This window comes from Leuciscus leuciscus, assembly GCF_965113295.1.
Source record: "Leuciscus leuciscus genome assembly, chromosome: 3".
NCBI lineage: Eukaryota > Metazoa > Chordata > Actinopteri > Cypriniformes > Leuciscidae > Leuciscus > Leuciscus leuciscus.
This window is the reverse complement of record NC_138727.1, coordinates 41,748,046-41,820,134: the sequence shown is the minus strand read 5'-3', so window position 1 is coordinate 41,820,134 and position 72,089 is coordinate 41,748,046. Positions and strand designations below refer to the sequence as shown.

The 72,089-nt window shown below is 39.1% G+C and overlaps 1 protein-coding gene and 2 long non-coding RNA genes across 7 annotated transcripts in view; 1 reads left to right on the top strand and 2 right to left on the bottom strand.

Moving 5' to 3' along the window:
• Window positions 1-19,525: 19,525 nt before the first annotated feature.
• LOC309494293 lies at window positions 19,526-21,086 on the bottom strand. The gene is made up of 2 exons (XR_014204284.1): window positions 20,959-21,086; window positions 19,526-20,212 (listed from the first exon to the last, which is right to left on the bottom strand). It is a non-coding gene; the product is annotated as an uncharacterized lncRNA (long non-coding RNA).
• A 9,347-nt stretch (window positions 21,087-30,433) lies between these two features.
• Window positions 30,434-57,025, top strand: vwa10.2 (von Willebrand factor A domain containing 10, tandem duplicate 2). 2 transcript variants are annotated; one of them, XM_082164830.1, is made up of 16 exons: window positions 30,434-33,384; window positions 33,515-33,788; window positions 34,116-34,409; window positions 35,296-35,389; window positions 35,479-35,607; window positions 35,748-35,934; window positions 45,039-45,208; window positions 45,863-45,975; window positions 46,415-46,531; window positions 46,612-46,821; window positions 47,935-48,067; window positions 48,188-48,343; window positions 48,559-48,645; window positions 54,006-54,277; window positions 54,416-54,709; window positions 54,917-57,025. In XM_082164830.1, exons 2-16 carry the CDS (start codon window positions 33,591-33,593, stop codon window positions 55,364-55,366), a joined length of 2,904 nt encoding a protein of 967 aa, XP_082020956.1. In that variant the 5' UTR covers window positions 30,434-33,384; window positions 33,515-33,590; the 3' UTR covers window positions 55,367-57,025. The 2 variants fall into 2 exon arrangements, with proteins under 2 accessions (XP_082020956.1, XP_082020957.1); XM_082164831.1 differs by lacking the exons at window positions 30,434-33,384; window positions 48,188-48,343; window positions 48,559-48,645 and having other exon boundaries at window positions 33,449-33,788.
• Window positions 57,026-70,201: 13,176 nt separating this feature from the next.
• Window positions 70,202-72,089, bottom strand: part of LOC309495273 — a 4,358-nt gene continuing 2,470 nt past the window's right edge. For all 4 annotated transcript variants that reach the window (XR_014204591.1, XR_014204592.1, XR_014204593.1 and 1 more), the window contains exon 3: window positions 70,202-71,311. This is a non-coding gene — a long non-coding RNA (uncharacterized lncRNA). The remainder of the gene's footprint in view (window positions 71,312-72,089) is intronic.

The following is a 72,089-nucleotide window of genomic DNA, read 5'->3' as shown; positions in this document are numbered from 1 at the left end:
GCCAAAGGCAACAGTGGCAAGGAACCGAAAAACTCCATCAAGTGACCTAATGGTGTCCTAAAACTCCATCAGGTGACCTAATGGAGAAAAAAAACCTTGGGAGAACCCAGGCTCAGTCGGGGGCCAGTTCTCCTCTGGCATTTATGAGCTAGAGGCCGGATTGTAGTTTGAACTGTAGGATTATATGAATGCCTGGCTGAAGAGATGCGACTTTAATCTAGTTTTAAACTGGGAGAGTGAGTCTGAGCAACGAACAGTATCAGGAAGACTATTCCAGAGTTTTGGAGCCAAATGTGAAAATGCTCTCCCTCCTTTAGTGGTTCTGGATATCCTAGGTATGACCAAAAGCCTTGAATTTAGTGATCTTAAAGAGCGCGATGGATTATAGGGTGATAGAAGATCCGTTAAATAGACTGGAGCTAAGCCGTTTAGGGCTTTATAAGTCAGTAGCAATATCTTATAATTAATACGGAGCTTTATAGGTAATTAATACGGAGCTTTATAGGTAACCAATGTAGTGATGATAAAATCGGTGTTATATGATCATATTTTCTTGATCTCGTAAGAACTCTAGCGGCGGCATTTTGGACTAACTGTAGCTTGTTTATTGAGGATGCAGGACAACCAGCTAATAAAGCATTACAGTAATCCAGTCTCGAGGTCATGAATGCATGAACTAACTTTTCTTCATCAGAAACTGATAGCATATTACGTAGCTTAGCAATGTTTCTAAGGTGGAAAAAGGCTGTTTTTGTAACATATGAAATATGATTTTCAAAAGACAGGATGCAATCGAGTATAACACCCAGGTCTTTTACTGTAGAGGATAAAGTAACAGGACATCCTATGATGTTAAAGTTGTATTGTGCGAGGTTTTGTGGGCGGTTTTTTGAACCGATAAGTATTACCTCTGTCTTGTCTGGATTTAATAAAAGAAAATTAAGCGTCATCCAATCTTTTATATCTTTAACACACTGTGTCAATTTGGAAAATTTAGCGTTTTCATCCGGCCGTGATGAAATATATATTTGAGTGTCATCAGCATAACAATGGAAACTCATTCCATGTTTCCTTATAATATTTCCAAGTGGCATCATATATATTGAAAATAACAGAGGGCCTAATACAGATCCCTGCGGCACTCCATAGTTTACTGGAGTTATGATCGATTTTTCTCCATTTAAATAGACAAAATGGTAGCGGTCAGATAGGTATGATTTGAACCAGCTTAATGCTTGTCCTTGAACACCAGTATAATTTTGTAGTCGATCTAAGAGTAATGTATGATCTATAGTATCGAACGCAGCACTAAGATCGAGTAAAACTAGTATTGAGATACAGCCTTGGTCAGAAGCTAAAAGTAAATCATTTGTGATTTTAACGAGCGCAGTTTCAGTGCTATGATACGGTCTGAATCCAGACTGAAACTTTTCATAGATATCATTTTGTTGCAAGAAAGAGCCCAGTTGAGCGGACACCACTTTTTCTAATATTTTAGACATAAATGGAAGATTTGAAATGGGTCTATAATTTACTAGATTATTATGATCTAATTGTGGTTTCTTAATGAGAGGTTTTATAACTGCCAGTTTAAATGTTCTTGGAACATGACCTAAAGATAAAGACGAGTTAATAATATTGAGGAGAGGCTCTTCCACTACAGGTAACACTTCTTTCAGTAGTTTAGTTGGTATAGGATCTAATAAACATGTTGTTGTTTTAGATGAAGTGATACGTTTATTTAACTCTTTTTGTTCTATAGTTGTAAAGCACTGTAATTGTTCTTGCGGGGTGATAATTGAAGCTGAATTATAAGGCGCGATTGAAGATTGAACGTTTACAATTGTGGTTCTGATGCTTTCTATTTTCTCAGTGAAGAAGTTCATGAAATCATTACTACTGAACTGTAACGGGATATTTTGTTCGGGTGACGTCTGTTTATTTGTTAGTCTAGCCACGGTGTTAAATAAAAACCTTGGGTTGTTTTGGTTGTTTTCTATTAGTTTGCGGAGGTGCTCAGCCCTGGCTGCTTTTAGGGCCTTTTTATAACGTGACATACTGTCTTTCCACGCGATTCTAACGACCTCTAAATTTGTTTGTTTCCATTTACGCTCTAAAATACGGGTTTCTCTCTTTAAAACATGCGTAGTATTGTTATACCATGGTGCTTTATTTTTCTCTCTGACCTTTTTTAATTTAATTGGTGCAACCACATCCAATGTTCTAGAGAGAATAGCTCATAGAGCTAGTTAGTTCTTCTAGTTCATCTGTTTGTTTGGGTTCAGGCAGCAGCTGAGACAGATTAGATAAGCAATTTGAGAAATTATCTATGGTGGATGGGAGGATTGTTCTGCCTGGTTGATAACGCGACGCCGCATGACATATTACAGCAGTACGTAATATGCAAGTTACCATGTAGTGATCAGTGACTTCATCACTTTGTGGAATGATATCTATATCGGTTGGATCGGTTCCATGTGATATAATTAAATCGAGTGTATGATTAAGACGATGTGTTGGTCCAGTGACGTTTTGCTTGACCCCAAATGAATTTAATAAATCTGTAAACGCAGCTCCTAACGCATCATTTGGATTATCTACGTGTATGTTAAAATCTCCAACAATTAATGCTTTATCGACATTGACTAATAGGTCTGAGAGAAAATCTGCAAACTCTTTTAGGAAATCAGCGTAAGGCCCTGGCGGTCTATATACGGTAGCCAAGGCTAGAGATAATAGGGATGTTTTTCTAACATCTAAGAGCGTAACATTTAGTACAAGTACTTCAAATGAAATAAACGTATAACCCGTTTTCTGAGTAACATTTAGAATATCTCTATAAATGGTTGCAACACCTCCGCCACGACCAATCAGACGGGGCTCATGCTTATAACAGTATCCAGGAGGAGTAGACTCATTAATACCGAAATAATAATTTGGTTTAAGCCAGGTTTCAGTAAGGCAAAGTACATCGAAGCTATTATCTGTGACTATTTCATTTACAATAACTGCCTTAGGTGTGAGTGATCTAATGTTTAGAAGACCTAGCTTTAGAAATAGTTTTTGTTTACTAATAGCAACATTTTCTGTTTTAATAACAATTAGATTTTTCCTAGATCCTGCAGTAGATTTATTATTTGATCTCACTAAACGAGGAATAGACACGGTTTCTATGCAATGTTCTACACTAGTATTTATATCAGTTAAATTGGTGCAGCAGAGACTATGATTTGGACTTTTGGTTACTAGTCAAAGGGTATTTAACATTTTGGAGATGTTATCTGACAGAAGATCCGCTCCGAATCTGCTTGGGTGTAAGCCATCAGCACGGAAAAGCCTAGGACGCTCCCAAAACAGATTCCAATTATTTACAAAGAGCAGTTTCTGCTCATTGCACCATGACATTAACCATTCATTTAGCGCAAATAATCTGCTGAACTTTTCATGCCCTAATCGGTACGTGGGAAGCGGTCCTGACACAATGATCGTTGTTTCAGGCGATGTGCTGCGTACCGTATCGATTAGATTCCTGAAGTCTTTCTTCAGAATCTCCGTCTGGCGCAGCCTGATGTCGTTCACTCCCGCGTGCAGGACCACAGTTCCGACGCGCTCGTCACCGTTCAGGATCTCGGGAACGCGAGCAGCGATTTCAGAAACACGAGCACCAGGAAAGCAGTGACTGTGCACCTTACTTTTACCTAACGTAGCGTGTACATGCCGAACGATGGAATCGCCGATGATCACAGCATTGTGTTCTGTTTCGCGTAGAGGGGAGAAGCGGTTTTGTGTGGATAACTCGAAAACCGGGAGGGTCGGAGAAAGTCTTGGTCTAAACCTGACTCGCGTCTTCCGCTGCGGAACCACCCAGGCTTCGTGGTGGCGTGTTGGAGCCGGAGTGAACGAGACCATGGCTGATTGTGACCGATGCTGAGGAACGCACGGAGTAGACGCGGTCGGAGTCAGCGGGTTAGTAACGTTAAACACTGATTTGTGTGCATCGGCGCGTGATGTTTCAAGAGCCAAACACCGGTCTCTCAGCTCTGTTTCTCAACAGATTCCAGCTCAGACTGCAGTGCGTGCAGCTCAAATGTGTCCTCACCTGCACCAAAAGGTAGACTACTTACATCTGATATATTCGCCATTTTAACAGATGGACAGTGAGTTAGCAACGAAGCTACCAGTGATGCTATCAATATTAATACTAATTTATGACTGAAGTCTTGGATATAATCCGTTTATTTTTTATTTAATTTATTTTTTATTTAATTTTTTTTAGTGGTCGGGGTGTAGAGTAGGCGAAAAAAATTTTTTGTTTGTAAGTGAGTGTGGAGAAGACGCGTTCAGCCGTGATCCACGGACGTACCTTTAAGAGTATCCAGCGTTGGATCACTAATAGGCTTGAGACGCTCTGCTCAACAGTCCGCGTTGTAACTATGAGGTTTTTTAGTGGTAGGGGTGTAGATATAAATATAAAATGTTTGTTTGTAAGTGAGTGTGGAGAAGACGCGTTCAGCCGTGATCCACGGGCGTAACCTTTAAGAGTATCCAGCGTTGGATCACTAATAGGCTTGAGACGCGTCTGCTCAACAGTCCGCGTTGTAACTATGAGGTTTGAGCAGTAGTCCTTCTCAGTGAGGAAAAGCAGAAAATGTTCGTTGTAAGCGAGTTTAAAGAGAAAATCAAGATTTATAAATCAAATCGATAGAGCTCCAAAAACAACAACGCATTCAGACGCGACGCATGATAATAACAGGACAAGACATTACTCACCGTGTTTGTTGAGTGTTTCTTACTCACCTGAGCTTTTATGAACTCAAAGGCGCGAGCGCGCGAGAGAAAATAAATAAATAAAAATAGCTGAGCGCACAGGTGGCGCGTTAACAGGCTAGCGAATTACTAGCGTGTTGTGCTAGTAGTAACGGAAGCTAGCGATGTCAGGTTAGTCTGAGATGTTGGGTAAGCTGTATTTAGTAGTAGTATAAACAACTAGAAATTGTAGTAAATGATGGTTCAAAACAAGGAAATACGAGGCTAAGACGGAGCTTACAGCACCGAAGCAAACACACTCACAGCAGGCAGCGAGGCAGACAGGAGCAATTTACCATGATATACCACGGTCTAGAATGATTTACCAGGATTCTAGCATGATTTACCTTGATACACCACATTTTAGTATTATTTACTATGATTTACCATGTTTCCAGCGTGATTTACCATGATTTACCACATTACTAGCAATTATGTGAAGTGTCAGTGCAAATTAAGTGATAAACACTGACAAAATATGATTGTGTTATAATAGTTATTGTTATATAAGGGATTTTTTAAGTGTCTAAATATGAATGATGCAAAAGCACATGTGAGAAGATTTCATTAAGTAGAATGGCCAGCAGAGGGCAGTAGAAGACCACTTATTGGCTCACACGCACACGCACACGCACACACACACACACACACACACACACAAATACAAATATGTTTTTAATGTTTTTGGGATATGTTATTGAGAAAATAATATATTTAATTGTCTATAGGCATTTCTTTGTGATCTAATAATATACAATTTCATCATAATCATAATAAAAAAAAAAAATATATATATATATATATACAAATATCATAATAAAATAAAAAACATCCTAATAAAAAAGATTGCTTTTTAAAGCGTTTGTTTCCCAATACTGAAAGCTAATGGAAAGATCATGTGTAATCCTGCTGCTCCCTCTAGTGGACAACAGTGGTATTATAGCCTACATTTTACAGTTGAAGTGTTTGAATGAATGAATGAATGAATGAATTAATGAATGAATGGGAATTTGGTTTTTCACTTATATCTCGGGAACCAGAAGGCGAAAAATTCTGAAACTCAGAGCATAGATAGTGCTTGAGGAGCCCTGTTGAATGAGACCATCAAGGTGTTTTTCGGCGATTGGGGCCAGGAGTTATGACCGTTCAAAGGCATATCTTTTGGGGCTTTTATTTCTGGAATGCCCAGGGGAAATTACACCACATTTGAATCAAAGCTAGCCAAGGAAGGGCTCTTTCCAACGAGCTCTCACACAAGGTTCGGGGTAGTCTGGGTCGGGAGTTACGGCCGTTCAAAGTCGGGGGTCCCGCGGACTGGCGAACCGCGGGGAACGCGCTCCCGAGGCCCGCGACGACACGTTTCGATCAAGAGCCCGGAGAGGTCCTCAAAATTTGAGTGCGCAACGACTTTCCGTTTTCGAGTTATGAGTGAATTTGTACTGGGGGGCGTGGCGTAAATAGCGGCTACCGTTTTACTTTCTGTTTCTAGGACATTTCTCAATGTGACACTTGTCAATAGTAATACTCCAATAGATGAATTTTGACAAAATGTGATTGTAAATGTTCAAATAATGATTTTATAAAGTCTAAACATGAATTATGATGAAATGACAGCAGGGGGCAGTAAAATACCACTTATTGGATTAATATGCCATGTTATTCATTTGCACCTTTTTTAACTGTCATAGCGGCAAATTTTGTCCGATCTGTCTGAAATTTTTCATGCTTGTTCTGAGTGATATTTCACATGTTCTGACTTGTTTTTAATAAAGATTTGAGCATTCATTAAAGAGATATAGGCTTTTGGGGACACTTGGTCAAGGCTATATTGAAGTGACCCTATTATAGCCATCCAAATTAAGAAGTTATACTTTTTCTGATAATTATTGATCTAGAGAGTCCAGAGAATTGCACTGCACTGGTTTTGAACATTATTATATGAACATTATATGATTATAGATGGAAAACACCATTTACAGCCAATACAGGCAATTTACCATAGGAAATATATGGTTTTAAAGTTTTTTAACAGTTATAGCGCCACCTATGGTCCAATCTCCATGAAATTTTGCATGCTTATTAAGAATGTTATGTCACATCTGCTCACCAATTTTTGTGAAGTTCTGAGTTTTCATTTAGGATTTATAGGTTTTTTAGTGTATTTTGCCACGCCCATTTTATAAATGACCCTATTACAGCCATCCAAATGCAAAAGTTAAACTTTTTTTCAATAATTTTTTATCTAGAGAGTCCAGAGAATTGTCCTAGACTGGTTTGGTTCCGATTGGGCGAAAAACCTAGGAGTAGTTTGCAAAAGTAGGTTTTTAACATGTTCGCAAATATTTAATGAATGATTTGTTTGACAGCAGTGGTTCTTGAGGCAAAGTTGTTCAGGATGAGGAGATCTATCAAATGATGTGCATATTGTGTGGATGAGTGTAACACCACGTGATTACAGAGCCATAAAACTCGTTAGCGCCAACTAGTGGCCGATTTCTTTCAAAATTCTTACAGACCTCTAGGGCCACGAGTCGAACATGCCCATCGAGTTTCGTTCCGATCAGCCTCCGTTAACCTTGTCTAATAGGTTCTCAACTTCATTGGCCGATGGCGGCCATGTTTTTCGAGATACGCCAATGTCCTCATAGATATACATGGCACCTTGGACCAAGAGACTGCATACCAATTTTCAAGTCAATCGGACTAACGGTCAGGTGGTCATAGCCCTTTTTAGTTTTTTTTCATGTTATAGCGCCACCTAGTGTTCAATCGTCGTGATTGTTTTACTGTGACATCAGGGTGAACTCATACAAATGTGTACCAAGTTTGGTGAAGATATCTCATTTACTTCTCGAGTTATAGCCATTTTAGTAAAATAGGCTCCTCCCACAACGTTTATTTTGCGACCATGAATCGAAATTTCAACTTTTTTTCGATAATTATTGATATTCAGACTCCAGAGAACATTTCTGCACTGGGTTGGTTCCGATCGGACGAAAAACCTAGGACTAGTTCGCAAAAGTAGGTTTTTGACAAAATTCAAAATGACGGAAAATCTATCATGGTGGAAATGACATCGGATCTATATGTTTTGTTCTTGAGGAGTCCAGCTTTCCAATGGTATAAGACACTTGAGTCTACGACATACAGTCTAGGAGTTATGAGCAGTTTCACGCTTTTGGTCGCTATAGCGCCACCTATTGGCCAATCGGGGTCATAATCTTCAAGTCAATAAGTTTCAAGTCTCCAGCACTTACGGTTTGGACTGTACAATGCGTTTTACGGCGGAAGAAAAATTATAAAAAAAAGATAAATAAATACAATTTAAGATAAATTCTCTTATGGGGAATGTTGATTTTTGTGCTTTTCATAATAAGCTGAAGTGCGCATTTAACCATCACATTAAACAGTGTCACCAATCACAGATAATGGGAGTTTTGGTCCTATAGATCTAAAATTTCAATGCAAACTGAAACCTCTCTGTACATAATCACTTTAAGATCTGTCATTATAAAAGATGCAAATGCAAAATGCAGTAACTAAACATTTTGTCAGATTTGAGTTATTACCAAAACTGGGTTTTACTTGATTTGTCCTGTGACAACTGGGTTTATGTCATCTTATTACATTGCATGACCTTTTCATTTAACACATTTAAAACTATAATTATCAACTGTTTTCTTCATACGTTTAGAAATTCCACTTCAGTTCCTTTTGGGGCATGAAATAAAATGACAGAAACATATTTGATTTCAGGCATATGCCGTGGTGTCAAATACTGTGTAGGAATGTCAATCTTCTTGTCAATCTTTTATTATGGTCTGTGTGATTTGTAAGTATCGTGCAGAACCGTTCTATGACCAGCAGGTTGTGGGGAATGAAGTCAAACTTCTTTCCAGGCCAAGCTCCATTATTTTATCTTATAATTTAAACTGTTCATTTGATTTGATTTCTAAGGATTGACTGACACATCCTGATTTTGCAGGCATGGTCCTGGGGCAGCATGTTTTGTTGATCCTGGAACAACAATTCTGTTATAGTTATAACCCAAACCCTAACCATAATCTAATACTTAAACTGGAGGAAAATAATAGATCAATAACAATGATGTACAAGTCCCTAACCCAGTCCTAACTCTAACATTATACCTCAACTGATTGGTTGTTTGAAATATTGTTCTACAACCAACAAGGACCAGATGCTTCTTAAGACCATCAGGGTGTGGGGGAATGAAGTCTGTCTTCATTCCAGCCCAAACTGTTTTCGTTTGCAAAAGGCTTGACCTTGAACAAAGCAGACCTGATTGACCTGAAGCAGACATGTGTTACTTTCTTTTTTGCTTCCATTCTCATTCATACCTCTTTATTATTTAGGGGTTTTTGTTGGTCAATATAGATTATCCAACTGGATTATCATTTTACATTTTTTAAAAAATATTTTATGTATGGTACTTAAATGGGTGATTTCCTTTTTAATTATGGTTAAAATGGAAATAGGTTGTCTTCATTGTTGTTGATCCTTTTTGCAACCACCTTTCTCTTATCTGCCTGGCTTTACATGATTTCTTTTGCAGATTGACGTTGACGTCACATGTAAAAGGATATAAATATACAGACAGAACCTGAAAATGCATTCTTCTCAAGAAAAATCTACCACAAGGTAAAGAAGATATTCTCTTTTTTTGTTTTTTGTTTTTGTGTAATATTAAATTGACTGAGGACATTGCTGGTTGTGTAGTATACAAGGGCATAGTTTTGGTTTGGGTTGAAGTGTGAACCGTTTTAGGCAGGGCATGCTCCCTATTAAGGTTTATTTGTTTGTTTGTTTATTTATTATTTTTTGCAAAAAATATTATTTTGTGGTATCATCCACACATGCAAAGTTGGTACATTACTGCAATAAAATAATTGGCTATTAACAATTGCTTACATAGGATATATATGATGTATTTCATTTATTTTTAAGCACCTGGAACCTTATCATACAAAATGTTGTAATTCAAAATGCCCTGGGACGTCAAACTAACTTTACTTAACATTTTCTATATCGAGTTCATCAGGCTCTTAATGATTTCACATCTCTTGGAATATCTGATGGCCAGTTTTTTTCCTATCAGTAATCATTAGAATACATTTCGCTCATGGCTCTTGATTGTAACTTGTACCTGCCCTTATGAAAATGTAGCATTCTTGTAACAATGAAGCAATAACTACAGGTCAAACCATACTCAGTATACCGTCTAGGCAAATGTTGACTTTTTTTTCTTCTTCTTCTTCTTTTTTTAATTTTTTTTAATTAATCTATAGTATTTGTTATGAAAAATAACAGAAACTACAGCTACAACATTTTGTAAAATAAATATAGTGGAAAATCTATTCCCATAACAGATGATCTATTATAAATTCTACAACAAGTTAATCGAAATTTAGAATAAACTACTTTATTTAGAGTTTTGACTCCACCGGTTTCACAGACAAGGCTTTTTTAAAACAATCCCAGACTAAAATGCATGTTTGAGCTGTTTTAACTGAAAGCAACTTGCACTGACATATCTTAAAAATATGTCAGCGTCATTGTTTTGTCAAGATGCAGACGGTGACCAGTACTGTTTTTTTCGAAGGCACGTTTATAAAAGCTGTACTTAAATGTCCTAATTGAACTAAAGTCTAATCCTGGCTTAATCTAAGCCCTGTTTGTGAAACCAGGCCTAAATGTCAAAACTAAAAGTTATTTATTTTTTTGCATTGTGAATAGAATAAAGAGGGCAATGATGTGATGTTACAGTTTTATTCACAAATGTGTATGCTATATGTGTCACAGTGTCTGGTTTATGTTCCTTGGGTCACCACTAGATGTCCTCCTTCCCCACGGTGTCCATCACACTCTTGAACTACATCCCCCATGATCCTTGTCTTTTCATTGCACTCAGCTGTCCCTTATCACTGATCATTGCACTCAGCCTGTTCCCCATTAGCATTGTCATTTCCCTGTGTATATAACCCTGTCTTTAAGTATACGTCACGGAGTCCTTGTATTTATCACGCCACTTCTGTTTCGTCTGTGTTCCTGTTTATGTTCTTGTTTTGGATGGATTATGATATCGACTATTGCCTGGACTGGTTTTTGAGTAACGGATTTCCCTAATTAAACATACTTTCTGCAATTGGATCTTCTCCTGTGTTTCCTGGTGTGGATCGTGACAGAAGGACTCCGTCACAGACAGATCCAGCGGTATGTGTTCCAACTTCTCCTCCCCAGCCACCGAGCGGGAGAGGAGAGATATGTTTGAGGGAACCCGTCTAGTCATTTTTCGTGGGACCCGGGGAGGTCGCAGAGGAGTTGGTGGTCGAGAGGGAGGCCAACACCACTCTCCACCATGGCCCCCCTTCGACTCTGGGATGGTGAGGGACGAATTGGGGCCACCATCTCACCGTCGCAGACGGAGAGGGGGTAAGAGACGCACGTCTACCGAGCCTGTGTCTTCGGACAGGATGGCCGCCGTTGAGCCTGTGTCTTCGGACAGGATGGCCGCCGTCGAGCCTGTGTCTTCGGACAGGATGGCCGCCGTCGAGCCTGTGTCTTCGGACAAGATGGCCACTGCCGAGCCGGATCCAGTGTCTGCGGACAAGATGGTTGCCGCCGAGCCTGTTCACGTCACGTCTGCCGAGCCTGTGTCTTCGGACAAGATGGCCGCCGCCGAGCCTGTGTCTTCGGACAAGATGGCCGCTGCCGAGCTGGATCCAGTGTCTGCGGACAAGATGGTTGCCGCCGAGCCTGTTCACGTCACGTCTGCCGAGCCTGTGTCTTCGGACAAGATGGCCGCCGCCGAGCCTGTGTCTTCGGACAAGAGGATTGTCTCGGAGCTGCCCACCATCAGTCCTGCCACGGCCAGGAGGGCTGTCTTTCTCTTTTACGCAGTGGCGGTATTGCATGCGTGGAAGAGACACAGCAAGTCTGCCGATCCAGAGACTGTTCACGTCACGTCTGCCGATCCAGAGACTGTTCACGTCACGTCTGCCGATCCAGAGACTGTCCACGTCACGTCTGTCGATGCAGAGACTGTTCCTGTGCCGGAGGCTGTACCCGTCAGCCCTGCCACGGCCCAGAGGGCTGTCTTCACTTTTTATTTGGTTGCTGTCTGGCGTGCCTGGGCTGCACACACTACCAAGATGGCAGCCTCCAGTCTGGTTGGAACCCCGGACACTGTGCTGAAGCCGGTGTTTGTTTATGTTCCTGAACAGGTGTCCGTATCTGTTCCTGAGCCGGTGGTGTCTGTTCCAGTGGTGTCTGTTCCAGTTCCTGAGCCGGTGGTGTCTGTTCCAGTTCCTGAGCCGGTGGTGTCTGTTCCAGTTCCTGAGCCGGTGGTGCCTGTTCCTGTGCCCTGGCCGCCTGAGGGAAAGTCTCCGCCCTGGCCGCCCGATGGACTGTCTGCTCCGCCCTGGCCGCCCAAGGGAAAGTCTCCGCCCTGGCCGCCCGAGGGAAATTCTCCGCCGTGGCCGCCCGATGGACTGTCTGGACTGTCTGCTCTGCCCTGGCCGCCCGAGGGACTGTCGTCTCCGCCCTGGCTGCCAGATGAACTGTCACTCCCTGTCCCTGTTTCCCTCCATGGACCTGGCCCCCCATCCCTCCCCCCCCCTGATCCTCCACCAGTCCACCTCCGACTCTTGTTTGTCTGTCACGTCTTGGAGCGTCTGGTAGCCGCTCCGTAGAGGGGGGATTATGTCACAGTGTCTGGTTTATGTTCCTTGGGTCACCACTAGATGTCCTCCTTCCCCACGGTGTCCATCACACTCTTGAACTACATCCCCCATGATCCTTGTCTTTTCATTGCACTCAGCTGTCCCTTATCACTGATCATTGCACTCAGCCTGTTCCCCATTAGCATTGTCATTTCCCTGTGTATATAACCCTGTCTAAACATACGTCACGGAGTCCTTGTATTTATCACGCCACTTCTGTTTCTTCTGTGTTCCTGTTTATGTTCTTGTTTTGGATGGATTATGATATCGACTATTGCCTGGACTGGATTTTGAGTAACGGATTTCCCTAATTAAACATACTTTCTGCAATTGGATCTTCTCCTGTGTTTCCTGGTGTGGATCGTGACAATATGTAGACATATAATTGGCAAAAGCATGGGGATTTAATTAGACATACAGTACAGATTAATTTCTTAATCGCTTGCTCAGTCAGCTGCCTATACGTTTTCGGACACAGCCTTGAAATGGGTGTGTCATGCGATTCAAATAATGTAGTGTTTTGAAGGGGCCACTACTTTTACTTTCAATCTTTAATGTCTTCAAGAGGCAATTTGTTGCGTATAGGCAAAAGTGCACAGAATCGACCACCACAGACAACATCCAGAAGCAGTTGCACTATTGTAGCACAGGTGTTTAATGCTAATTTATCTTGATTGAAGAGGACTTATCTGGAGGACTTAATCTTCATGTTTCTAATAATAATAATAATCTACATTATTTCACTCACCAGGGTTATTGTTAAAGAGTCAGGAAGTATACAAAGTTTTATAAAAAACTTTACAATTTACAAAAACACCGTAATAGAATTCAAGACCTAGAGTAGATTTCTTGCAGCGCTTTTCTTCTTTATTTCTCTCCCCCTCACAAATGTACCCACCCGCCATCCAACTACTCTGCCTGGAGCAGAAAGATCGTTCACTGGAGGACCATACAAGGGACTTTTTAGATCTGGCGTGCCTATCTCACTATCCGGTCCAAGGCACCCCTTCGAGGGAAAGATCCCAGAGAGGACTTTTGCTGCATTTGTGGAGTAGGTGCTGGTTAACAATGGATCAGCGTTCACAGTGAGCCCAAGCCTGCCACAATGCATGCCAGTAAAGAGGACTGAGCCAACCATTCCCCCGGAGCCCGAGCCCCACCGCAGAGTCTGACCAGGTGCGTGAGCTGGCAAGACCATGCATCGGTGTGGTACTGCTCATGGAGTTCGAGGGCATGGAGGTCAGCTCAAAGTCTCCTGCTTCTCCAGCCTTCCTCTCCCGCCTGTTTTTTTTAAAGTCTTCCAGTCCCTCAACCCTGCCTCGGCTGGTCCCCGTCAGCTCTTCAGATCCTCCATTGTTAACTCCAAGATACTGCATGAATGTGCTCTGGATCTTCCGGTCATCAGCTCCGCCTTGGAAAGAGGATCCCCTGGGACCATCATCCTTATGGCTGCACTGGGGTCCCTTAGGCTCAACATTGGTCCGACGTCACTCTGCATGCGCCACAGACTTACAGGCCTCTAGCCACACATCGTCCGTCCACCCCTTTGGCTTTGTCAGGCTCCACCGTCCCTCCAGCTCTGCCTTGGTCCTCAGTAACACCGGCTCCACCTCAGTCCCCTGGAACCCTGGCTCCCTCTCAGACACTCGGCGCTGCGGCTCCACCTCGGTCTCCAGAGCCATCGATTTTGCTTGGGCTTATTGTCTCCATCTCCATCGGCTTCGTCTCTGTCAGTCGTCCCTATGGTGTCGTCAGCCAAGTATTCATGATGGCTCCTCCTTCCCTCGACTCTGTCATCTCCTCCGGTGTCCTGCCCTTCTTCAGCCCCTCGTCCTCCAAAGCCCTCCTTCCCTCTTCAGTTGGACTTGTGGCGTGGGGACTAATGCAATATGCATTTCCTGTTTTAGTCTCATTTTCACTGTGTTTCCTATTCTGGTTTGCCTGTGTTCTTTGTGCCCTATTGAGCTACTGATTTAATTCACCTGTTGTATTTATTTTAATTACCTTCCCTTTGTATTTAATGATTATATTGTGTTTACCCTATATGTTTATGATTAGCTTCTGCATGCAATCTCCTAAATGTCCCATTGTTGGTTTAATAAAGTCTTCTTTATTAAGGGGGTGGGAGTGGCGCAATGGATAAGACACATGCCTTTGGTGTGAGAGACCCGGGTTCGAATCCACTGTGAGACACCAATGTGTCCCTGAGCAAGACACTTAACCCCTAGTTGCTCCAGAGGCGTGCGACCTCTGACATATATAGCAATTGTAAGTCGCTCTGGATAAAAGCGTCAGCTAAATGAATAAATGTAAATGTAAATGTAAATAAAGAATACATTTTGTTTCTCTACTCCTTCGTCGTGCGCATCATTACAGCCACCGTGACACACGACTTTGTGCCCTGTTTTTACAGACTATTTTTCATACTTGTCTGGCTTGAGTAAATGTTTATACTTTTTACATTTTCTCAGTTTTCATTTTAGTATATGCACTGTCAAGGTACTTCAAGAATGGTAAAGATAAAAAGAGGTAACTGTATGCAGTCACCATTAATGGGGTTTAGGTAGATCATCAGACATAATATTCCATCAAGTTCTTTAAATGAACTCCACCAATTACTGTCTGAGCTTTATTGCAGACCCATATCGAAAAGGCTTGCTAAAAACACCTGTGATTCTTATTATGTTCCAACAGAATATTGTAAGGGACATATATGCTGCAAAAACCACATATATAAATTGCATAATATTAATGTATTTTTAATCATATTATGTCATATATATCCTACATACAACTAAAGCCATATAGGTTTTCATTATGTAAAAACATAGGAAAATAATGCTAAATTAATATGAATGTCCAGCATGGACCTGTATAAAAAACACAGTGCAGTTTACCAATCAGTATAAGGCTTTACTTAACTCATGCTTGTTCTTATCTTGTCCTAAGTCGAGCCCTATGCCTGTAGTCAATCATGGTTACATACTGTATAATCAGCCTTAGATGAAACACAACATTTAAACTACACACACAAGCACACATTTTAATTACAAAATGATTTATTAGAGTGTATTCTACAAGATACGGTTGCAAATTTCCCATATCAATAGTTTTCATTTTAAATCCTGCATCACCAGATTTCATTTTCATTTGTGACAATTTCTCTAAACTTTATCACAGTACTACCATGGTATACAACAGTTATATTCTTAACCTACAAACATAAAACTTTCCTAAATGTCGAAGTGATTCTTATGCTTATCACTCTAAAAAATAATTCTGTGGCTTAGTAAATATCACAGTAATAATTAACTTTATTAACTTAATAAAATCTCTGAATATCATTTACTTGATAGTTTGAGTTGAACATACCAGAATAATTGACTAAAACTCCAACAATTAATTTTGTCTGAAATTTACAGTTATATCTAAGTTTGAAGTTTTTCACTAAAATAATTTAGTATTTGACTAACCAATTATTTATTTAAAGGCACAATATGGGATTTTTTCTCCACTAGGGGTCGCTAACCTATTTACAATAACAAAGGCGTAGATTGAAGACGCAACATTTGCTATGAATTATGGATTTTGTCGTCAACGTCAAGCCGACCGATCTAATAATGTATATGGATTACTGAATACATCGATGCTTTTATCATGACAGTGATATGAAGCAGTTCGGGATTGCTAAGAGACAGCTATCAGCTCCAAACGCGATGCGATTCCCGCGGATATAAAAGGAATATGGACATTTCATTCTACCGAACTACACGCAGAATTACTACTCACAGGTCAGTTTATTAGACAAATTAAACTTGAGAGGTAACGCAGCGCTGTTTCACTCGGTCTAACATTACACTGTCACACTAAACTGCATTTGAATGTGTTGAAATGTATGTGTTAACGTTAGTTTGTCTGTATGAGACTAGCAGTAAGCTAGCTAGAATAACATACAGATCATATTCTAACATTTTATCATTGTTGAACTATATAACCTTGATTAGTTTTATGTAAATGTGCTCACCTGTTTAATAAAGTACATGTAGGAGTTGTCGAAGTCTCGGACGTGGAGCTCTCGTTTATATAGTGTCCATGGGCTATATGGGGAGGCTGCAGACCTGGGGCCTCATGTACAAAGACTTGCGTTGAATTCATACTAAAACATTGCGTACGGACAAAGCTGTAAATGTGCGTACGCACAAAAAACCCCAGATGTATGAATCTCTGCGTACGATGGATCCCACGCATATTCTCTTTGTACATCCCAGTTAACGTAAAATTGAGCGCACATGCACGAGCACAACGCCCCACCCAGTCTCCTCCCTTAATTAAATTAATTTAAATATGGTAATGAGTCCACTTTGGCAAAAGAAAGCAGTAAGAAAATGGCGGCAAGAAACGAAACTTTACAGAGAATGAATTGGAGGTGCTACTATCGGAGGTAGAAACGAAAAAAAATAAATATTTGGAACTTTGTCCTCCGGAATTAATAACAAAAGGAAAAAATATGAGTGGGAGAGTTTGGCTGATGCCGTCAATGCGGTGGGATCTGAAAGTCGCACTGTAGAGTAGACTGAGTACAGTCGCGGTTTGATTTTTTCACACAAAAATAGACACTGAAAAGAAGTGAATTTCCACATGACACGCCACATGACATTTCATTACCTTGTAGACTAAGATATTATCAATCAATAATACCCACAAGTAGTTTATATTTTCCACAATTAGCTCATAAAAATAAGGTGCTTTTTGTCTCAGCTTTGTCTCAACTGTACCCATATCATGTGGTACAGTTGAGACAGTGCATGGTACAGTTGAGACACCCCATTTTTAATGATGTGAAGGTAACTAACCATTCATTGTAAATAAATAAAAAAATAAAGACAAATAAAGAAAATAACAATTGGGCAACATTTTTAAATTAGCACTGGTTAAAATGTATAAAGCAGGAACAAGATATGTAACAATATTTATTAATAATACACAGTTTAAATATCACAAATATCACATTTTATTTTCATTTGCATCCTATGCTGGCTAATAACGGCGTTTAAACTGTTATCATAACACTGAACAACTAAACGATGTGTTTCTTAATAGAACTCTAGATATGTGTCTCAACTATCCCCCGCTGGCCACCTCGCACATTTCTCTAGATTTTGCAATTACCTTGCATGACACAATACCATGAAATACAGAATAACGTTTGTGGTGATACCAGTTACGTTTAACAGTCACATAAGGATAATAAGCTATTCATTGTGGAGAGTGCATGGTGAAGTGAACGTCATATCTTAGAAAAAAAAACTTTCCCCGATATCTTCGGATCGGAGATGCGTCCGTTGTTCAAATTTCCCACGATCAAAGAGGACACTAATACGCACGTGCACAGCAAAACTTGTGCTTGCTGCGAACGCAAGTTATTTAAGGTGTCTCAACTGTACACATGTCTCAACTGTACACAGTCTACCCTAAATGACCTTAAAAAGAAATGGTCTGATATAAAGGTGGACATTACACCAAAGCTGCCATTGCCATAGACTATGGGTTGTATCAATTTGCATATGCTTTTATATGTTCTTACTTAATTGCAAAATTGATAGAATATTCCCATAAGGCTCGACAATATATGTCAATTATTTTATAAATTGCAAAATAATAGCAATGCTTCCCACAGGTGGTGGTGCGATAGACTTGTAGAACAGTGACTTGAAGAACAGTGTAATGTTTGCAACTTCACTTCTTTGCCTGTAAGAGTCGCCAACGGACAAAAACAATGAGAAATGTACGTACGCCAGACATGAAATTGGCGTGGAGGAACGCACATTCTCGCGTTAATTTCACTGTTGGTACATACGACCGTAAGCGTGAAAGCTGGCGTACGCAACGTTTTTGTGCGTACGCAAGATTGATACATGAGGCCCCTGGAGCCGGTAGATCTACGCCCCTAGCAGTTTTACGCCCCTGGCAGTTTTACGCCCCTGCTGTTCCTGATGCGTCCAGTAGGGGGATATGCTGCGAAATAACACCATTAAATCGATGCTCAAAACTTACACAATAATAACCGTCCAGTTCATAGATTTTGCCCGAATTTGTGGTTTTTGTTAATTTAAATATTAAACGTTTTAGTATAAATCTGCACTGCACTATGGATTAAAATATCTCTAGATATTAGGTTGGGCTTCACTCAGCCTATACAGAAGACTATTTGTTTTCATGAATTAAAAAATAACACACATAGTTGGTAATGATATATGACCTACTATAGAATAGTTAATTGAATATTGAATACATTAATATTGAATAAATAGTAATAATAATAATACTAATTAATAATAATAGAATATTCACTGTATGTTTTTATACAGGAGACTGAGTGAAATATGTTGTTGTGAATTTATATAAAGTTACAATTAGATATTAAACATATTTAGCCCATTAGACATACAGCACCGTGTAATCATATGGATCCTGGATTAAATATCTGCTGTACTATTCACTTAGTCATCATACAGCTACAAAACAGTGTCCTTCATAGCATTTTATGAAGACAAACACAATTTATCCCTTTTCTAAAATTCCAAGGGCCATTTATAAGAAAGAGACAATATTTTTGTTCACAAAAACATTATTTATCAACACCATTTATGAATTATGATGACTCCCCTATGGCTTGCCACTCTGCTTTAACTGTTTTTCTATCCTCCTGTCAAAGTGCTTCTGCTCACTGATAAAAAATAAAAATAAAATTAAACAAACAAATGTAAAAAGGACATCCATGGTGAATTTTATTTTGTCAAATTCAAAACCAGCAGGACTCACTGTTAAATTTTGTATAAAATTCCGGAATCCTTAATTTTTTATCACAGTTGCTTTTGTACATTTCATCATTATTCATTATATCAATTCATTTTTTCCTTCATTAGTGAAATTCTAAATACACCTCCGCAATTCATCAATTCAGGACACATTTACAAAATAAAGTGTAATAGAAATGTATTGAAAACATGCTTAACAGTTTATGACAACTAGTCAGCCATTTTGCATTTAATGACTTATGCAAGGAACTAATGCCTAGATGTTTTGAGGAGTATGACAATTCAACAGAGAAATAGTATAATAGGCCTATATTTTGATCAACAAGACATAAAGAGTTGATAATGTAGGAAACAGCAGACAGTTGTACATTATGAATTGCATGAATGTACCAAAGCATTTGCAATTTGTATAAAATGAGAAATTGCTTTTATGATGTGCACAAGTGAAAGATGATGTGATTTCAGGTGTGATCTGAGAAATGCACCAAAGCAACTGAGATAAACTATAATACTTATTGGAGACCCTGCAGAATCACTGACCCCATGAGTCACAGACCACATAAAAGAAAGTGTTACGAGAACACAAACTGCCTTTTTAATTTGCATTTCATGTGTGTATTTCATTAAAAAAAGCTAAACTTTAAAAAAATATAAAAAGGACATCCATGGTGAATTTGATCTAGTCACAGTGTGTGTGTGTGTGTGTTGCCCAGAATTTATGTCAGATGAGTGTGGATTGCATCAATTTGCTCCTGATCTTCAAAGTACAATGGCACAGGTACTTGTTGGTGGAACACTTTTGGAAAAAGTGTCAAGACACTTTGATTTCTTTTGGCCACTGATGATGGACTGTGCAGAGAAAATTTAAAAAATGACATTAAAAACATGTCCTTGTATGTCTCTGTAAGTCATTTATTTACTAGAGAAGCTATTGGTTTGGAATGCAGTTAAAAAAGAGATGGGTGTTTATAGTTTATAAAAGTTTCGAGAGAGAGAGAGAGAGAGAGAGAGAGAGAGAGAGAGAGAGAGAGAGAGAGAGAGAGAGATAGAGAGAGAGAGAGAGAGAGAGAGAGAGAGAGAGAGATTTCCATAGCTAAAGCAAACACACTGGGATGCATCATGCAAGTTACTTGGCAAAGAAAAATCCCACTTTAAGTGCACACAGCCTACATTTTAATCCAGATCAGTACGCTATTTTAAGAAAAATGTATATTTAGATATAAATGAGATAGTTAGATCTCATTTTATAAGAAACAACTCAAACCAGAAAGGAGTAAAGGAGTCTTACCAGAAGAGGCAAGATAAAGACGGGCAACAAAAGAACATTCAAAAGAAAATTAATTTTGAAAGTGAGTAGAGAAGACTAGGGGCAGCTAAACTTACACGTGGTAAGCTATAACTTATAAATTTAAGCCAGACAGAACATCAACCTGACCGTCCAGAACTTTTTGTCTCTCGAAATAAATGATAGACCTATCCATTGATATAAATAAATGAATTGATATCTACCTAGCTCTATCAAGCTATTCGTTTATAAATAATAAATGTTGCATCATTGCTAAACAACAATAACTTTAGCGGATTATTTATTATACCTCAATCAATTCGTGTCAATGTACAGCCTCCCCCTACTGGACGCATCAGGAACAGCAGGGGCGTAAAACTGCCAGGGGCGTAAAACTGCTTGGGGCGTATATCTACCGGCTCCAGGTCTGCAGCCTCCCCATACTCTCCATGGGAGCTCTCGACATCTCGAAAACACCGCGCTGATATTGATTCTCGGTTTAGTTCTCCTTTTTTATCCAAAGTCTGCTTGCCATGGTCCATAATGTTTGAACGAAACAACAACAGCGTGCAAATAGACATTGCGAACTACACAGTTGTCCGCGTCAGTTTGGTTACTATCAGAGGGCTCTGGTTCATAGCTCTGGTTGCCATGGCAGCACGAGCGGAAACCAGAGACAACACGGATATGACGCCATTGACGGCGACAAAACGGAAATAAAGACACGGTCCGTGTCTTCGAATTAAAATATTAATTTCTCTGGATTTAGAAGTTAATTGGAACTGTCGGGATAATGTAAATACACAACTTTAAAAAATATATAACATAGATATAGTGATTTTTTATATTTTTAAATAAAAAAAAATACATATTGTGCCTTTAAAATGCACTTAGCTAATATATTTGTGAAATTTCCATCACAATATTTGAGAATGGACAATTAAACTAATCTGTTTCAACAACCACACATATTACTTAAATAAAATCAATATTATTAATATTTAACACGCATAAGAAATGTATTAAGTTTACTCAATTAAAACAATGCACCCCTCTGACGTGACGACAACTCAACGGTTGAGTGAGCGCGCGCTGTTTGAATTCTCTCCAATCCAGCACAGTTCTCCTCGTCTCTTCTCAGCGTTGCTGAATTGGTGCATTTCCTCTGTGACATTCAGGTGTGTGTATGTTTTATTTTATCTGTAAGTGTAAAAATGTTTCACCAAACAAATTGAGTAAATCATATTAAAAGTTTTTAGAGTGCATCACCACCAGAGTTCATGTCAAATATACAAAAACATATTCCATCCAATTTTCAACATTTTAATCACTGTTCTAGAAACATATTTGACTCAACTTTTTTCATTTGCAATAATATGTTATGATTTGTTCACAAACAACAGGCCCAGACAGTTCACAATTAATGTAAATACTCTTACAATAGTCTTACAATGTCATTGCTTTTCAACTGCTCTTTCAAATCCTGTAGGAAAGTGAACAGTCCTCATAAAGGTCAGTGATATTCTGACAGTAATCCTCGAACCGGCTTCTGCACAGTACAATTTAAAATTTTGCCAACTGCATATAAGTGAATCAGATGTTGGTCATCAAAACATGAAATCTGTATGAAACACATAAACAAATGACACAAAATGTGTATAAATTCTATATGACTAAAATTTGACTAGCATATGATTCAATATAAGAACTTTAAATGATTTATATATGAGTATCAGTTATTTTCTACTAATACCATACACATTTGCATACTTTTGTCATGTAAAACTCATAAGACTTTTTACAGTATTCATATATAACGCAAAAATCCCCTACAAGTTGTATGTGTGCTATTTAGTATGAAATGTGCCATAATCGGTCTGATTTTGTATAGGATATGTATTGGCCTTACATGAAACACAGAAGGTAATTCTGGCCGATTTAAGTAAGGAAGATATATGGTTGCTGTATATGAAGCATGCAGGTTTTTTTCATATGGGGAGTTCAAGATGCTTTGAATTTAAAGACCAAAATGCTGTACACTCAGAAACACTTGGTTTATATAAAAGTGAATTTAACTCTCTCTCAGGCAAGTGTAGCCTTTCTTCGTATGAGACTATTGACTTATTGTACTTTAGTAGCATAAAAGGAAGAAAAGTGGTTCATATTTATGCACTGTAGTCCACGTTTTCTGAAGCTATGTAATAGTTTTCTGAGGAACAGGTGGAAAATTACATCACTGTGAACTGATGATGCACATATTAGGTCACCATTGGGCAAATTATACGGATGTAATCGCCATTTCATCTGCTTTCTCTCTCTCTCAGATTGATGGGCCTGAGTCAGACCTCAGTTCTGGCTTTTGTGTTTGACACCACGGGCAGTATGTCTAATTACATAACAGAGGCCAAGACAGTGACCTTCAGTATCATAGACAGCAGGAGAGGAACATCAGAGGAACCTTCAGAATATATTCTAGTCTCATTTAATGACCAGGGTACTACTTACGTCAAATAAATCGTTAGGTACAATGTACTTATTGTATTCGTTTTTGGTGCTATTGAGGAGGGATACGGGTAAGGTTAAGGACAGGTTTGGTGGTATGGGTAGGTATAGGGGTGGATAAAGATTCTGTTATGAATGATTCCACTGGAGGCAAGATGAAGCAAACTCAAGTGCAACTTTAATTATCAAACATAAAATAAAGGCAACTCTGGAAACATTCACAACTAGACAGACACAGGGCAAACATGAGGGCTTAAATACACAAGACTAACGACTAGACAAGGGACACCTGTGAACAATGAAACAATGACACATCAGACAAGGGAACACATGGCAGGATCACATGACTTGAACACATAATTATAGATGTAGCTATATAAATTAATTACATCTGTAATTAAAGTGTAAAAACATGTATGTGCACAATAAGTGCATTGTTAAAGACACTCAATATAAAGTGTGTAAAAATATCAGCTTCTACTTGCTTAACTTGTTTATCTGATAGCCCATACTGTATATACACATTAGATTCAGAAAGTTGTTATGAGGTTGGAGAGAGATGAACCCAATCGCAGACAGAATGCAATAAACACAGATTTATTCAGACAAAACAGGGAAAACAAAACCCACGATGGGGCAAAACAAGGCTGGAGGACAAAAACAAAGACTAACTACACTAGACTAAGACTTGACAGATAACTAGACAAATAACTAACAGCAACAACAAGATCAGGACTTTACACGACAGAGTTCTTCACAAGGTACTCACGGGAAGGTTAACACACTGAGAATCACACAATGAACCGGCACAAGACAGCAAACACAAGGGGATTAAATAGGGAGAAACTAATGAGGGAAACAGGTGACGGCGATGATACAATAATGATAACAAGAAGAGATAACAAGGGGGCGGGGTAAGGTGACAAGACAACGCAAGCACACAGCCCAAACAAATGGCCATGTGCTTACACATAAAACATGGGTCTGTCATGATCCTGCCTCAAGAATTAAACAACATCAAGGACTAGATGGCAGGATCATGACAAAAGTATATCTGTTTTGAAATAAGTTGTTTTTCAAATAAAGTTTTCCGAGTGATATCAGATTGTGTGTGTGTACATGTGTTTTTATTGTACTTACCCTGTAACTACATGAAACAAGAGGGTAAGAAGCACCACTTTAATTTACAGCCCGCAATGTCACACTTACCCTGTAACTACATGGAACAAGAGTATATTTTCCCAGCATGAAAAAAAAAAAAAAGTTGCAATAGTTTTACTTGCCTTGAAACTTAATCAGTGCACCTTTGCAATAATAACAAATTAGCCTACTTTATAAATGCACTGATATGTACCCCGTAATTAAAAAAAAAGCCTTTATGTATTTTTATACACTATTATTACAAAAAGGAGCAGTGTATGTACTCGCTAAATTGCTCCCAAAAGTAAGATTCTAAAATACTTAGTCTAAATAATTTGCCTAAATAATTAGCTATTTTCCTGGTTGTTACCCCTTTATTCCCAAAACTTTACATATTATTCCCCTATACTTACACGTACGCACTTTATAGGTACACTGTAATTACCGAAAGTTACACTATAATTTCGTTTTAATTACGCAGTCAGGGTTTTTCCTGGCTGAAAATGAGGCGGAGGTGGCAAAATCCGATAGCTCGGTACCTCTAGGGGGGTCCGGGGGCATGCCCCCCCAGAAGAATTTTTTTTACATTTTAAAGATAAATGCATTAATCTGGTGCATCTTTTTATGTATAATGACCACTAGAAGGTGAAAAAAAAAAATACTTTTTACAAGCATGTATTTATTTATTTTTAGGTATTTTAATAATCAGATAATTTGATTTTATTTACAGTTCATAGGGGGCCATGAAATTACAAAACAGTACTAAATTACGTGACTGCTACTTGTGATAGCTTATTTTATAAAAACGGCAGAAGAATTTCGGCTATTGCCTAAGTCAGGCTGGCTCTATGGATATATTTTAAGTAACCTAACTAGTTTGAGAGCCGAAGCTTAAGAAAAACAGTATCGGTACCTGGCTGTGACAAGTGAAGGCACTTCGATGCTGCAGAGAAGGTGCTTCTTGACTTTCGTGCGTCTGTGGAGGTTGTGATAACTGACAGGTGATGTTGAAAAGGGGGAGGGGCAGGGGCTCGTGCGCTTTCGCAGAAATTTACCTTGCTCCGTTTGAGACAAGCACGTTTAGGTGCTTAAATCCCTGCATTTCAGCCCGAGCCCGACGTGCCAATATTATTATTATTGACTTATTTATGCCCCTAGGGCCGGGCTTCGGGCCAATTCTCACGTCATAATTCCAGGGGCGGATCTAGAAAAATATTTATGGGGTGGCGAGAGGGGGGCAGGAATTTTTGAGGGGTGGCAAAATATGGCAGATGTATACTGAATCGTCAGCAGGTCTAATCATTATTACACATCATATTTTCTCCCAACTATTAACGCCCATACTTAATCCTATTGTATTTGTTATTTCCCCAGTTGTAACCTGGTTTCATTGCTGTGATATCTGAGAGGAATTGGATTTAACAGGACTGCTTAGCTAATCAAATGATCGATCTCCTGGCTCTGTATTGTGTGTTGTTGTAACCATAGACTGTAAAAGGTAACGTAACGTACGTCGGCGTAACGGCGACCATCAATAAACGTTATGGATACAAACAATATTTTTTATTTTTTATTAAGCTGTTCTTGTCTTTACTAAAATAAAAATTAGGCTAATCAAAGGGAAGAGTGCTCTTACAAATCACGAGGGAGCGATTTGACCACTGATTTTGGCTACGTAATAGACTCGCAGTTTTTGCTGATGCTGAATCGTCTTTAGCATACAATACATTCATTACAAATGTAACTTTAAGTTAAACGTGTATTTAAACTACACCTGGGGAAACTCACTTCACCTTCAGAGGCTCTGGGGCAGCTCAGTCTCTCCAGTCGGGTTGCTAGACACTGCAGACAGATGCACTGTGCTGCCTGCCCAGGCTGCCCTGCTGCCACTGGTGAAATTTCATTTTCGCGGGGGTCGCTGCCGTGCTAGTGATGGGTGAAACCATTGTGAGGGGGAGGGGATTCTAAATCGGCGATTTCTGTTTGAGAGGAGTTTGTTGCGGGTTTCCTTGGCCTTCAGCGTGTAGGCTATGAACATAAAATATACTTAAAAAATATTATCTGATTTATAAATGGGGTGGCAACAGGGGTGGCAAGACTGTATCCCAGGGGTGGCAGCTGCCACCCTTTGCCACCCCGTAGATCCGCCACTGCTGGTTGTTAGACCTTTATTTCCAAGACTTCACATATTGTTCCCCTATACTTACACGTAAGTACTTTATAGGTAAACTGTAATTACCGAAAGTTACACTGTACTTTCATTTTAATTATGCAGTACTTTCCGGGCTGTAATCTAAAGCGTTACCAATTAAGGTTGTCTGAAGCTAATGATAGGTGTAGGTTGGGAAAAAAGTAATATTTCAAACTTTTTTAATTATAAACCATTGTTTCCGGTCAACTGTCATACATGAATTCACGCTTGACATAAATGTCAGCATGTTGTGACACGTGATGTAAGCGCGTTGAGAAACTTGCTCGATAAATCATGTTTTTTGTGTGTTTCCACTTCACTTCTCACGTGAGCTTCATGCTGATGTAGAACTTCACAATGCTCTCATTAACCTGTGTATAACCATTGGCTGGAAGGAATAGTTTAGTTAAAAAAGTTTAAAATATTAGTATTTTTCTTATCCACACCTATCGTTTTGCTATAGAAGACATTGATTCATCAATTGTGATCGTATGGAATACTGCCGTGTTTGCTTTGTGTGGTTTTTGAAGCATCAACTTTGAGGGACCCATCCACTTGCATTTTATGAGCTCACAGAGATGGATTGTTTAAAAAAAATGTTTTGTTTGTGTTTATCTCTGTGTGTACCGATGCCCATCTCTGGTTTACATCATGAGACTATTGACAGTGGACAATCACAATTTTGTGACCACACCTTAAGTTTTGAAAATAATTTTTCTTGTTTGTCACAAAACATATATCCAGCCTATGTCTGATACTTCAGTGTGTTTCTGTAATTGCTGATCAGGTCGGAAAGCTACTTTCTTTGTCTCTGTGACCAGAGGAGATTCAGTCACAGTGACTGACATGCTTCTAGTTGAAGCTTCAGGATCTGATGTTGTTAATGGAACCATCAAAGCAGTGGGAGCGACAGACTTCCTGGTGAACGTAGACAGAATCCCAGAGCAGGCATTTGTGGTCCACCTTAAAGGATTGTTGAATGACTCCTCATCTACTAGTCGATTCCAGAGAAAGTCACCCAGATAAAGGATCTAGAATAACCATCACGGTAAGAAATATCTATGTTGGATACACAAACACAAATAGCTGTAATTTACAACAATTATTAAACAATAATGACTTAAATTTACATCACAGGTTGGTACAAAAAATCACTGTATGAGACAAATAACATACATTAACCATATCTGTTCCTCCACAGGCCCAATCGCAGAACATTGCACAGCCTGGAGTCCCATTCGGTCTCAACTTCACAGTGACCTCTAACACTACAGGCGGCAACTACACTATCCGAGCCCGGACTGACCTGGGCTTCAGCGTGTCTTTTCCCCGCTATCTGATCCTTGTGGCAGGAGGTGTGCTCCATCCAGGTGTCTAGCCTCCCCCTCAACACACTCAGCCTTGGCTCAAACTAGAAAAGAGAGAACAGTTAGTGGGTCTGGTAAAAATGAATTATACTGTACATAATCAATCACTCATTTAACATAAGAGAAAAAAAGAATAGAAAATACCAGAAAATGACAAAATCAGTTGATAACTGTTAACAATGTCCTACATCACTGGCAATAAACAAAGTTACTCCAAGTGAATGACTTGTAGATAGAGGGTGCTCTACGAAATCGGCCTAAATGTTGCGATTCAAACTGGTCAAACCAAAACCACAAAATAAAGATAACAAATTGAAAACACAATCATTATATAATTACACAAAAAGTAAACCAAGTTAAAGAACAACAGCAGCGCAACCCACGAATAACCACCGTGTGAGCTGTGGAAGGCTGCAAAACAAAACATAATCAGAAAAACTCATCTAATTAATATAAAACAATAACTAAATCATACATACTCAAATCCACGGATCAACGAACAAATCCACGGATCAATGAACATCAGGATGTTAGAATGCCTTCACAAATGTTCCACTATAAACAGACAATAGAAAATTCAACTAAGCAAAACAAGATCAAAACAAAAACATAACATTGTGATAGCCTTTATACCTAAAAGCTTTCATCGAGCGTTCGATACAACTCCCAGGAGACTTTAACAGGAACATCTCATCAAAGTAAAATAAAACTAACCAATACTATAAACGCTCAAACAAACAATACTGCGCGTAACATCAACCACCTACCTCAACTACAGTGAGACAGGAAGAGGGCATGACAAAGCCTACGTTCTAACATTTACTGCAGACGGATTTAAATACACAGTCCCTACTTATCCCAATTACCCATTCCAATAAAAGGATAACCAAATAAAGGGTAAATCCCACACTATACACATGCAAATGAAGTACCCAGGTATAGGAACCTGCCCCAGACTCTAGTGTGTTACAAGTCCTAATGCTAATCCTAATCCTATTCAAAGAATGGGACAGGGGATCCAAGAGCCCTTAAAGACAAGGGGCCCTATCTTGCACCCAGCGCAATTGACTTTGTATACCGACGCATGTATCATTCCTATTTTGCACCTGACGCAGAGCGGACTTTTCCCTCCAGAGACGCACGTCAGTAAATTAGGGAATGAACTTGCGCTCCCGGGGGCGGTTCAGCGAAAAGAGGAGGCGTGTTCCGCCGCAAACATTCCCTGGTGGTATTTTGCAGTTCCAGAAAACAATTCTGTCACTGACCAGGAAAAACCTAGTCTAAAGTCAGTGGCGCGTTCAGATGCTATTTTAAGGGCGCATGCTTGACCATAGTGTAGCATGTGCACAACGCGCATGCACTTTGCTTCTCTCATCTACACAGATGCAGCAGTTGCCAAATTTCAAACCACACATAATTACAAGGAAAAATATTCCACATGAGGGAAATCATCAAATATTTTGACTTCGTTTTTAATACACTGCATGTTTTGCTAACTATTTCTCATATTTCTTTCGCTGATCTGAACTTACAAATGCACTTCCAGAGTTTTAATTTATGCTTCTGAAGTTTTCGTTTACGCTCCCTGAGTTTTCATTCGCTGTTCTGACACATTTCTCTCGTGGGGGCGGGGCTAGTAGCAGTGTGTTCTCATTGGCTACTGAGTTTTTGATTGACAGCTTCTTCACCTGGAAGTGAAGACGTCAGTGGTGTGTTATGTGTGGATGTTATAGATTTCTCAATAACTGACACAACGCAGGATAGGTTTAACAACCGAAAGTGTTCCGTCTTTCTTTATTTTCTTTTTCTGTTCTTTCACTCCCGCCGGTCCCACCGGACCACACCCACCTTCCCATGTAACCCCAACCTTAAAGGGCTAGCAACATTTATAACAATACAGATGTGAGCCTCTGTAAGCACAGCTTTCTATTTCATTTTAGTGATATTAAGTTATGTTTGTTTTTTAATTTTATCTGTATTTACCTGCTGCTACTACTTGCTTTTAGGAGCACAAGAGATCCATTCAGTCTATTCAGGTGTAATTGTACATTAAAGTACTCTATATAATACTTAAAATATTGTATAGTGTCCAATGTTTTCGGAGAATATTTGTTTATTCCTGATGATTCTTTTGCATGTTAGGCTCTGATTAGGTTGAGCTGTTACAATTTAAAGAGAATACTAGCAAACGTGATATATTCAGCCGTCAAGAAAGTTTCACTTCAACCAGGTAATCAAGGTTGGCAACCATGGCCATCACACTACTCATTGTTAGCATGATATACATTTACACCATCAAAATTACTGATCACTTAAATAAGAGGAATTTAAACAATATGAAAATTACAATTGTGGCCTGCTGTCAGATGATACATACCTCTAAGGGCATTTCATTACATAAGTCACACAAAGAATGTTCTTGTTGCCATTGATTTTTTTTAATCATGCTGTTAATTGTATTTAGTTATTTCATTTAATTAATACTATCTTCTAACATTTAAAATTGTAAATATATTTTAACAATCATAAACCGTTTCAATTGTGACTTAAACAACCAGTTAAATGAATGAAATTGAAAATATGAATTCAAATAAATTTGCATTCTTTATTGTCACTAAAGTATATACACAAGTATCAAAGTGAAAGTCTTGGATGCAATTATGTTGTGACAGGAAAGACCAAAATCCACAAAACATTAACTGCATAATATACATGTCATTTACAGTATTCTCATGATATACATTACTATACAAAATGCACAATTACAAATACAGAATACATATTTAAAATTCATATACATTTTAAATGATGCAATGATTCTTTGAACAGTTCCTGTTGCAGTACAAGTAACAAAGCTGTGACTACAAGCAGTACAAGGATAGTCCACCCAAAAAATGTAAATTCTCTCATCATTTACTCTCCTTCATGCCATCCCAGATGTATATGACTTTCTTCTTCACATAAACATAAACAAAAAATTTTAACTAAATAATCCATCTCTGTGAGTCCATTATAATACAAGTGGATTTTAACCCATGTACGTAAGACAGTTGGTCGGAAGTGATTTTTAATAGTTAAAACAGTTTACATTATTAGTATTTTTCTTCTCTAGCCTATTGTTTCAGAAGGCATTGATTCATCCACTGAGGTCGCATGGATTACCGTCACAGTCACTGTGTGTGGTTTTTAAATCGTCTTTAGGACTCGCAGAGATGGATTACTTTCCTTACAATATTAATTCGTGTTTATCTGTAGAAAGAAAGTAAAATGCATCTGGGACAGCATGAGGGTGAGTAAAATAAGTGAGAATTTTATTTTTGGGTGAACTATCCCCTTAACATTCATATGCTGTTGGTATGCTAATCCAAGATCAGCATAGACTAATAAGAATAAAGTGCAACCTCTTGTGTACTTGTGAACTGTGTTTGTTTTAATCTAGAGGAAATTAAAATATTTGCTATTTTATATACAAATAAAATAAATCAGGTGTCTGAAGATCAAGATCCCAGTCATTCAAAGGTGATGTGTCTGAACAAAGTAAGATCATTGTCTGATAGGGACAGTGGATCTCTGGTACTATCACTCCATCCTCTATGACAGCATCAGAATTTTGTTTATGGAAAAGTTGCTCCACTCCCTGGAAAATGAGAAAGGAAATGTATTATAATCTAACAATACAAACTGCTTTGAACTCCACATACAGTAACAAGTTGCAGACTTAAAATATTTATTTCAAACAAATTATATAAATGTTTTAAGGGATTTTACAGTACTAAATATTTACCTCGGAGTCATGCAGCATTTATCATCTGTAATACTGTTGTGTAACCAGTAGATGGCTGTATAGCCCTATATATAAACATATATCCATGGCTGTGTATTCCCTAGTTGCTGGATGTTTTCAGTCATAATTACTTGCATGTATTAAGTTTTTGATTTGGACATATATTATTATTAAAGACTATTAAAGATTAAACATTTTTCTATTTAACAATTTTTTTAATTATTATTAGTCAAATATGGACACAGAAAAAGCATTTTGTTACTCATACTAGCTACATATAATAGCTTTATCAGTCATCTTTATCACACAAAAGTAATCAGAATAAATATTGCGACCAGGGCGATACTTCAAAATAATTGAGTGTTTACATATTATAAACAGAGACGTGGTCAAGTCGTGTCTCTCCTCTTTCAAAAAGTCTGCATCGCAAATTAATCAGCAATTGAGAAATTCAGGTTAAACAGCTTTATTAGCATGGTAAAAAGGCTTTACATTGCCAAAGTTGAATCAGGCAGTGACTGACAGCGCTCTGGTCCTATGGCATCGGTCATTGACTGATACAGTACTTTTTGTACTGTAGGCTACAGTACAGATACTGTACAGTCTAGCCCAATGTTGTTTGGGGTGGCTGGGGGGAAATATGATCTAATCGAAGACTGTAACCGAATGTAGATAAACAAGTCATGTAATGATTGGGCTAACAGTTAAATCAAGACAACACAGCTGTATAATGTTATGGGCTCTCACTAAGCAAGTACTGTATTATAAATAGTATTAGTATAGTATTAATTAAAACAATTAAATAAATCAGACTTACCATGAGTAGCCTAGGCTATCCAGTATCCTGATAGCGACGATGACTAATGATGATAATGATATCATTATCGAAAACTTCAGAAGCGTAAATGAAAACTCTGGAAGCGCATTTGTAAGTTCAGATTAGCTAAAGAATTATGAGAAATAGTTAGCAAAACATGCAGTGTATTAAAAACGAAGTCCAAAAATTTGCCTGCGATTTATTCTTTTTCAGTTTCAAACATATTTTATTCAGTTTCAATTGATAATTCAATAGTTTCTTGAAAAGTTACGTTCATTATTATTGGCACCAAAGTAATTCCATACAACAGCGCCCGAGATCTGCCCACAAAGTTACTTGCGTTTGGCGTTTGATACTTGCGTTTCAGATCATTAAAATAGGGCCCAAAGGGTGAGAGTCTCAGTAATCTGACTCATTTGACTTACAATAAAGAGAACAGGACTGGCAGGAAGCTCTTGCTAAAATATTTGCTTAATTAAATCATTCATCTGATGTTATCATCTTTACCTGAAACCTGCCACACATAAATTTATGCTTGATGGAAATGTCAGCATGTTGTGAAGCGTGATGTAAGCGCTCACATTCTCAAGATGCTCTCATAAACCTGTGTATAACCATTCGCCGGAGGGAATGGTTTAGTTTAAATAGTTCAAAATATTTTTCTTATCCACACCTATCGTTTCGCTTCAGAAGACATTGATTAATTAAATTGTGACCGTGTCAACAGTTGTGATTAACAAGGAAGTAAACATTCTTTCTTGCTGATTTTCTTAGTAACACGCACACAAACCTACAGTGTAAGGATTGTCATTTATGCAATCCCTTATTTCCGTCACAAAATATGTGTGACGCTAACATTCATCATTTAAAGGTGTATAAATACACTGGCAGAGGCTGTGCATAAGTTACAGTATACACACAAAATCTGCGAAAAGGTAATTCTCTATTTTTACTTTTTAATTCACGATTTTTCTCTAATTGAGTAATATATCATATTTTGTGAGGAAATTTGCAAGCTTAGAAATTTCCATATCTAAGCTAATGTATCTTATTTGTAATGTTTAGTGAAATTTCATCAAGATTTTCTTCACTGGTGAGAGAAGACTGAATTGTCCCATAGCACCATTTATTGTGGACAGTCATGGTTTCACCGGTTGTGGTGGCTATATTTCTTCTCTGGGGGACCCTGTTTCAACCCCCCCAGGCAGCAGCATTCAAACCTCTTTTGCAGGGTGGCTCTGTCACCCATCGAGAAATCACTCATATGGCAATCCTCCGCAAGACAGCAGAAGTGTGCCGTGACATAGCCACTGCTCTGGGACGAGACTTTACACTGGCTGTAAGAAAAGAACATGAGAGTGAACCAACTGAATTGTTCCTAGAACTAGGAAGATATTAGCATTTTAAAGTCACGCAAACTATTAATGAGTAAAAAAGGGTCTCTGATAAACAATCCTTGAAGACACTTTTTATATTTTGTTTTACAACAGAATATTTTGTTTCATACCTCAAATGTGAATTTTGAAACTGCTGATTTTTTTTTAGTTGCTAAGTCTCAAGTTATGCTACACTGATTTGAAACCTGAATAGACAACTGAAGGTAATTTGAGTTATGTTTTTAATAATAATAATAAAATATTCTCCATTTTCCGCACCTCACTTCCAGATAAACAACAGACTGACTGTATCTGCTGTCCAACAAGCCTGCGCAACATCTCCTGATTCATCATCTGCCATCTCTTCACTGGGTTTTTATTCAGCGATAACAGAGATTTATCTAAGCAATGGAGCCATAGATGTAGCGTTTTTTCTGAGTGCGGCGCATCACATTGATAATGAGGCTTTCGGTGAGGGCCGGGACCTCATCACTAGTGGCCTGGCTGCAGTAAAGGCCAGTGTGCGGCAGGGGAGCTTTATCTCTGGTCGAATCACACTGGGGGCTGTGTGTCATACTCTACAGGTACGTATAAAAGGAGATAATAGTAGGGTGGTCTGTAATCTTTTATTTTATTTTTTATTTTTATGCTGGCTTTATACCAGATATATAATTGCGTTACATCCAAAAATATATATCCAAAGTGACTTATATGCATATGTTATCAGTTCATGCATTCACAGGGAATCAAACCCATGTCGTTGCTAGCACCATTTACATCGTTGCCGATTCTCTCTTCTCTTATTTCATTACCTCTTTAACCTTTGTTTTAGCTCTGGTAGTTACAAATCGCGTTCCTCCAAGTGTTTTTTTTTTTATGTACCCTGGGTTTTGACAGATCTGGGGAAAACGGCATTTTCCTATTTTGCATCTTGGTCATGAAACAATAAGCAATTAGATTTTTGAGCATACTTGTATCTAATTATGAATTTAAGATAACCATAAAGAATGCAGTAAAGGAGACATGCAATTGTTTCTTGTAAAATACCTCTGTGTTTAAATCAACGTTGTAGGCCTGGTCTATGTTGTATCATCAATCTCAATTGGACTACCTGATAAAATTAAGGTAAAATAAAAATAATATAAAAAAAAGCATTTTAAAACGGCTATTCAATTTCTTTTCCTTTTTCTTAATTTTTTTTACTTAACTAAGAGTATTTGAACAATTTTGGACACTTGTTTGTTTGAATGAAAATATTTGTATTTCATTGCATAGAAAGCAAAGTTAAACCAAGTAACATTTGCAAACATGATGACAGAGCTTTTTCAGTCCATACAGGTTTAGTTTAACCACCGCAAATGAACTGTATGCGCATGTTCCACTATGTTTGACAACCACAATCTGTATACATACTTTTAGAACGTTGGACAGTATTATTTGTAATATTTGCTTTGCAATGTTTGTGTGCAGGATTTCTATAGCCACAGTAACTGGGTGGAACTGGGAAACACTGCTCCTTTCAGCCCCCTGATCAGACGTGAGCTTCCTCTCAACAATCTAGCAGGTATGACAAAATACAAATACCCTCATTCTACAATTTCCAGAGTGTTTAGAAACTAGTTTCACATTCTTATATTTTATCTGTATGTACAGACCGCAGCACACCAACATGCAAAAGCTGCACTGGGAAAGACTGTAGTGATAACATTCTCCCAGAAATATTGCTGCATAAGAAACTAACCTCAGGGTATTTCAGCTTGGTCTCCTCTACAAAACCTGTGGGTAAGGAAGCTTAGCATCCCATGTGTAGTGTTGATCTGCCTTTCAATTATAACTCCTCTGTATAGGCCTCTCATCACAGTCCACAGGATGTTTGAAATTGGAACTACATATCTATATATGCTGACATAATTTTCTCTCAGGCAAGTGTAGCCATGGTGGCCTTCTTGACAGGACCAGTTATAGAGACCCCACCGGAGGTATCAACAAGGATGACATCAGCTCAAGTCACGGCTTCCTTCATCAGCGTGCCGCTGAAATGGCCATCAATGCTACTATGGAACTGCTGCAAGACATCCGACTGGCCACAGGCAACCAAGCCTTTCTTCGGTACACATACCTTCTTTTTACACCACTCTTTGAGCTAAAGAGAAAAAAAGAAACATTTAAGTCCTTCTGAAAAGTTCATATTTACGAGGTCAGTTGAGTTCAAGTACTTTGGTCAAAATAATATGGCGATGTACCATTTCTGCCTAAAATTAAGCTCGATTTTTTAACTCTACCCAAGTGAAAAAAGTATATGTTATTGGGTTTCACTTTATTTTGATGGTCCCTTTAACACATTCTGTTGTCTATAAGTAACATTGTACCTACATGTCAACTAACTCTCATTAGAGTATTAGTAGAGTATTAGTAGACTGGTAGGGTAAGAATAAGATGACATGTAGTTGCAAAGTTACTTATAGTCAGTAGAGTGTCTGTTGGAGGAGCAACAAAATAAAGAGTTTGCAGATATTAAGCAGACACTCTGTTAATACTCTAATGAGAGTTAGTTGACATGTAGTTGCAAAGTTACTTATAGTTAACAGAATGTTCAAAAGGGACCATCAAAATAAAGTGTTACCTGTTATTGTATTTGAAATATATTCCCTTTTTCATTGCAAATATACTAACAAAAATTGTACTATCTTTAAATATATTAAAAGTATATCAGCATCATGCTTTTACATATTTTCACAATACCACTTTTAACACACTTAATATATTAATATAATATACACTTTAAATAATTGTACTTTAGTTTATTTTCTAACAATATATCTTATAAAAATATGCATGAAGTGAAATGTGTATTTATTTGCACTTTATAAAAAATATATTTTAGGTATATTTTAACTGTGCTGGAAATGATCATTCTAACAATGCATTGAAAGTATACTTTCAAAATACATTATAGTATACAATAGTATTTTGTACAAAGTATAGCTAAGTATTATTTGTCTAATAATGTGCATTTGTCATGGGCAAGTTCACTAATGTAGCGCCGTTGTGATTCGGGAGACCCGAGTTTGAGTCCTGGCTCGTGGACCTTCGGTAGACCCGAGTTTGAGTCGTCTTTCTGTCTGCAATTGTGCTGCATTCACTCACAAAAATAAATGTTTTATATATTTACGGTAGGAAATTTACAAGATATCTTCATGGAACATGATCTTTATTTAATATCCTAATGATTTTTGGCATAAAAGAAAAATCGATAATTTTGACCCATACAATGTGTTGTTGGCTATTGCAACAAATATACCCGTGCTACTTGTGACTGGTTTTGTGATCCAGAGTCACAATTTGTAATGTACTTGTAACAGAAATAAAGTACACTTTCATATCACTAATCAAGCCACAGGCATATACTTAAAGTATACTTAGTATACTTGAAGTTGTTCAAATTTAGTACACAAAAGTACACTAAATACACTTAAAGTTATGCTTTACTATGATTTAATTACAACTAAAATATATTTCGTACAAAATTAGTTGTTCCAAAATAGCACACTTCAAGTTAACTAATCATTAACACACTTGAATTATACTAAATTAGTCTGGCTGCAAGTATACTTAGCATATATTTTATTTTTCACCAGGGTATTCTTTTATAAAATGATGAATGAAGAAATTGACCATCTTCTGAAAGAGTACTGAATTTGGTCAAAACACATGCGAAGAAGATGCAGAAACTAGTGATCTCATATGTAATATTATGTATATGTAAAATAACGTGGCCATCAACATTTCACAGCATATAAATTAAAACTGCTAATGTTACTGAATAGCCCCTCTCACACAGAGATTCCAGAAAATACACGGATAATGTGTCACAGGATTTGTCCAAGGATCGTTTGATTTTGGTTCATTGGTCGGAATCTGTGAGTGCGTTCACACACATCCCGTAAAGATCCCGTGTTTGCGTTCACACAGAAGGCACTCTAGCAATTTTACGGCAATTTCCTGGGATCAACGCGTTGCGTGAAAGGGGCTGATGAAATGTCGACCCAGGATGAGCTACAGGACTGTGCAAGCATTAGGGGTGTTGATGGACTCAATCTACTCCATCTGTTTTTTGATCATCGTTCTGAATCTGATCCGGATGTCTTTGACAAAAACGTGATTTTCTCAGATTTTGCTCAAAATGCTAAATTCAAGTGTTGATAAAAAAGAATGAATGAAGATAGAATAAAGCGCTGGTGGGGAAAGAGCTAACAATTAACTTCCAAATGCTTTACTTGAGAATGATGAGCGGCAAGAATTGATTAGATTTCCAAATTCCTGCATTAGGCTTCTTCGACTCTCTGCCACATTAAAAGTGTGTACTGTTAGGGGATTTAAAGTTAAAGACCCAAGGACCAGATATGATAATTAAGACCCGGAGTCAGAAGTGGAGTCAATTTAAGACAAGAGTCAGAATTATAATAAATTAAAGACAATTTTTACTGAAGATAGTTTTAAGTAGTGTCCAATGAGTGGACACTATAGGTTCCAATGACCCCTGTGACCATAGCTGTCAGGGTACCCCAGCAAAATGTCTCGGTTACATATGGTAACCCTCGTTCCCTGAGGGAGGGAACAGAGACGCCACGTCGAGACTGACGAATAGTCAATATTCTGTTGATTTTGATCTTACATATAAGTGTTATACATCATTCGATCCTGTTACGTGTCTATTTTTGTGTATACTCACAATAAAAACAAAGTGTTGTGCTTTTTGCCAAATAAAGAAAAATAAGCATGTTGCGAGTTCTGCCTTCTCTCTGTCAGTGAAGTCTATTCTCAAACGCGTCCGAAAATGAACTGTAACTCACACAGGAATGAGTGATATGTCTTTATAAAGCTTGAATTCTCTTCTTTTAAATTAAGTAATTTATATTTTTAAAAAAACCCAAATATTCTCTGTTTATTTAATCTGTATGAAAAGAGAGAGATGTCAGTCGTTCTCCGTTCAGCTCATTATAGCTCATTAAGTGCTAATTTGATCACGCCCACGGAGCGCGCGCTATTCAAACGCAAATGATCTGAGACAGGGGTGTCCAATCCTGCTCCTGCCGATCGACTGTCCTGCACAGTTCATCTCCAACCCTAATCAAACACACCTGAAGCCACCAATTAAGGTCTTCAGGATCACTTGAAAATTAAAGGCAGGTGTGTTTGATTAGGGTTGGAGATGAACTGTGCAGGACAGTCAATCGGCAGGAGCAGGATTGGGCACCCCTGATCTGAGGCAATCCATGCAAACGTGTCAACGCCCACATCAGCTCGATAGAACACACCAAGTTTAATCAGACTCATGCACTTTGCGTTGTCTTGCTTCACTATGAGGAATAATCCTGGGAAATTTACCTCAGAATTGCTGGTTTAGTTTCACTTCGAGGAGCAACGGATCCAGCTGAGGACTGTGAATAGTAAGTTCTTTATTCTTAAGTGCTTTGTTCTAATCGCGATATGCAATAGTGTCTGTAAACCGCAAAAAGACTGTTTAAATATGAATCGCGTGTCTGTGTGAATGAATGAACAGCACAGATGTTTACTTCAGCTGTAGGAAACAACAGCGTGTATCTGTGCCGTTCATTCACACTTGCACTTACATTAGTAAACGTTATTTTTACATGAACACATCTACTAGTTTAGCTTCAGTGCCGTCGCAGGTGGGGTGCGAGGCCCTGTGCGAACTTGAAATGCGAGGCCCTGCTCTTTGATGTGTATGCTCAATTGCGTATGAATTACAGTCACACGGACGTAGCTGTTCTAATTCTATTGCACGCATAATCTTGCTGCAATACGTTTTCATCAAGTAGAATAATACAGCATAATCATGCACATAGTCTCAGCTATGACTTTTTGCTATTTATTTCAGAGGGGAAAAAAAAATCAACTATGCAACCACGAGTGGTTTTACATCAAGTCAGCTCGAGAATTTTAATCGAGAATCCGCCTATTTCAATAACGTGTATCTTAATGGTCCAGTGGTAGAACTTTCGCCAAGCGTGTCAGAGGTTCTCGGTTCGAATCCCTTCACGTATGGTTTTATTTTTCTCGTATAACGTTAGTTTTTTTTCTTCTCATCAAAACCGATTATGTTAATCAGTGGTTGTATATCAAGCAGGGACACATTTGTGTGCATTATGTTAGAGTATCCACAACGGATTGAAGCGCGCGTCCAAATGAAGACAGTGCGGCGTGTGTGCAATTAAGCCACACGAGAAAACACAGTCTCCGCGCCACTGATCGCAGCGGCAACGAGCACTTTGATCACTTGATTTAAAAAACACATTTCAGCGCTAGATCTTCTCTTATTTTAAAAAAACGAACGAAATGAATGCTCTGCCAGTTAACTGGATATGTTTTATTTATTTGTAGAATTGTTACATTCGTGCCGCGAGATGTTTTAAAAAGTGGTGAAAAAAAACAACAACAAAAAAACAGCAGGATTGCGAGGCCCCCTATTGGCGCGAGGCCCTGTGCGGTTGCACAGTTCGCACAGTCTATGCGACGGCTCTGTTTAGCTTTTACCAAAGTATGCTATACTGAGATGAGTAAAAATCGACTGAAATATGTTGAAATAAAATGTCTTTGTATAAGCAACGTATTAAACTGCAAATTAACATTTATATGCTAATATATCATAAAACGATATGTTACAGACGAAATGTGAATGTTTAGACAAGATTTCGTTGATTCGTTTTGGATAGATTATAAAGTTTTTACTGTAAAAAAAAACTACTGTCACATCAAGTAAGCTTTTGTTTGCCAATTTCTGCTCATATGTTAAATAAATAGTATGTGATGTTTTGTCAAAAATAAAGTAGGTATATTGAATTATCAACTAAGATGTTATTATAGTGTTTGTTCCAATATTCAAACTAATGAATCCTTGACTTTGAAATGCTTATGATAAAATGTATAATTAAAAAAAAGAAAGATTACACTTGAAATATTGTTAAAATTGTAATTGTTGTTGATTTACATGTGAAAACTTTTTAATAAAATGTATTAAACATTATATTACAATAAAAAATATATTTACAAGGTAGATGTAAGCAACATCTTAAAGGGTAACTAAACCCTTAACCAACTTTTTTTAGTTAATGATCTGTAAGAATGGGGCTTTATTAGTGCTGTTCATTGATTGAAGTAGTTTTTTTGACATTTGTGTTTAAAGTGTTTTAATTTTACAAAATATGGTGTAAAAACGTCTGAGTGCTGCCCTCTTCAGGTTGAACAGTGGCTACTGCAGTTGAATTTTCCTATTGGAAGTTGTGGTACCCTCTGACGTCAGAGAGTACCAGTTAACCACGCCCTTGCCTGCAGAGATATGTCACAGATGCACGCCCCCTCTCCACTGGGCTCTGCCTACTTTTCCAGCATTTTTCAAATATTGCCAGTGGGTGGAGTCAGGCTCTGACCAGGGGTTTAGTTACCCTTTAATAGGTCAATATAAGCCTTCTCATTAAATTATTTATTATAATTTTTTATTAGTGACACATTTGGGGAGAGGATATATTCCAAAACTTTCTGAAAATACAGTATGAGAATTAACTGCATAGTTACTAGAAATGTTTACCTTGGATATTATACAATTTGCATGCATACAAAATAAGTCCTCACATTCTTTCTTGTGGTACCCAGAGACACACCTGAATGAAAGGCTCATTATGCAGGTCATTGTCTTCTCAAGTGTGAATCACATCACTATTCATGATCATTCACGCCCCCACGCATATTGCCTTTTCAGACAAAACGTGTCTTACAAAATTTAAATCAATGTATTGTTTTATGTGAATGATTAGGCAGGATGATTTTCAGATCATTTTGAAGCAAAAACTCTAGGCGACAACATCTAGCCTATTAGTCAAAAGTCTTGTGGACACATTTTTCAATAACCATGCATAAACATTATTTTCTCATAAATACAAACATGTACATACATGTTGCTCACATATTATGGTAGCCCTGTTTGTGCTAAATAGAGTGTAATTACACCTTTGCCATTAATATGTTTATAAGCAACTGAAAAAAAGCACAAATGTCAGGGCATATGAAAACATCTCAAGGACCCCAAAAACCCCTTGGTCCCCAGGGGTTAAGGAACCGGAGCTTGTCGGTCTCCCTCATGTCGGCCAGACACAGCCAGAGGTGGCGTTCCTGGACCACCAAGGTGGACATCGCACGACCCACCGACCGTGCGGTTACCTTCGCGGTACAACGTTCCTGGCAAACTTGGGGATCGTGACCACCCTTGTGCAGGACCTTCAGTGCCTTGGCCTGATGGACCTGCAGCAACGCCATGGCGTGCATGGCAGAGGCAGCTTCCCCACAGGCCTTGTAAGCCTTGCCGGTTAAATCCGACGAGTACTTACAGGCCCGGGAAGGAAGACACGGTTCTCCGCGCCAAGTGGAGTTATTGCACAGCTGCATAGCAACGGCCCGTTCCACTGGCGGGATACTCGTGTATCCCTTAGCTCCCCCGCCATCAAGGGTGGTGAGGGAGGAGGAGCCACCGGAACGGTTTCTGGCAGTAAAAGGTGCCGTTCACGTCCCCGTAAGCTCCTCATGCACTTCCGGGAAGAAAGGCACTGGGGTGGGTTGCTGAGAACCAGCACGTGCCACCCCGAGATACCAATCGTCCAACTTCGAGGGTTCGGGACACGGTGGAGGGGTCCACACAAGCCCGATCTTGTAGGCGGCCCGGGAAAGCATGGCCATCATCTCCGGGTCCGTCTCGGGCACCGCTGACACACCCAAAGGAGGTAGCGGCACAGAGTCGCCGTCCGCGAAGAAGTCTGACCCACCCTCCGATGCAGCGATCGACATCTGGTCGTCACGGGGAGCACCAAAGGAGACTCCAATGGAGGCTCAACTGGCTGCGGAGCATGAGAGGGGTGAGGGCTCCTAGGGGGTTGGTTCCCCGAAGGAGACGCGCTCACCGTAATCCTCAGGTCTCCCATGTCATTGCCCGAAGCAACCCTCTGAGGGGGATTGGATCGAGGCAGAGGCGAGGGGACTCCACCCCTTTACAGGAACGAGAGTCTCAACTGCAGCTCCGTGATGGTCATCTTCCCACAATCGGTACATGACTTATCCACAAAAGCTGCCTAAGCGTGTTCAATGCCCAGACACATGAGGCAGCGATTGTGACCATCCCGTGATCCCAGGTAACGACCGCATCCAGAAACACACAGATAGAATGTCATCTTTAAAAAGACGCGTTCTATCTGTGTAAGCTCTTGTAGGGACTGCTCTCAGGGGAACGGCCACCGCAAACACAGACAGGAATGTGCACCTGTCTGTGTGCTGTCTCTCTGTTGCTGGTCTTACCAGCCATGAAAACGGCCATTGAGCGCTAACAGCTTTTTTGTTTTTGCTCAGTTTGAAAAAACAAAAAATGTATTGGCTTGTTTTAGTTTCACTCGAAGTAGATTGGCCTCTCTAGCGAGATTCCTATTTGTCGGTCTCGACGTGGTGTCGACTGACCGACCGAAAGGGAACAGATGTATGTACACATGCTGAAGACCTTTCTCAAACAAAACGAGTCCATAATTCCTGGCATGGGCCAGTCCCTTCAGTCACCTCTCAGATATTTAATACAGACATTAGAGAATACATGAAAATAATATTTCACACTGGTAACTTTTCACACACAAAGTAACATCTAGAGAAGTCATTCAACTCATGTGGTATTTTGAAGGAAAACTATTGATTAATACCTTGATTTTAATCACTGTAGCAAATTAGCTCAAAATAAATATGAATAATCAATCATAACTTGTAATAATTAATTATGAATATTTGGATCAGTTAATAGAATTAATTTTATGTAGTAAAATTAATATTACAATCAATCAACCTGTTCACCCTGTTGAACACTCATTGTTAATTATTTATTAATTCTAAGAAATGTTCAAATGTCTTTCTTACTGTACAGTACTACTAAGGAGCCTGTAGTCAAAATCTAAATCGTAAAATAAACTTTGTTGCAAGCAGAGAATCAGAACCAAATACGTATTGTGCACAAGTTTTATTACTAAATCACAAGCATAACTAATCTAAATACACAACATACAATCACACATACTTGTGTATAATGGTACGTGACAGAATGAAACCGGAAGCAGGAAATGGAACTATGGAAAAGATCCATTTAACTATGAAAAGAACCATCAGCTTATTATTTTCAGAGCACTTCATTAAATGTATACTTGCATAGCCATTGCAGTGAAAGCATTTTGTGAAGTTCCTGAGGAAGGATTTTGATGGTTCCATGAGTCTCAATCGATTTCTTCTGTGTTGAATGAAGAAATGGTGATGAACTTGCATGGTTTGTTTGACTCTGTCCGCATGGCTGGAGTGCAGATTGTGTCTTGCCGGCCCAGGGCCGAATTTCATTCCTAAGAGTGGGCTTTAAAGCTTATTTGTTAAATGTAATAAATAGTTATGTGTCCGATTGTCTCAGTCATTACATCACTCATTAGATATATAGAAGCAGCAGTGGATTCCAGAATCCACCCCTTCAGTACGTCTGCTTAGAACCTGACGGGTCGCTAAACTTTTCCACGTCAAAGACCATTTTTATAAATATGAAAGTTGGCATGGATTTTAGAGTATGCCATTTCTGCTGATGCTGTGGATACACAGAGTTCTTTAGTTATGTTGTGGCAAAAACAATAATTAAACAATCATCATCACTGCATAAGAGACACCAAGAATCAAATTGTATTTAAAAGATATTTATTCTCCTCCATGAGGCTTAGTCACAAAATCACAGCAGCTACCCCGTGACGTGAGCAAGACCTGACACCCAGCCCAGGAAATTCCCTTCTTATACTCATCCTTCAAGGTCTTTTCTCTGTAGTTTTCCACTCACCCAGCATGGCTACATCACATTTAGAATAGAATGACCCCTCTAACCCCCCTTGGCTAAATTATCTTCCGTACCTAAAGAGTTAAAGGTTCTTAACCATTTGTCTTACTGTGTGTGTCTTGCTTACGCCAGGTGCACAAACATACATATATCCTGTTCACATTCCACAATATAGACATGTGACACATTATGTTGCAATATATGTTGAAGATCAATGGAAATACATTTTTCCATTACAGTTATAACGCCCCTAGAGTCACACATTTATACGGCCAGTCTTATTTGTTTCTTTCTTTCTCTCTCTCAGATTGATGGGCCTCAGTCAGACCTCAGTTCTGGCTTTTGTGATTGACACCACAGGCAGTATGTCTGATGACATTGAAGAAGCCAAGAGAGTGTCCTTCAGTATCATAGACAGCAGGAGAGGAACACCGAAAGAACCTTCAGAATACATTCTAGTCCCATTTAATGATCCAGGTAGTAATCTTGTCTCTATATTATCCAGTTTTCCCCCCAACAAAGGGCAAAAAAGCAAAGGAGGCAGTGCCTCAAAACATTGAATTTGAATGACAAAATAATCAACAATCAACAGTAAAAAAAGAAAGAAAGAAATAAAGAAATATGAGATTTAATATTCTATAGACTACACATTTTTATGATAGCTTATATGCACTCACTGTGACACAGTGATGACACTCACTGTGGCGTGGTAACGCTGTGATTGGCTGATCATGCGGTCAACATGAATGCCTGCCCATTATGTGTGTGTGCAAATGAGCCTGAATGCATCAAACATTCATTGAGACATTTGTATCAAGTGAAAATGGATGGAATAATTAGTAAACTATTCACCCATTCGGACATTTTGTTCGTGTTCAAATCTAACTTGCAATGACTAGAACATGAAATGATCTGTGAGTGAGTTGCTTTTTATGGAATATTTTAAAAGTACATCATCAATACAAGTGTGATGTGACGTGATCTGAATGATAGCTGAACAATAGTTAGTGGAAGTAAATTATGTAAAGATATTCAAAATATTTCTGTTAGATTATTATTAAATTATTCATTTTAAATGATGTAAAACATTATTGTTTCTGTAGTGTTCTGTGATGTGTTTGTGTCATACAGATTTTGGACCTCTGACAAGGACTGCAGATGCAGATATTTTCAAAGCGAGAATCAATTCCCTTACAGCATCTGGTGGAGGAGACTTTCCAGAGATGTGCTTGTCAGGACTGCTGGTGTGTGTGTGTGAGTGTGTGTGTGAGTGTGTGTGAGTGTGTGTGAGTGTGTGTGTGAGTGTGTGTGTGTGTGTGTGTGTGTGTGTGTGTGTGTGTGTGTGTGTGTGTGTGTGTGTGTGTGTGTGTGTGTGTGTGTGTGTGTGTGTGTGTGTGTGTGTGTGTGTGTGTGTGTGTGTGTGTGTGTGTGTGTGTGTGTGTGTGTGTGTGTGTGTGTGTGTGTGTGTGTGTGTGTGTGTGTGTGTGTGTGTCTTTTGGAGAGTTTTGTAAACCTTTATTTAAACTAAGAAAAACACTCCTATTCACATTGATACAGTATATACAATTATATTACTGATACAATTATTGTGAATATCACAGCTGGTTTGAGCTTTGTCTGAGATAAAGCCAGAATGAGAAATTAATAATATCTCGAGGTCTTCTCATCTTGTTTTTTTTTCAGTTGGCACTAGCAGGTGCTCCTCCGTCTTCAGACATTTTTGTTTTCACCGATGCTTCAGCAAAGGACAGGGAATTAAAAAGCACCGTTCAGGCCATGATAGAACGCACCAAGTCAACAGTGAGTGCCTGCAGAACACTTCTACGTCATTGCTGCTAATTTGTAACTGACACTCTCTGCAATTTCTCTCTGCCCTCCAGGTCACTTTCATGTTGACTGACCCCTTCTCATTCCGTAGAAGACGGGATGTCTCACAATCTCAACAGTTTAATTCAAGATCAATTCCTCAGTCAGACATACAGCTGTACAGAGACCTGGCTCAAATTTCAGGTGGACAGACCATAGAGGTCCCAAGGGCTACACTGTCTCAGGCCACTGCAGTCATTACGGATGCATCTACCTCCGCCCTGGTATGTTCTGACAATGACTAATGTATGTGTATATATATATTTATATATTAGGGATGCACTGATACCGAGACCAGTATCGGTATCAGTATTGGGATAGAGAATTGTCACAACCAATTCGTATACAAATTCATACAAATGAGTAAAAGATGGCTAATTCGTACAAATTCTTATGACCTCACTCGTACAAATTTGTACGATTTGTCTAAACACCAGTGATGAGTAGGTTTAGAGGCGGGGTCAGGGGTAGGTCATTCGTACGAATTCATACGAATTGGGCAACTCGTAAAATATGTACGATTCAGCAAAAATCTTCCAAATTCATACAAGTGAGGTTTTATGAATTTGTACGAATTAGCCACCTCGTAAAATTCTCACGAATTGCCGTGAGATCGGGTTGGATATTTCACTGGTATCTAAACATTTGAACAACTGACCCAATCCTTAGCACTGAGCCTGCTGGAACAGCTCTAAATATGAGCTGTGCAATTAAATGATAAAATAGGATAGAGCAATAGAATGAACAGTGAAAGTAGCAGTAGCTCATAGTCATACAATACATTTAAACATGCTTAGCCTAACCCTTTCGCACGTACGATCACACCGGTGTGATCAGTCTAGGCTGGTCCCTGGAGCGTACGATCACACCGGTGTGATTAGAACGGTCAGTGCATCACGTGATCAACTGCTAAATTCAAATGTGCTTTCGCGCGTTGGCTGGCGCTGAGCCAAAGACAGGCGTGCTCAGAGCTGTCATATATCACAACTTTTCAGTGTTTTCAACCACATAATGTTTATTTTAGGTTTTGACATATAAATTCACATAAGTACTAAAAAAACAATACATTTAGAGTTTATAAAATACACACTGATGTCTATGGATTTGCTAAACAAATTAAGCCAACTAATATGATTCATATTCTTTTGGTTTCTCTACCCAATATATTTAAAAGTAAAAAATGCAGTTAAAATACAGATATCAGCAAGTACCAAAACTGAAAGTATCGGTATCGGACTCGTTCTGGAAAAAGTTTAATTTTTATTTGTTTCAATTTGGTGGTTGGAATTTTGCTGTGAAACACGGCAACATTGAAAACGTCTCTGTGTTTCTTGAAGGTGACTGTTCTTCAGGTCGTGAGAAGTCCAGCCATTGCAGAAAATTTTTCTTTTGTGTTGGATCCATCTCTGTCCAATGTGACTGTGTATGTCACCGGAGACTCTCCCGTCTTTACCCTCTACAGCCCTACAGGTGAGCCAACGCACCTCGGACATTGTGTGTTGATGGTATGAGGGTTTTATTTTCTCCAAGACAAAAATCCAGATGCCAGAATCATTGTTAAAAATAAGCTATGCTTCTCCTGACTTTCAGGTGTGTCTCAGTCAGATTCAGTGGCAGATGGTCCTCTGGGTAGCATCCTGACTGTTGGGAATTTAAGGAGAGTTACACTAAACTCTGACAACCAGACAGGGATGGAATGGAAGATCAGCATTAACTCTGCAACTTTCTACAGCCTTAAAGTCACTGGTAAGTGGTTTTAATCTGCCAGATATGTAAACCATTGTTATTTATTTTTTTATCAAATGTATTAATATAATATCATTTATGTTTAATCTTGATTTTAGTTTAAAACAATGGTTTTGAAAAGAAAATCAGTCAAATGTTTTCATTTTGAAGATTGCAATAATGTTGCATCTTGCAATAGTTGTGCTACTTTCACTATATTTTAATTGTGACTACAGGTCAGAGCTCTGTGAACTTTCTCTTTAACTTTGTGGAGCAGTCAGAGGGAGGTGACATCACACCGAAAGCCAATCGTCCATTCATTGGTATGATATCACCTTTTTTTCTTTTTTTCTAATATTTCCTCTTGATTTTTTTTAGACAGTTGATTATTGATTTATTTCTTTTGACACTACCGGTCAAAAGTTTTGAGTCTGTAATATTTAAAAAATGTTTTTGAAAGAAGTCTCTTATGCCCACCAAGGCTGCTTTTATTTGATAAAAAAATAACTACAAGTATACTACAAACAATAATATTGTTTTATTATAAATATATATTATTACAATTTATAATAACTGTTTTCTATTTTAAAATAATTTAAAATGTAATTTATTCCTGTCATTGTAAAGCTGAATTTTTTTGCATCAGTGGAACATGATCCTTCCGAAATCTTTCTTAAAGCTACACTGTGTGAAATTTTCCCCCATCTAGCGGTGAAATTGTATGTGACTACCCAGTGAATATTAGTTTCTGTTCCTTTCAATTTCGAGGGCGTTTTAACTCCTAGGGTGGCCGTATTATTCCAAGATTAACATGGCTTCCAGTTCGACTTCGTCCAATTGCGCCTTTAACACTAGAAGTGCCAGAATTCCATAACTACTAGAACTGCCGCAAGCGGTCATTTTGACCGCTAGATTCAAAACAATATATATCTTTAATGATAAATAGCCAATTGAGAGATTAATTCATTTATTGAATTAGGATATCTTTTAAAAACAAAACAACACCAAAATGTACATTTAAACAAGTTTAATTATACATTTATAAATAATAATAAAATTTGTAGCCTACCGCAATTATCGCATATTCACAACAGATAGGCTACATTTCCATATCCATTCAACATAACTCAGAACAAGATAATAACAGCTGAAAGTATCATAATTAATTATAAAATATTTTATTTTAATATAATAACAGAAAAAATAGGCTAATAGAAAAAAGCTGGAAACGAGCTGATCTAAAACAAAACAATGAAGAATCAAGAAGGAAGAATAGGCTACAGAAACATAAAAACACTAGCCTATATTACAAATTGTATGTTAACTATTTACATCAATATAGTGCTATTTAAGCTTCACAGTCAAGGCAAGTGACCTCTCTTCTCCTCGCACAATTTCCACACACGGGTTTGCGGCATTTGCAGCAGGTGTCGTGGGTTTTGTTTTTAATACAGCTTTTCCGAACCTGGCACTGCCTCCGCTTTGGTGTCTGCTGCGGTGGTTGCTTCTGCTGCTGACTGGAACCTTGTGCCTGGAACTGCAACACTGCTCCTTTCTCCTCCATGAACTGTGCTCTCAGCTCCTCTGCAAGTTGCTGCATGAACTTCCTCCGAGGTAATTTGCTGCTGGTGCACTCCTTGAAGAGGATGTGGGCATTGATCCCAGCCAGGTCAAGGATGTTATAAAACACAGCGACTGGCCATCTACGTGTACCGCCTTTCACCGAGTATCCCCTTGCCATCTGGTCTAGGACGTCCACGCCGTACTTGGTGTTATTATAGTACGTCACCGACTCGGGCTTTGCCTTCGGCCCATCGGTGATGCCCACGCTTGTGTGCACGGAGCTCAAAATACACACATTCTTCCGCGGCTTTCCCTGGTAGATGGTGAGCGTTGCGTCAGCACATTTCAGCACCTTTGTGCTGAACAGCTCCGCTTGTTCTTTCGCGGAAGGGGGCAACTCACGTTTCGTTTTCCCCACGGTGCCAACCAGGCTGGTCTTCTTTGCCTGTAAGGCGGTGGCCAGTTTGAGCGACGTGAAGAAGTTATCCGTGGTGATATTTCTTCCCTTCCCAAGGAATGGCTCCGCCAGTCTCAGCACCACACTCTCTCCCACAAGCTGACCTCTGCTCCGCGTCTCCTCCTTTCCCAGATACGGAGCCCCGTTCAGCATATATTTGGTTTGTACATCTGCAGCCAGCCAAAATTTGATGCCGAATTTATCAGGCTTATTCCCCATATACTGTATAAATTTGCACCGGGCCTTGGTGGGGAACAGCTGCTCATCAATTGTGATGTCGGCACCGGGCTTGTAGCAGGCTATGCTGTTCTGAATGAACTTGTTCCAAGTGGCCGACACCAGGGCAAACTTGTCATCCTGCAGGCGCACACGTCTGGTGTCCTTTTCATCGAACCGCAGGAATCTCATTATCTCCCTGAAGCGATTTCTGGCCATGGTTTCCTTGAAAAATGGAAAGCCCCATTTTTCTGACCACATGCTGTCTAACTCCATGTTTTTTGCACCTTGTGCGCCACGGATATATAGCAGGGCTATGAAGGCTTTTAGTTCAGCCACTGTGAGTTTCCATGAGCTGTCACCACGATGCCGATGTGCCTCAGCCACAGTGCAGTCCCTGATATGCTTCAGCATTCCATCATCAAACACACACAAGAAGGCAGTGAGCGCATCTTCGATGTTGCGCTTGGCATGCGCTGTTGGGCCAGCAGCTTCAGTCAGGACATTTTGGCTCTGCCTTCTCCCTGGACGTTCAGTTGACTGAAGGACCGTCCACACCGTCCCATCCTTCCCTTTTTCCACAGCCGTCTCTGTCTCTAAGGGCGGACTGAGCACAGTTGGCTCAAGAGCAGGAAGGACTACAACTGGTCTGGGAGGGCCTATAACAATAATAATAGCATATTAAAATAGCTATTTTAATATAAAACTACTTTTTGCGTAGGCCAATAAAATGTAGAAGTGCCCATAGGGCTGTAACGATACACCAAACCCACGATTCGGTTCGAATAAAATAAATAAATTAAATATATATATATATATATATATTAATAAATATATAAATATAAATATATTAAATAGAATGGCTAAAATAAAAAAAAAATGGCCAAAGCTATAACACTTCTGTTTACTTTGCAACAACTGTTGAAAAACAAACTAAACTAAACTAAATTAACATGTAAACATTTATATATATATGAAACATTGATTAAAATGAACATATAATTAATACAAAACGAAATTCTCTTTAAAGAAAGGCTTCATGCTTTCTGTTTGAGGTCTCTGTGAAAGTTTTAATGCAATATTTAGTGCCGCATTCAGAGCGCTCAAGTCCGTAACATTGTTTTTTCCTCATAAATGTGAACTTATGTGAAAAAAAAAAAATATATATATATATTATGTTCTGTGGAGAGCCAACCCTTCTTCATCAGGTGAGAAGTATTACTTTTGGTTTGCGCAGTGTAATGCACAGAATTACTAAAAAAATATTTTGCCACCTATTTTTTTTTTTTTTTTCACCGTAACGCATTTGTATTTCCCTCATATTAAATTTAAAATCCATATTTAGACTTAGCCTATATTTTTCTAATGTTTTGTAATATTTTTCTTTATGATATATAAACAGAAGTTTCAATATATTAGTATTAAATTTATATTTCAAGTTTTGACTGCAAATGTCACGTCCATAAAGCTGGAATTGCCCAACTTTAAATAATTTATCCTCAACTAGTTTTGTGGTGTAGGTCTACGTATTTTATTATGTTAATTTCAAATAATACTAATAGTAGGCCTAATTTGAAGATGTGGTAGCATTAGATCTGGACGGGAAGGATAACTCTGGGAATTGTTATCCTTCCCTACAATAATAATTGTATTCTTCTTTCTCACACCGCGACACAGGTTCGTGGCTCTGAGTATCGCGATTTCAGTTTTATTTTGCGTATCGTTACAGTCCTAAGTGCCGGTACAGTGAGTACCGCCCCACTTCGGGCACTGAGCAAAACACAGAGCAGCGGAGCTCACCAGGATCATCTGACATGAGCGGAACATCTGGATCCGCCGTGTCTGATGATAGCAGCCGCCTCTTTTTCCTTGATGTGGACTCGGACTCTGAATCACTCTCTGATGATGAGGAAATGATTTCGTGCACCCAGGAAACGTCACTGTCACTTTCCACATCCGATTGTTCCCCTGCATCCGAATCATCACTCTGTAAGTTCTGAAGCATCTCCAGGGCCATGGTTCCAGTCATGTTCCTCTTCATTCGCTCATTCATTTTAGACATTTTATTTTAGCCTAGCAATATTGCCGATAACGTAGTTATATATTATTAGCCTAATATACTTGTTGTATGTAGAAATTAGCATATACGCTAACTCCTAGGACCGTTACTGACCTTTTCTGTTGACAGTGACAGAGACAAAGGTCAACCGCGGGAAATTTAACAAAAGAATACCGCGAAATTGAGTGCGGTCAATTTGACCGTTTATGGCCGAAATAGGTAAATATGTTCTTTTTTTTTTTTGCCTTATGTGTAATAAATATGAAAAACATTTCAAACGAAAATACACACACTTTTAGGAAAAGTCAGGTACCAGCAGGATTTTATTTATTTTTTCCACAAAGTTATTGCAGATATAAAATTCAAAACGGTCAAAATGACCGCCATGGCAGTTCTAGTGTTAAAACTATCACCTGTGATCCGTCGCAGCACAGATTTATGTTACAAGGTAAACAATACTTTTTCACCATTGACGTGAGGAAAAGTAACGCAAGTTATACTAGAGGTCGTTCTGGCGTTATGCACAACTATGCTATAGTTAGACAAGCAACTATAAAACTTCGAATTTACACAAATAGGCTGGATTACCTGTCGAGAAGAAAGCAGGCAACTTCGGCGTCCGTTTTGAAATCTTTGCTCCTCATGAGCTCTTTCCATCTGGGAAAAGTTACTCCAGTATTGACTTTGGTCTTGCTGATTTGCCTGTCGCGTTGACGTTTTAATTCTCTCTTTCGCTTCCTTGGCGACTCTGCTACATGTCCTCGAAAATAGGCGTGATCCTCCATCAGCAATCTTTCAAATCTGCCGGCAGTCGCGAGTAATCTCCCCTCGCATTCGTCTCTGTGTCACTGAGTGTAAAGCGCGAAAGGCGAAGCTTGAATTTACAGGTATGTCCCTCTTTGGCTAATGTAGTTTCAAGATGGAGGGGCAACATGGCGACCGGCATTCGAACCCCTCACCCGTATGTACTTTCAATGGCAGATTATAAATTTACGAGAATACTTTATTACTTGAAAAAAGTAAATATACATTAATGAGCACATATATTTTTGAAAGAACTAAGTGTTTTTTGCTAAGAATCAACTAAAAAAATTACACAGTGTAGCTTTAAGAAACATATTTGATTATCGATGTTAAAAACAGTTGTGCTGCTTAATATTTATTTGGATTTCATTATAATTTTTTTCAGAATTTTTTGATGAATAGAGAGTTCATTGTGTGTTTTTATTCTGTCCTTGCTGAATAAAAGTATCATTTAAAAAAAAAAAAAATCTTTCTGATGCAAAACTTTTGAACAGGAGAGTATAAACATGAAGAACTATCTTTATTTTTTAGTTTTTAGTGTCGTCAATGTGAATGAAAAAATGTTTTCTTTAATTGTTGATCAGGTCGGAAAGCTACTTTGTTTGTCACTGTGACCGGAGGAGATTCAGTCACTGTGACTGATGTGCTTCTAGTTGAAGCTTCAGGATCTGATGTTGTTAATGGAACCATCAAAGCAGTGGGAGCGACAGACTTCCTGGTGAATGTAGACAGAATCCCAGAGGGAGCATTTGTGGTCCAACTTAAAGGACTGTTGAATGACTCAACTCGATCTTTGCCTAGTCAATTCCAGAGACAGTCACCCACACAGCAAAAAGGCTCTAGAGTTACCATCACGGTGAGCTTAAGGGGATAGTTCAGCAAAAAAACATTGTCACATGATTTTTATATAAGTTTAGTATGAGCAGCACAGAATTCAAATATATGCAAAATACATTGACTATATTTCTAACCATATTACCATTTCACTTCTCAGGCCCAACCAAATAGCACTATAGAGCCTGGAATTCCTTTCGATCTCAACTTTACATTGGTCAATAATGCTACAGTGAGCGACTACACTATCCGAGCCCGGACTGACCGCGGCTTCAGCGTGTCTTTCCCCAGCTCTCTGAACGTGGGGACAGAGGGCAGCGCTCAGGGAACTGTAACACTGACCGCACCCTCCAACACAAAGTCAGGGACGGATGTCACACTCACTATTGAAGCAGAAGATACAGAGTCCAGTGACTCGAATTACGTGGCACTGCGGTTCAGTGTCATGACTAAGGTAGCTGTTATGAAAGCGGCTAGAGTAGACATTATTAATAATTACCATCAGTTTGACTTTTGTTGCATTTTCATTGTACTGTAACTGATCTCTATTGAATAGAATAGCTTTCTTCGTGACTCATTGTTTTTGGTGCAAACAGTATTAGCATTTGATCCCTTCATCGACTCTGATTAACCTCAATTATTTTTATTTTTATTTTGGCAGGTGACTGATATTTCTAGCCCTGTCTGTCAGGTAGTGAGCATCAAAGCTGACTGTCCTGTGGAATGCAGCACGGCATCATGGGAACTCTCCGCCAACTTGACGGACGGGAATGGCACAGGCATATCCAGTGTGTCTTTCAACCGTGGGAACGGCTCTCTCAGCTTAAGCATTGTGATAAGTGAGGATGGCACAAATGTGACTGTGGCATCCTATAATGCTTCCTGTTGTTCTCAGGAAGTAGAGCTGGTAGTTGTGGACATGGTGGGAAATGTGGGCACATGTTTCACTTCTATAAAGAGTCCCTCTGTAACTGCAACCACAGTTGAGCCATCTACAGTCACTAATAAGCCTTCGACAATCACCACGGTCATAACCACACCCAATAGAGGCTACTTTGTGTCTTTCTCAATGTCTGTTTTGCTCTGCAACTTAATTGCTTTTTTTATGTGAATAGGAGAAACTTCAGTTGAGTAGAAACTTATATAATGATATACGAATAACATGCCTCTGAAGTACATAATCAATGTCTAAATCATGTGACAATGCTTAGGTGTAGGATAAAATTGTTTGGAATATAAATGATCTTTTTTAATTATTTTTTTTTTTTTATGTGCAATAATCATTGAAAATTATTACAGAAAACAAAGAGTTGCCTCTCTTTTACTTAAAGCTGCAGTCCTTAACTTTTGGCGCTCTAGCGGTTAATAAACAGAATGGCATGCGTATTGCGGAAGAACATTGTAGACGGAACTACTTCTCTCTGTTTATGTCTATGACGAGTCACGCAGGTATGGGCTACTCCGCAGCAGTACGACCCGAACACTAGTCCGAATATAAACACTTATTATAGGTGGACCGTAATGATTCAGGATAAGACAAAAACACGGTTTGGAAAATGGATTCATGATGTACTTTTTATGATGTGATTTTATAATATTTGTACCTGAGTTCAATATGCGCAACCCCCGCCTTTTTCCTGAGCATGTTATTGGCCAAGGCTTTCCGTCCCTGGAAAGAGCTTCTCATCTATTACAATCCTCTATAATAAACAGTAGATGGCATCATAAAGCCTGTTTTTTTCCCAGATGATTGCTTTTAAAATATATTAGTTGGGGTTTAAACCATTTTCCCCAAATAGAAGAAAAAATTATCAGGTACAGTATCTTTAAATTAATTGTCTTCACTTTCTTTTTTTATAGTAAAGTATGAAGTTATTAAGAGATTATTAAGAAGTTATTATTCAGAAATAATTAATATAAAAAATAGGGAGAGCTCAGCTGTAACCTGTATTTATTAGGTTTGAAGCAGTGTTTGAGTGATTTAAGTTACATCCTATCTGATACTCCTAAATAAAGAGAATTCAAATGTTTATAGACTGATGCCACGTATGTGAAAAATGTTAACTCCCTAAAATATAGGGAATTTATGTCTCTCACCATCTACCATACATAATATTGTGAAAAAATTCAGGGAATCCAGAGAAATCTCAGTCAAGGCAGTAGACCTCCGTTGAATGTGCGTGACCTTTGAGCCCTCAGATGGCATTGCATGAGAAACCATCAGGTTACTCTGTTAAGTGACAATGGTTTTCTAAAGTACTCCCGAGCACATGTGGCTGTATTTAACAGAGTCTGGCGCTGCATCAAGAAATTCCACTTGAATCTGTTACGCAAGGAGAAAGCTATACATCAGTTCTATGCGGAGATGCCGGGTGAGTTCTCTGGGCCCGAGCTCATCTCAGATGGTCTAGAAGACAGTGGAAATGTGTGCAGTGGTCAGATGAGTCCATGTTTCAGCTTGTTTTGGGGAACAACATACGTCTAGTTCTCAGTCTCAAAGACGAAAGGGACCAGCTAGACTTTCATCAGTGACAGGTGCAAAAGCAAACATCTGTCGTGGTATTGGGGTGCATCAGTGCAAGCGGTATGGGTGACTTGCATTTGTGTGAAGGTATAACTGACATGGAGGCATATATTTCGATTGTACAGAGATATAAACTGCCATCAAGATGACATCTTTCCTGGGAAGTAAGACAATGCCAGGCCTCATTCTGCACATGCTAAAACTGAGTAGTTTCTATAGACACTCTGCACCATAGAAGGGATGTTCCTGCCTATGTAAAGCACTATGTAAAGCACTTTGAATTGCCATTGTGTATGAAATGTGCTATATAAATAAACTTGCCTTGCCTTGCCTTGCCTTGCCTGCCTGCAGTGCTGTCTTGTATCAGACAAGATTGGGCAAATATTCCACTTACAAAACTGCAACAATTAGTATCCTCAATTCCCAAATGATTAAAAAGTGTAATTAAAAGGAAAGGTGATGTGACACAGTGGTAAACATGCCTCTGTCCCAACTTTTGTGGAGTATGTTGCAGCCATCAAAATCAAAACTTTGTTTATATTTACAAAATAAAAATAAGTTGGTCGGTGAAAACATTGGAAATATTTTCTATATTTTGTATTGTCAGGTAAATAAAGGTTCAAGAGAATTAACAAATTACAGATTCTTGATTTTATTCCATTTTACAAAATGTCCCAACTATTCTGGAAATGGGGTTGTATATAAATAGTCGTGTCAATGTTTGGCACAATATGGCTGCTGTCGCATAAAGTGCATTGAGTACCCAGAAAAGTGCTATATAAGTGTAACAAATTATTAATGATTAATTATTATTATTCTCCACTATCGATAGGCTACTTAACCTCAGCTCAAATATCATCAGAACTTGATATGACAAAACATTGCTAGCACTTGTCCTACTTGTAAAGTCTTTAACTCCCCAGCTAGTCTTTTACAATGTAACCTGTCCTCCATCTCAGCTGTCAGCCCCACGAGACACTAGATTGGGTTCACGAGAACGAGACAAGATGTTTGCATAATATTTTATAGAAATCCTCAATAACAAAATTCATGACTGGATAAAATAGTCTGCAGGTGCATTTTGAAATGTTTTAACTAATAATCTTCTAATTAATGCCATTTCAGTTATATAGTCAGAAAAACCAATAGACAGCAGTACAAACATGCAAACACACAAGTAACCACGACGAGTAGAAACATTATATGGAGACACTAAACTAAAAGAGTAGATATCCATGTTTAGAGCTAATTCAGCTTGACTGAAGATGACTTGGAGGAGTTGATCTGAACTGCAGGACCTGATCTACAGGTTTGAGACACTATTCAAAATGGGTTTTGACAGGAGACCGAAAGAAGTAAAGGAGTAAATTGTAAAAACAAAAGTTGCTGCCTTAGGCTATGTTCACACTTAGCGTCTTTTTTCAAACTGCCAGCGTCTGTTCTACAGTATAACCCTATGGAGTAAACCGTTTTTTCAAAAAAGTCCTGAGCGCTTTTTTAGACGCCACCGCCGGCGTCTTTTTCTGCAGCTCAGAGCGTCTTTTTAAGTTGAAAAAAGTTCAACTTTTCTGAAAAGAACGCCCTACGTCAAGCGCCTTTTTGACAGCTGACCAATGACAAGCGAGTAGCGAGACCTGTCGTTTCCATATCAACAAGAACAACTGTCTGTCGTGCACCCACAAACGTCTTTGTGAACCGACATTCTCCTCCCCGGTAACTTCAAAAGCCAACGCAAGAGCCAACTTTCTCTTTCTCGACATTTTTTGCATCACACAGCACTAGGCTACTGTTGCAGCTGTTGTTATAGCAACAAAAGACGCGCTCGGCTGCTATTTGTAACCGAACGCTGCCAGCATTTTTTTTTGCTAAAAAAACGCCGTTGCCAACTTTTTCTTGTCAAAAAAGACGCTAAGTGTGAACATAGCCTTACATTTTTAAGTAAAATCAACTTGGATGTTTAAGTAATTTCAACTTAAATTACATTAAACTAACTTAAAGAAAATAGTTAAATCTAGTATAAATTATATATTTTTTAAAAACCTTAAAGCTTAATTTATTTTGATGAGTTAAAGCAATGTTAACATATGTTGTCATAACTTATTGATCATATAATTTTTACAGTGTATGTCAAATTTCATTAAAAAAAATTCGAAGTTAATTAATTCCCATTATGATTTTTCCCACAGTTATGATTGTGAACAGCCATGGTTTCACTGGTTGTAGCAGCTGTATTTCTCCTCTCTTTCAGCCCCTTTCAAAGTCATCCCTGCTGATGGATCCCTCACACATCAACAAATCACTGAGGCAGCTTTCCTTCGCAAGATGGCAGAAGTGTGCCGTGACGTAGCCGCAGCCCAGGGGCGGGAATTTACACTACCTGGAAGAAAAGAAAGAAAAAAAAAAAGAAAGAAAATCATGGTTGTGAACAAATTGGGAAATGTGCATGCTGTTTATTTATGTTTCAAATGATTTGGCCAAAACTCACATGTTTGTATAATGTCAGGTAAATTGGTGTATGCAACTGGACTTTATTTAGCCTGTATAAATTTCACCCCAATCTTTACTTGTCATCCGCGAAGGATGTCCATTGTAATTGCGTAATGCGTTTCTGTTTTTGCTGTTACAAACTGGGACACAATATATATATTTTTTTATCGAGTGCAGATTACAGATGTTGTCTTTAGAATAGGTCTATACTTTTGAGTAAGCTCTCTGTTAGCATTCTCATTCATCTCATTAGCAGTTGCTTAGCTGGAGCAGAACTTCCCAGAAGAGATGGCATCACCATTAGAATGTGCACTAATGAATTAACTTTTCATAAGCAATATCAAAAGTTATAGCAATCTCTATAGCAATCCTCTTCTGTATATGGCCAGAATTATTAGTTCATATGATTCCTTTTTTTCTTATTATGAATATTAAACATGCATTTAGTGGCAATTACAAGGTTATACAAATTATCTGGAAACATTACTGGGCCCATGCAAATTTTTTTTTTCCTCCAGATCAACAACAAATTGACAGCAACTGCTGTCCAGAGAGCCTGCCCAAATTCATATTCCTCCTTGTTAAAAATTAACAATTGCAATTAATAGCAATTAACTATTGCCCAGATTTCCCTTAGCAATGCAGCTGTGGATATAAAGCAGCTCAGTACTGCTCATCATTTTGATAATGAAGATTTCAAAAATGGACGGGACCTCATCATTCAGGGCATTGCTGCTGTGAAAGTCGGCATGAAACGGCAGATATTTGTCTGCCCGCTCCAGTCTGGGGGCTGTATGTCATACTTCACAGGTATGCTAGTCCAAAAAATCAATACAAGTCTGTAGTACTAACTAGACTGTGAACAGAATTGAGTAGATTTTTTTTTCCCCAAACACTGTTAAGAACAATTTAGCAAATTAATGCGGTTTTGTGAGCAGGATTTCTATAGCCACAGTAACTGGGTGGAACTGGGAAGCACTGCTCCTTTCAGCGCCCTGATCAGACCTGAACTTCCCCTCAAGAATATAGCAGGTACTGTTTATAGTTGTTCCTGAAGTAGTTTATCCGATTCATCTCAAAATTAAATTCCCCAGTCACTTGTATCAAATGACGATAAGCCACCTTTACAATTGCCAACCAATGCCAAACAACAAACTTGCCACACTTTGAATATTGTGTCATTCCATACACACACGTACGTTTCTATAGGTCCCAATACAAAAACATGCAAAATCTGTGTTGGAGAAGGCTGCAGTGACAACATTCTCCCAGAGAAGATCTAAACTTCAGGATATTTCCACTTGATTTTCTCAAACAAACCTGCAGGTAGGGAAGCTTAGCATTTCATGCCTTATAACTGGTAGGTGTTTTGGTTTTCAGGCCTTAGTCAGACAGTTCCCCAACCTGAGAACCTGATACTTCAGCTGAATTTACTTACTGAAGGATTTTTGACATTTTTTTAGTTAGAAATCCACAGCTGTTCTTGTCTTCTAAATGGACATTTGGTTTGTTTGATATTGATTAGGCTTCATTTAGCTTATTAACCAATATTTTGGTTGGCTTGTTGGTTTCATACTGCTGAAACAGAGAGTTGCTCTTATACTTATCTGGCTAGAACAAATGTTTGTAAAATGCACTTTTTTTCTCAACAAAATTTCCATGAAAATATGTATCTGTCAGGCATGACAGGACGAGTTCGAGAAAACCAACTGGAGACATCAATAAGGACTACACAAGCTCAAGTCATGGCTTCCTTCATCAGCGTACTGCTGAAATGGCCATCAACGCTACTATGGAACTACTGGAAGACTTCGAGTGGCAACAGGGAACCAATCCTTTCTTCGGTATGACCTTTCAAAACCTGTATGATATTTATTTCCCAAGAAACTGTTATGAACTTTGTGTCTTTGGACTTTTGTTTCACCTCCTGTCTCATGTGCCATAGTTGTAGTATTGTGTTGTATCTCTCTCATGGTTCTTAGTTCTCTGGATTCTTCAAGTTCTGTGTCTCCCAGTCCTTTGTTTTCATTTTGTTTGTTTATTAAATGGGTTTTTGCATTTGGATTCTCGTCTGTTCTGTTATCTTTATCCTCCCTCGTAACAGAATGACTGACCTATTAATGGATCCAGCAAACCGTTTAATTTGACTCCGTCAAGGTAGCCATTCCCTCGAGTACCAGACCACAGACTTTCTGGACATTGCATATCTTACGGACTTCCCAGACTTCACCCTCATTGACTTATTGCTATGGACTCAATCATTTCCAACCTATACTTCTCTGTGATGGTCCTCGAGGGCCGCTGGTTGAATTCCTGGATTATGCCCTCCAGTTAAATGGATTCCCCTTCACTGTGGGGGAAGTGGAGGAGGGCCCTTCCCAAAAACACTTTTTTGGGGGTTGGCTATGTGCCTCAAGCTTCAGTGGCCCACCACGGATTCCAGTGCTTCAGCGTCTGGTAGTCTCAAGTCCGGTACTCTTAGTCCTTACAAGTCCAGTTGTCCCAAGTCCAACGGCCTCTGCGCTTTCAAGTCTGGTGGTATCAAGTCCAGTGCTCTCAGTGCTTCCAAGTCCAAGGGTCTCAGTGCATCCTAAGCCGGTGGTCCTAAGTCTGGTGGTCTCAGCTCATCCAAGTCCGGGGGTCCTGAGTCTGGTGGTCTGAGCACATCCAAGTACCGTGGTCCCAAGTCCGGTGGTCTCACCGCATTCAAGTCCATTGGTCCCAAGTTGGGTGGTCCCAATACTTCCATGTTATGTGGTCCTGAATCCTGTGGTCCCGGAGGTCCTACCACCATCGGCTGTGCTTCCCGTAATGGCTGCCACCATCTTGTGTATTTGGGCCACACACATTTTTCCAGCTCCCCCAGAGGCGGCATCTGCTACAGCTCCTCCAGAGGCTGCGGTGTCCGCTACAGCTCATCCCGAGGCGGCGGGATCCGCTACAGCTCCTCCCGAGATGGTGGTGTTCGCTACAGCACCTCCTAAAGTGTCGGCGACCGCTCCTGAACCCTCTACCTGCCCTGTTATGGCCAAGGAAGCCACATTTGAGCTCTCTGTATGCCGTGACATGACCACGGAGGTCATCCTTGAACCCTAGATCTGTCCTGACATGACCACAGAGGTCGTTTTTGAATCCTATGTCTGCCATGACACAACCACGGAGGTTGTTCCTGAACTCTTTGTCTGCATTGACACAGGACAGAGGCCATCTATGAACTCTCTGTCTGCTCTGACATGGTCACAGAGGCCGTTTGTGAACCCTCCATGCTTCCTGTTACGGTCACGGAGGCCGTTTTTAACCTCTTTCTGTCTGTTTTAGCTCAGCCGTGGTAGTCTCCAGTTCCACCTGCTCTGTCGTGGTTTTCTTCTGCGCCACCGTGGGTGGTACCCAGTTCAGCCTAATCCGCCGTGGTGGTCTACAGTTCTGCCTGATCTGCCGTGGTGGTCTTTAGCTCCGCCTGCTCTGCCTTGGTGTTCCCAAGCTCCATCTGCACCACCATGGTGGTCACAACTTCCTCCTGCTCCGCCGTGGTGGTCTTCATCTCCATCTGCTCTGTTCTGGCCACCTGCTCTGCCGGCTCTGCCATGGCTTCCTGATCCACCTCAGTGTCCAGTCCTGCTTCCTCTCCATGGACCTAGCCCTCATTCCCTCCCCCTGATCCGCCTCAACCCCACCAACCTCCTGGACTTTTGTTTGTTTTTGGAGCATCTGGAATCCGCCCCTTTATGTGGGGGGCTCTGTCATGATCTCTGTGTTTGTCTTTGGACTTTTGTTTCACTTCCTGTCTCATGTCATAGTTGTAGCTTTGTAGTTTTTTACCTTGATTGTTTCCACAGGTGTTTGTGTTCCCCTTGTTAGCCTCATGTGTATATATAGCCCCTTGTGTTTCTCGTGTTCTTTGTCAGTCATTGTTTTGGCCTGTTTTGGTATGGTTGGTTGTGTTGTATCTTCCTCGTGGTTCTTAGTTCTCTGGATTCTTCGTGTTCTGTGTCTACCTGTCTATTACAATCCAGGCTCTAGGGAAGCAACATTAAGGACACAAAGACCAACGTCTGCCAAATCAAAAGTGATGTTTATTAAATTAGAAAAGGAAAAGGGTACTGTAGAGATGACAACACTGCTATTGGCTGCAAGACCAGAGAGAGAAAAAATGGCTCCCTTCAGGTGACACCAATTAACCGGTTAATTGCAGGTGAGCTACCAGGCAAAACACAGGTTAGAAGACTTCCCACATAACACTCCCACCCTTAAAATCTTGCTATAGGACAACCAAATGCAACACCAACATGTAAAGGAAAATGTAAACAAAGGTAGACACTTACGACCGTGATAAGGCATCTGCCAAAACATAATCCTTTCCAGAAATGTGACAAACTTTAAGATCATGACCCTGCAAAAAACAAACTCCATGGCATTAAATGCTGGTTGGAATTTCTCATGCTGTGGAGAAAAACTAAAGGATTATGATCAGTGTACACAATAAGTGGAACACTGTATGAAACGTACACATCATAATGATTAAGAGCATGTATAAAGGCCAAATATTCCTTCTCAATTGTAGAATAGTGCTTCTGATGGATATCAAATTTCTTTGAAAAATAGCACACAGGCTGCTCAACTCCTACTGAATCATATTGAAGAAGAACAGCACCCACACCAAAATCACTACCATCTACAGCTAGCTTGAAGGGTCTGTTGAAATCAGGGAGAGCAAGAATAGGAGAACTGCTCAACAACGCCTTTAGATTGTCTAAGGCTGCCTGACATGAACCCTGGGACTAAGCAGGTTAGTTAACCCTTTAAGCCCTGAAGGCATTTTCAGAGTTGTTTTGTCTGAGTGACACACACAAAACTAAAGACTCATAACTCCAAAACTATACCAAAGAGACTCAAAAGGTAGGTATCGTTTGATAGAACTCTTTTTTGAAAATATAAATTACATTACATTTGGACATTCTCCTGCCGAGAAATTGCTGATAAATACAAAAATATATATGTAATTTTTATTATGATTTTGCATATCTCCCTTGTTTGACATGCAATAACTCGGGAAGGAAATACCGTATGGGAACAGCATTTGGAACAAAGGTAGCCTTTTTGTTTAGTCCTCACACATTTGGACGGCAATAAAAAAAAATTGTTTTCTGAGTGACATACACAAAACTAAAGACTCATAACTTCAAAACTATAGCAAGGAGAGTCAAAAGGTAGGTATCGTTTGAAAGAACACTTTTCAATTTTTTTGAAAATATAAATTACATTGCATTTGGACATTCTCCTGCCGAGAAACTGCTGATAAAAGACTAAATATATATATTTTTATAATGATAATGCATATCTTTCTTATTTGACATGGCATAACTCAGGAAGGAAATAAGGTAGGAGGAAAATTCTTTTTTGGGGAAGTCCCCAGCTACATATGAGCTGCATCTGGATAAAAATTTGTGGCGATTGGATAAAGGAATCAAAAATTACAGCACTTGGAACCAAGATAGCCTTTTTGTTGAGACCTTGACGCCCCCTCATGGGCATTTTTAAAATTGTTTCAACATGAAGAATATGTTGTCATAAAAGCAATAGATTAAGTTCATTTTGGGCTCATTTTAATTGTATTTAAAGGGGTGGTAAAACACGATTTCTCTTTTCTAACTTTAGTTAGTGTGTAATGTTGCTGTTTGAGCATAAACAACATCTGCAAAGTTACAACTTTCAAAGTTTAAAGCAAAGGGAGATATTTGCTTTTAAAGAAATCAATTTCTAAGAACTACAAAAAACGGCCAGTAGGGACTACACGACATTCCTGCGGGCTTGCTGACATCACTAAGCCCAATATTTACATAAACCCCTCCTCCGATGAAGGATTCACACAACGGCTAGTCCTGAAAGATGGAGCAGTTCCAACTTTAAAAACTTTTTCGTCGTTGTGTTTTCCTGTAATAGTTCGTATTGTTAATTGTACGTTGTAGCAAGGAAGTAAACGAAGGACAACGCTGTTTGGCTCCACAAACCAGTTGGGGAGGGGGAGGGGGGGGGGGGGGGGGGGGGGGGGGTGCTTCATAGAACCCGGAAATCATCCGACCGTTTTTACAAGGAGGGACAGAGCAGTGTAGAATAATGGTTAAATATGTGAAAAATAATGCAAATTTTTAAAAACGAAGCATGAACACATGTTACAGTGCACCCCATAAACACAATCAAGCCTTCGAAAAAAGGCGTTTTACCACCCCTTTAATATGCTGTAAAAAATGAAGTGCCATTTTCAACGATTTTTGAATGTTTCATGAGATGTATGATGTTTTTGACACATTGCAGTACATAGTACAAAAAAGTATTTTATAGATTATGAAAAAAATTATTCTATTTATCAGCAAATAACTCAGCACTACTTAGGAGTTTTTCAAATTGGCTACATTCATTGTAAATTTCAGACTCTAATCTTTCAAATGACATCTATTTTAAGTTGATCAAGGTAATATTTTTGAAAAATATTATGATTATTAATTTCGCAGCTAGGTGGCGCCTACGGGGGGTACACTCGGTTTTAGAGGAATAACTCAGCACTCGTTAGGAGTTGATCAAAGTGATTAGATGTGTTAAAAAGCTGAGATTGTAAGCTTTAAAATGATATATATTTTGTGTTGTTCCATTCAGTGGTTGCTTAGTGATTTGATTATGATTTTTTTTCGCGGGGGCAGGAATCAGAGGGAAAAAAGAATTTTGTTTCTAGCCAATGTGGTTCAAAAGTTATTAGCATAAACATGAGTACAACTTTGGACAGCACCTATGGTCCGATCTCCATGAAATTTGTCACGCTTCCTCACCATGTTAGGGCACATATGCTCACCGATTTTCGTGATGTTCTGAGTTTTTCTTTAGGATTTATAGGCTTTCGACTGTATTTTGCCCCGCCAATTTTCCAAATGACCCTGTTATAGCCAACCAAATGAAAAAATTATTAACTATTGAATTATTAACTATTGATTGAGAGAGTCCAGAGAAATGTCCTAGACTGGTTTGGTTCCGATCTGGTGAAAAACCTAGGACTAGTTCGCAAAAGTAAGTTTTGGACAAAATTGGACATAACTGAAAATTTTGCGAAATCGGAGATACACGTTTTGTCCGTCTTGAGCCAACGATCGCAGTGATGTGCGACACTTGAGTCTAGGACAAACGGTCTAGGACTTATGAGCGATTTAGTACTTTTGCACTAAATCTGTAGCTGTAGCACAACGTAAAATTTGTTTGCGCGGTATTCGAGAACGGTTTGATGAATCAACACGAATTCCATAACTTTTGTCGGCACGGTCTGGAGATGATCTGGTTCAATTTTCGTGAAAATCGGAGCAACGGCCTAGGAGGAGTTAGAAAAAGTATGTTTTTTGGAAAATTCAAAATGGCGGAAAACTTTCCATGACGGAAAATGACGTCATAGGGTGCAATCGAATCGTCTTGAGCTAGGGAATCAGAGGGAAAAATAATTTTATTTCTAGCCCATGTTGTTCAAAAGTTATTAGCATAAACATGAGTGCAACTTTGGACAGTTGGTGGCGCTAGAGGGAATGAATTGGAGACTCCAAATTTGCTATGGTGATGTTCAGTCTGTCCTCTATCAGTGTGCCAAATTGCACAACTTTCCCGCAAGCGGTTCTATGGGCTACCATAGAAGCCCAGTCGGAAGAAAAAGAAGAATTATTTTTGGTACGCCAACAGATACAATAGGTGGTCTACGCACATTCTGTGCTTGGCCCCTAATAATAAGGGAACCTTTTTGCCATTTATAGCGCCACCTATTGTCCGATCTCCATGAAATTCTTCACGCTTCCTCACCATGTTAGGGCACATATGCTCACCGATTATCGTGATGTTCTGAGTTTTTGTTTAGGATTTATAGGCTTTCGACTGTATTTTGCCCCGCCAATTTTCCAAATGACCCTGTTATAGCCAACCAAATGAAAAAATTCTACTTTTTTTCAATAACTATTGATCGAGAGAGTCCAGAGAAATGTCCTAGACTGGTTTGGTTCCGATCTGGCGAAAAACCTAGGACTAGTTCGCAAAAGTAAGTTTTGGACAAAATTGGACATAACTGGAAATTTTGCAAAATCGGAGATACACGTTTTGTCCGTCTTGAGCCAACGATCGCAGTGATGTGCAACACTTGAGTCTAGGACAAACTGTCTAGGACTTATGAGCGATTTAGTACTTTTGCACTAAATCTGTAGCTGTAGCACAACGTAAAATTTGTTTGCGCGGTATTCGAGAACGGTTTGACGAATCAACACGAATTCCATAACTTTTTGTCGGCACGGTCTGGAGATGATCTGGTTCAATTTTCGTGAAAATCGGAGCAACGGCCTAGGAGGAGTTCGAAAAAGTATGTTTTTTGGATAATTCAAAATGGCGGAAAACTTTCCATGACGGAAAATGACGTCATAAGGTGCAATCGAATCGTCTTGAGCTAGGGAATCAGAGGGAAAAAAGAATTTTGTTTCTAGCCCATGTGGTTCAAAAGTTATTAGCATAAACATGAGTGCAACTTTGGACAGCACCTATGGTCCGATCTCCATGAAATTTGTCACGCTTCCTCACCATGTTAGGGCACATATGCTCACCGATTTTCGTGATGTTCTGAGTTTTTCTTTAGGATTTATAGGCTTTCGACTGTATTTTGCCCCGCCAATTTTCCAAATGACCCTGTTAGCCAACCAAATGAAAAAATTCTACTTTTTTTCAATAACTATTGATTGAGAGAGTCCAGAGAAATGTCCTAGACTGGTTTGGTTCCGATCTGGCGAAAAACCTAGGACTAGTTCGCAAAAGTAAGTTTTGGACAAAATTGGACATAACTGAAAATTTTGCGAAATCGCCCAGATAGCAAGCACATTTGGGCCGATTCCGGCTGAAATGCGTTACTGTCGGCTCAGTGTCGGCATCGGTGAAAAGATAATGGGCCAGAGTCGTGCCGACTGTGTACACAACACTTCTGGCTGACATACGGCTTTTTATGAAGGGCCAGTGTCGGCTTAAAGGCCAATTTATACTTCTGCGTCGAGTGTACGCCGTAGTGTACGTCGTAGGGTACGCACGTAGGCGACGCCGTCGTGAGCATTTATACTTCTGCGAATGTCTGTGTTGCTCTGCAGTTACACCGCCGAAACGCTAGTTGGCGCGGGTGGGTTTTAATGTTCCAGTTCCACTGTGTTTACATTCCTCGCGGCTGTTTTGAGTTTAGGTTTCTACGAGCAATGGCGACTGAAGGAGTCATACAGATGGCTGTATTTCCGCACTTCTTCAAGCAATCTCTCGGTCACTTGGTCTGTTTCCATGGCTCTTCACTGATCTTCGGAATTTAAAAATGGCGGGCGGGCGGTGCAGAGTGCAGAAGATCATTCCGGAAATGCGTAGGAGGAAACGCGATGCTATCCAGCCGACCAATCACAGATCTTGCGGTCCGCGTCGCCGCGACGCGTAGTTACATTTTTGAGGAGGTGCGCGTCAGGGTACGGCGAAGGGTACGACGTATGGTACCCCAGCTAACATGAGTCCAGCGGGCCAGTGGCGGACCACCGGTGGCAAAGTTGGCGGCCCACCGGCGGACGCCGCCGGCGGATCACTGGCGTTTTGCTCATCGTTAAGCCTGTTTTATGCTTCTGCGTCGAATCGACGGCGTACCCCCGCGGACCCCTCTGCGTCGACGCGAACCTCGACGCGACCCCTCCGCCGTAGCTTGACGTGCACCTCCAAAAAATTGTAACTACGCGTCGCGGTGACGCAGACCGCAGGGGCTGTGATTGGTCAGATTATACATCATTTCCGGAGTAAAATATATTAAAATAGAAAACAGTCATTTTAAATTGTCATAAAATATGTTTTGTTTTATTGTTTTTTATATACTAAACACAGCCTTGGTGAGCAGAAGAGACTTCTTTTAAAAACATTAAAAATCTTACCGATCTAAAACTTTTGACCGGTAGTGTATATGTATATATTTATATATATTCTTTTCTTTTTTTGTTGTTGCTAGAAATAAACTTCAATCAATCAAATCAATGTTTGTTTTGAAAAAAAGTTTGTTGTTTATTTACAATACAATGTTCACGGGTACATCATGGATATCAAGTAATTAACCAAGTCTGCCACGGGACACTACATTATCCTGCCATGGCACCGTGGTCGAACCCATTTTGTAGCCCAACCCGGTGATCTTTGCACCCGAAGATAAAATCTTTAAAGTCACTGCCAGTCTCTGAGCGAGGTCAATAGGCATACTGTGTGTAGTCTGATGCTGTATTAACGGCTTTAAACGATGAACAAGATCGTCAAATCGACCTTTCGACATCCGAAAATACTTAAAGTGCATTTCTTCGTCCAAGTCCCTCAGCGGTCGAACAACCGTAACAAATTCGCCAATCCTTCCCCTGTCTTCGTGCACTGGTCGTACAGACCACCTTCGCTGACGTCTTTTTCTTCTACGATTAAACATTTGCAATAAAATCATTTGTTGATTAGCTCCAGCTGCAACAACACTCTCTCTCTTTCGCTCGCCATTGTCGGAAATGAAAAAGCGGAACCGGCGCATGGAACCAAAACAAACTAGGAAAGAGATTCGCGAACCACACCACCCCCCTAGCGTTCTGGCGGTGAAATGCACCGCGATGCAACGCAACCCGACGCAGAACCATAAAACGGTCACGACGCCGTTGGAGTGACGGCGTAGCTACGCCGTGGAGTTGACGCAGAAGCATAATGAGGGCTTTATTCTAGCGGACCTCCAGCGGCAGCCGCCGCTTTCCCGACGGTGGTCCGCTATCGTGCCGCTGGTTTATAATAAGTGTTTTCTGGCGGACCACGGTCGGTCCACGGTTTATAATCAGTTACTCATGCTAACCAAAATTCACTATAATGGATAAAAAAAGCAATGTACACCAGTCTCAATAGCAGTTGCAAATTAATTTTTATTAAATTAATTTTCAGTGAACAGATGAAATGGATACATTTGCATTACATTTATCAGATTCTTTTATCCAATGTGACTATTAGTCAAGGACATTATAGGATAAGTTGTACCCTTATGAAAATTAACCATGGTTTTACCACAGCATTTGCAGTAAAACCATAGTTGCTAACAAAATGAACCATGCTTTCACAACAACCAAGGTTTAAAAACATACGTTTATAGTCATGATTACCATAATTTTACAGCAATTATTACAGCAATATTACTAGTTGAACCATGGTTTGAAAAATAAATAAATAAATAAATAAATAACATGGTTGGTACAGTTGTACCATAGTAAAACCATATAGTGCTTTTCACAATACAAATTGTTTCATAGCAGCTTTACAAAAAATGCATGTTCAAGGTTATACAATCGCGAAATATCCTTTAATCAGCCAGAGGCGACTGCTATTCACTGGAGAGCATCTTTTGGCAACAAAGTAATGTCCATAAGATAATCCAAGTCATGAGTTTAAAGTCCTAATTGCTATCCTTCAAAGGGTTGCAGATTTTTAACCCGCTATTCTTACAATGTTGGTAATATGTTAGAACAATGTTTACTCTTTCTCTTAGTTACGTGTACTGAGATATTCCTGTTTATTTGTCAGCAAAACTGTCATGCAAACCTTCCCTTCCCTTCCCCGGTTCCACAGAAAAGGCTTAAGATAGTCCCTGACTAAAATGCATTTTTGAACTGTCTTAACTGGAAGCAACTTGCACTGACATATCTTAAAATATTTCAGGGCCATTGTTTTGTCTCAATATGCACACCAGTAATGTTTTTTTTTCCTTCTTTTTTTCTGAAGTACATTTAAAAAAGCTACTTAAATATCCTAATTTAACTAAGGCCTAATCCTGGCTTAATCTAAGCCCTGTGTGTGAAACTGGGCCAATGCAATGTAAGGATAATATCTGGCAGTTTTGTGTCCATCGATAGTTGTCACCATCTGAAGTCTTTTTGAGTCTTGGTGTCATTTGAAGTCTTCACGAGTGAGGCTGGATCCACACTAGAGCTGCTGTAATCTCTAGTGAACTTGCTGAGCATCCTGAGATAGAAACAGGGAAGCAACAGGAGAATGATTAGCATTGCTGCTGTCATATTATTTTAGGCAAAAGATGATCATGTGCACTTTTTATTATTTCATCACATATAACTGTAGTGCAAGATTATGAGATGTGTAAATTGAATGCTTGGCTACAGAGATGTGTCTTTAATCTAGATTTAAATTAGGATCATGTTTCTGGGCCCGAAACATATCAGGAAGGATATTCTAGAGTTATTCCCTTACATTCTATTGAATTAATAGGAAATCGTCAGATTTTAATGAGAAAACATGACCTAACGAGTCAGCATTTTTATATTTGAATACTATACATTCTCACAATGCAAACGTCCTAAACATTTCTGAGTATTTGTAATGTTGAAAACAGTTGTGCTGATTAATATTTTTTTTGTAAACCAGTGTAACATTTTAATCCACTTTCTTTTTTCTCTCTCCAGGATTGTTAAATATAGACCCAACATATATAAATGGTAGTTTACACTACTATTCAAAAGTTTGGGTTCAATAGAATGATTATTTTTATAAGAATAGAAAATAAATATTTTTATTCAGCAAGGATGCATTAAATTGACCAAGAGAGAGAGAGTAAAGATTTTTCAAAAAAATGCTTTTTTTCCCTTTCTATTCATCAAATAATCCTGAAAAACACAAAAATGTGAAGCAGCACAACTGATTTCAAAACTGATAATAATCATAAACGTTTCATCAATTCATTTTCCATAGAAAACAGTTATTTAAATGTTTGAATATTATTTCACAA

Bases quoted from the DNA above. Each gene is read 5' to 3' on its own strand.
- vwa10.2 (XM_082164830.1), top strand. From the start codon at position 33,591: ATGGTTTCACCGGTTGTGGTGGCTATATTTCTTCTCTGGGGGACCCTG. The intron at 46,822-47,934 runs GTATGTTCTGAC...TGTTTCTTGAAG, and splicing joins ATGCATCTACCTCCGCCCTG to GTGACTGTTCTTCAGGTCGT. The intron at 48,068-48,187 runs GTGAGCCAACGC...CCTGACTTTCAG, and splicing joins TACCCTCTACAGCCCTACAG to GTGTGTCTCAGTCAGATTCA.